We start from the raw sequence: 72,089 nt of genomic DNA, 5'->3' as shown, positions 1-72,089 counted from the left end.
AGGCCTGACCTGTCAGAGGAACCCTGCGATGACGGTCCCCGGCCGAGTCCAGGCGAAGCCTGAGAAACCAGATTTGGACCACGGGAGCATGTGTAGCCTCCCCAGCGGGAGCACATGCAGTGCTGAGGCCATCAGGCCCAACATCACTGTGCACCGATGCACTGACACTGAGGGCACAGACCTAACGTCCTTGGCTTGCTGTCCGCACCGTGCAAGCCTGTCGCTCTGGCGAAAGGTTCGCAGGAAGTCTAGCTCGAGCCCCAGGAAGGTCGCCGCCTGCGCTGGGACGAGGCAACTCTTCTGCCAGTTCACCAAAAACCCTAAGGTTTGCCGGTGATCGGTCACCACCTTGGTATGTTCCGTGGCACGGACCCTCGAGTCGGCCGCTAAGAGAACGTCGTCGAGATATAGGAAGACGCGGATCCCCTTCGCGCGGAGGGGAGCCTAGGCTGTCTCCACGCACACCGTGAGGGTTCGCGGGCTCAAAGACATGCCGAATGGCAAGACACAGAACTCGTAAGCCTTCCCCAGGAAGGAGAACCTCAGGTATTTCCTGTGTCTCCTGACCACGTGGACATGGAAGAACGCATCTTTCAGATCCCCGGAAGTAAGAAATCCCCCTGTCTCAACTCGTTGAACAGGCGGGGAAAGAGAGCATTCGGAACGGGACTTCCTCAGCGTCTTGTTGAGACGCCGAAGGTCCAATTTTGGACGCATGGAGCCGTCCTTCTTGGGCACGACAAAGTACCTGTGGTAGAAAACCCAAGCGCACATCTGCCTTGGGAACCGAGCGAATCACCCCTTTGGCGAGGAACGAATAACCTCCTTGTGGAGTATGTCCATGGCCTCCCCCCTCCATGGCCGGATCGGGGGTCCCGTCGAACGTGGGTGTGGGCCTGGCAAACTGTAGAGCGTATCTCTTCTGGAGGGTGCGCCGTAATGGGGACGGGGAACATAGATGCTCCCAGGCATCGAGCCTGTTGGACAAGATGGTCTCTTGTGGCCAAAGGAGCGGAACCCGTCATGAGCATATTGTTGGGCACCGGGACCTTTTGATCCGGTACCCTGATGGGGGGGCGGGACGTGAGAGGCTACGCCCCCCTGCCGCATGGTCAGTTCCGTAGAAGCTGTGCATGCTGGGGGAGAACTTCTTATGCAAGCTCCGCCCACTGACGCGCCCCGTGGGTGTGTTGTATCGAAGTAACCCCCCCCCCCCCTGCCGTGCGACTTTCGCAGGCTTGGGGGACTGCGGAGGTAACGTTCTCTCTCGAGACCGGCCGCACGTGGACTTGTCCGACAGTGCAGCCCCCAGGCGAGCTCCCGAACAGCAATGGGCCCTCGGTGCCATTGATGGTGGGCTGTCCTAGGAGCCTCTAGCCGAGGCCAGGCCGTAGCCATGGACCAAGGCGAGCCTTGATGATGGGTATGAGACCCTGGGCGAGCTCCCGACCGAACTCGGGCCTTGAGCACCGAGGACGGTGGGTCTAAAGCTACAAGCCGCAGGCTGGAACTGAGCCCAGCCTTGGTGGGCCAACCGGAGGGCTTGACCTCACAGATACTAACTGCACGGGCGCACGCCAACTATCTGCAACAATACTATCGTTCTGTGCTAAACAGTACTAATGCTATCTGCACGTATGCAAGCTAGCTTTCACACTCTTTTGAGAGCGGACCTTGGCAGCTTAGCTGCGGCCCTGGGCATCGCCCCACGAACTGCTCCCTTGGAGGGCTCGCTCGTGAGGATAGCCCAGCAGCTGCAAGACCGAGGGTTCAAGGCGCCTGTGCAGCGTGCTCATGCCCAAGGCAGAACACGCATTTATCGTGCCGGTTCATACTCGGCCAATGCAGTGATACACATGGCCCATCCCCTCGCTGACTTTCCCTGCTAGTAGCAAGAGAAAGCCGGAAGCTAATCACTAATAGCAAGCTCCCGCGGGCCGCACCCTGTTAGCGGGAGTACCGTTTAAGCAAGCTATCAGGCTAGCAAGAAGCACAGGCTAGACAGTAAGCAACCCGGAGGCTAGCGAACGTGCGCGTGCAACGGTAACGTAAGCGGCAATAGCCCAGCCCGAAGGGGAGGCAACAATACCCACAACCTGTTAACCCGAGAGAACAGGCGTGAACAAGCCACTAGCTAAGCTAGCGTAAGCACTGAGAGACAAGCGTGCGCTAACACAAGCCTGCGCACAAGCCGGTGCAGCGAGTCTCTACCCTGAGTAACACGGGGAAGCAAGCGTGACTGCAGGCAGAGGCCAGCGGCCCGCAAAGCTAGTTAATCTCAGAAGAAACTCCTCAGAGGGAGTTACAATCTAGTAGATGCTATTTGCACGAGGCAAGCAACACTTAGCAGACAAGCAAGCTGGCTAAGATGGCATAAGAACTGAGAGAAGCGTCAACACAACTTTTAGCTAGCGTACTCGCTCAGCTAAATCTCAGAGTGCCCCCTTCGGGGCCGACGCCAGTAATAGCTACACTACAAGCAGTATGTAGGTCCCAGCAACGCCTGTGCAGCGTGCTCATGCCCTTAGGCAGTGCACACATTAATTTCATTGTGCCGGTCGTAACCGGCCAGCGTAGCCTCACAGCTAACACAGCACCTAGCTGTTCCCCCCTCTCTCTACTAACAGGAATAACGGGGTTACCGTGTAAGCTATAGCCTGCAACGGTAAGAAAGCTGGAGTGCTACACAACACTAGATACTGGCTGCACGGGAGCAAGCTAGCTATCTAGCTAACTGAAGAGCATGGCTTCTAGCTACTACTCTCGCTTAACGCGCGCCCTACACAGAGGTAGCTGGCGCCTAAAGTACTTAGCACACAGACACTAACTGCACGTGTGCACGCTAGCTATCTGCCACAAAACTGGGTGCGTTACCCTGTCTGGGGACGCAGCCAGATAGCTGGAGTGCTACAAGCTAGTCCAAGCTAGCTGCACTGAGCAACTAGCTAACTATCTATCTAACGTTACTCCTGGAGTAACGTGCGCGCTCTGACAATATAGCCGGCGCCTAAAACAAGCACACGGACGCTAATCCGCAAGAACTGGGCTAACTAGCCTATTGTTCTAGTGCTACACTGTAAGCTAATCGCACGTATGCAACCTAGCCTAACAGTTTTGAGCGCGGACCTGAGTCAGCCCTCAATCCGATAACGCTGCCCCGTCGGGGAACGTTAAACACAGCTACACGGCGGTAGCAATAAAACAGTTAACTAAAAGAAGACACTCTTAGCTTTTAGATGACTTGATCCGACGCCGCTGGTGGAGAGAACAGGATCGGGTCCCCGAAGCCTGCTTTACCTTGTTCCACGCAAACCTCTTAAGGTGGGCAAATAAGACGGAACGAGCCTAGTATCTAAAGCTATGTTAAGAGCGCTAACTCAGAGTTAACCGCGGAGCTTTTGAAAACACGTCTTCTCAGTGGCTGGAAGAAACGTAAAGAGTGGTTATCCCTGGGCTGACAGGACGTGACGTAGTCACGTGGATCCGTGTCAGCCCCAGGGGGGCACCACGCCACCTACGGGTGGGTGGTCGGTTTTAATGAAAAGTAATTTTGGAGCAAAATGACAGTCTTCCATAGGGCTGCGTACGCAGCGTTGTAGGCACTAGTGAGAGCTTGAGTTCGAAACGAAGTAAAACTGTTTTTTCCATAGTTTTAAGGAAAATTGTATATTTTAAGTGAAAGAAAGACTAAATAACTTGCTATGGACATTTTTATGTATAATATAGCTACAGTATACATGTTGTTGTAGTGTACTAGCTGACTGAGTGCACACAATGATCAGATGCTCACATTATATATGAAGAGCTTCATTCAAAAATTAGACATTCATCGTCTAAAAAATGGGACTCATACTCTGACAAAACAATTACTGGCATACATAAGCGAAAATCATTATTGAATTTCAATTACATTTATTTGGTTTCTTGAGTCTTTCAGTAAAAAATACCACGATTTTAGAGAATGAAATCATGTTTTTCTTTTTTACATTGAGCATTGAACGCAAGACAACTTCCTTATGTAGATTGATATGAATATTACAGAGTGATGCTTGGAAACATGGATAATTCTTGTTTCTTTTGAACCTGCTTGTTCATCACTTCATTCACTGGAGAGAACTTCACATCTCCAGATAGCTGGGAATGCTGCGGCCCAATAGGGGGCAAACAGTCTCCAACAGTCGAATCCAGAAAGTGATGAATTATGATTTCAACACCTAAATGCCATACCACCCTGCATTGATTCTGTGTCAAAATAGCCTGGACACGCCCATGAGCCTGGCCTATTCAAATTGACAGGAGGTGTGAAGATGTACATTATATTGTGTTCGAGTCCTGGAAAGGCTTGTGTCTGCACAACTGTATTTGAAGTTGCCTTTGCCAAGTCTTTCTTGCTGGCAGATCAAAGACATTCCCTTCAACTGCAGAAGACTGCGTTCACAGCAGAAGGAAACTGCCAGAAGGGTCATAAAATCTTCAAAATGTCCCAAAGCATCAAGATCCATTTAAAAGTACGATCCATTTAAAAAGCTATATATGTTGCATTTTTTTTTACTTTAAGAAAAAAAACACGACTAAGCTACTTTCGCTTCCAACCAGAGCCCCATGACCTGTTTAACATGAGATGGACAAATGAGCCCATTACACTGAGGGGATGTAGAGGCCTGTTATAAGAAATATGTGTGTTAATGTGATACATCGTCTGGATAACCATTTTAGAATAAAAGGACAGGACAGAAAATATTAGTTAACTTCCACACCCGCCTGGCCGCCTTCGTGTTCTACTTCTTTTTTTCCATATAAACAGACAGCTGACTTGACTTGATTTTCCCAGTCAGTCCATGGATTCAAATCAACAACCTTTCTCCATCCTGTCTGCAGTGTTGGGGGTAACTCATTACAAAAGTAATTATTACATGTAATATATTGTTTTTAGCAGTAACTCAGTAATATAACTTATTACCAATATGATTTCTGTAATATTATACCAGATTACTCTGTCAAGTAACACAAGTTACAAATTGAGTTACTTTACTTCTTTTATCAAAGCACATATTTAAATAAAGATGCAATCATGTCCTAATCAAAATGTGTGTTTTTATGCAAATAACCACTATAGATGACAATAACTAAGGAAAAGAATAACATTTAGAATTTTGGACAGTTTACACTGACTTCCAGACGGTTTAAATTATTTTTTGGGATGGTTGGGGTGGCAATGTCATTCTGCTACTCCTGTTATTTTGGTGAAAGTAATGCAAGAGTAGTCTAATAAGTAACTAGTTACTCTACACAGACAGTAATATTGTAAAGTAACATATTACATTCAAATTAAAGTAACTAGTAATATGTAGTATATTACATTTTGAAAGTAACTTGCCCAACACTGCTTGTCTGACAGGCAGTTCATGTGTATAGCAGGTGAATGACGGATGTGCAGCTCTACCCTCTTAAAGTTTGCTTTATAAACCAATGTTTTGCTTGTAAGGCTTATAGGACAATGTTTAAAATGTTGAGAGTGATTATTAGTGTTTTTCTAAGTCCATACCGGTGGTTAAGGCTCCCCTCTCCATCCCATTCGTCCTGCTGCTTCCTGCACACAGTCAGTGTAGTTTAAGGTGACCAGACGTTCCGATTTTCGGGGACAGTCCCCGTTCCTGGGGACCTGTCCCCGGCTGGAGCTGTCCCTGAAAATGTCCCCGATTTTCTACTGGCGTCTGGGGCCGATATGACTCTAGTTCTAGCAGGCTCATTCTTTAATCTAGTGTGAAGATACTTATATGGTAAACTGTAAGACCTACAGCATCCATTGGGACCAACAATGCCATGCTACCTTGTCAGGAAGGGGGCTAAAGAATTAATTGGCATGGTCAATTTCAAAGGGGACCATTGACCTCTCAGCTCAAGATATCTGAATGAGAATGGATTCTATGAGTCCAATGAGTCTCTCCTTCACAGACGTGCCCACTGGCCAACCACTCAAGCAGAAAGGTTGCGGGAGGCTTACGGGCGGGTTAAAAGCATATCAAAGCATCACATGTCTATGTAGCTCATTGATCCAGGAACCCAACAAGTGTTTACAGGTTTTGCTGCAGCTCTTTCAGGGAATCTTGAACAATGAAAAAACACTTAGGACGACACCAAAAATACTTTTTGAGATCTGAGGCTATTCATAGGTTTGGACGGCCAGGCCTAATGCTGCTGGAGAACACATTAACATTTCGTAAAGGGGCACAGTGAATGAAGTGTGTGTGTGTTGGGGGGGCACCAGGGGCTGTTTTGTGAAGCCGACACTGTTTATTACAGTACAGCAGCCATGGGCAAAATAAATTAAACCGGAATCATCCCATTTTTTTTATTTCATAGGTAATAACATTGGATGTTTTAATGATATGATTGCCAGACTGGAAATGTCCCCGATTTTCATTTGAGAAATCTGGTCACCTTAGTGTAGTTGGAGCAACCCAATTGCCAGAATAATACATTTCTAAATTTAAAAAGTCATTTTACGTCTACAATCTCAACATAAATTTGAAACAAACCGTCGGTTAATTTGAATATCGTGTTGCCTCTCCAACGTTAAACGCAAATAAAACAACTTTGGTTTAGGTCTAGGCAAAAACGTTCTCGCTCCAGATTTTTCTCTCATTTTCTCCCCAACTACCAATCACTGACCTAAAAATATGGACAGAGCTATCCCATTGACTTTGGTCTCCCGTTTTGAGTTGATTCGTTGGCCGTCACCATCTTGATCATCTTCATCATCTTTCATCCACAGAGTGGGAGGGAATGAGTTGAGTCCTTGCGCAGCTCACGTGAGATGGGGGTTTCCCAGAGCCGCAGCTCTGCCTGCTATTGGTCCGTGATTGGCAAGCTTGCGCGATCACTGGACAGGCGATCTGTCAATCACCCCATTTTCTATCATCTATTTTACTCCAAACGGGCGAGTTATATAAAAAAATACCCCCCTACAGGTGTTATGAAAAGGTGAAATTAGCTATATAGACCAGAACCATGTTTTGCCCCTGCCTAGAAAGATGTTTAATCCTGTTACAAAGTCAAGCATTTTAACATAATGGCCTACTGCCCCCGACCCCCCAGTGGCCATTTGAGGAGCTACAGCTTGTCACTTGACTTCCGCCTCATCAGGGGAAAGCCGGGGGGGTTGGCCACTGGTACCAATTCCCCCTGCTGTCGGTCATTGCTCCACCCCCTCTGCTGATCTGGGGAGAGTTGTAGACTAGTACATGCTTCATCATGTAACTCATGCTCAGTGCTTTCTCCCTCCATCTGTGGATGTAGTTCTGTGTAATGGCTCTTCCTTTTCTACTGTCTCTCTGATGAGATATATGGAGGATCAGTGGACGTCAGGTAAATAGTATTCAAAAAGTGTAGCCGACTAAATCGAGTCAGATACTTACGTACTTACCTATACACTCTCTGCAACTCAATTGTCCCATGTGATAAGCACTATCCATTTGCTACTCCAAGGTTAAAGTCGAGCTGAACCCAAAAATGACTTTTCTTTTCTTTTAGTTCAAATACCTGGGTATGCAGTGCACCTATTTAATAATGTATGCAAAAAAAATCACAACAATCTAATTTCTTTAGTTTTACACGTTTTCACATCAAAAGTTCATTTTTCAAGATTTCATTGATAACGGTAATCTACAGTTTGCTGACGTCACCTAGTACTATCAAATTTCTACCCCATTTCAACCAATCATATCACAACATGCAGCTGTCAATCAAATCTTCATTTCAGGATAGTTTTCTCTTCCAAATGAAGTAGAAAATGGCGCCTAGTGCCTGTCATCTGGCAGAATTCCTATCCCATAAACGAACTACTAACTTGGCCAATTGTTAGAAACATGAACAAAAAACAAAAACCATAATCTCTAAGAATGCAAAGAAATGTAACTGGCTCGTTAAAACGCGCATTCCAGGGATATCGTATTTACAGCAGCGATAATGGTGCGCGCATCCGAGAGCTTGGTTGTCGGGGGTCGCACTTTGGAGATTCCAGGCCGACGTGCTGCACTCTCCGCTCGGCAACACGAAGGCAGCTGGCTGCCTGCGGCTCGCTGAGCTCCACTCAGCCACTAACCTCGCGTCACCAGGCTCTTCCCGAGGGGAGCGCCACAACACACTGAATCCCACTCGATTTGGAGGCGGAACATGCCAGGATTGGCCAAAGCCCAATCCAGTCCCCAGAATTGTAAAATAAAATCATCGACATGATACTATGACCCGCCTCTCAACCTGTCATCTTAGACAAACTATGTTTTCAGTCTCAAACGGACTCATAGCACGTGACGAACGAGTTCAGTTCGACTTTAAGGTCATTATCTGTGATATTTTCATATACATGATGCCTGTTTTGATAGTCACTGTTAGATTGCTATAACACAATAGTGATTCAACTTCGACTTCGACTTCGACACTTTTCCCCCATTTTCTCTTCAATTGTACTCGCCCAATTCCCTCTGCTGTCCTGGTCATTGCTCCACGTCCTCTGCTGATCTGGGGAGAGTTGTAGACTAGCACATGCTTCCTCCGATACATGTGCACCTCTTTTCACCTGACAGCGAGTCACTCCTTTCTCCTTCCCGCCCGAACAGGTGCCCCCCGCCCGACCAGAGAAGGCGCTATAGTGCAGCGACCAGGACTCATACCCCACCGGCTTCCCACCCGCAGACACAGCCAATTGTGTCTGTATGGAAATTGAACCCAGGTCTCCGCGGTGGTAGGTGAGTGCTTTTACCTCTACGCTACCCAGATGCCCTGTGACTAGGGATGTGATGATAACCGGTTTTAATGATAACCGTGATAAAATTCCTTACAATGACTGTACCGTTTCAAATGTTCATTATCATTAAAACCGTGGTACCGTGATCACCATGGTACCATGATTACAGTGCTTTGAAAAACATGGTAAATACTGTACATCATCAACCAAAGTTGGCAACCGTCTCCCAGATGCAAATGCGCAGCCTTGGAGAAATGTGTATTTCAGCAGTGTATCAATCCTTTTTGGGTCTGAGTTTTCAATAAAACTTGCTGAAATTATTTCTGTAAGTGTGTTAGTCCTGTTTGAACATTTTCAGCACATTTGTAACAAACCGTGATAATATTGATAATCGTGACAATTTTGGTCACTATAATCGTGATATGAAATTTTCATATCGTTCCATCTCTACCTGTGACTTGGTTGGCTTAGGCAGGTTGGGGTTCAAACTGAAAGTAAAAAAACAAAACCTTCCTGTCAATCACCTGACACCAACAAGGAAGAAATGGAAATGGTCTCCAAACACCTCGCCTTACAAAACATTGTCACATCCACATCTTGTGATTTAGGGCGTCTAATTTTAATTGGGACAGCAGTTAATTTTAAGCTAGGTTTGACACCATAAAGTTGGATGACAAAACTATTAAAAAGTCTAATTGCATAGGGCGTATTAAAATGAGTTGGCCAAATGTAGCCTAGAAGTAGACAGTTAAAGGTGCCATAACTCTAAGTGACATTGCTGTTCTCCTTTAAGTCGGACAAGAAACAGCTCACTGCAACGTCTCGTGTGAAACCATAATGTCCTGGCTGCCACAAACAACTGCAGGACTTTCCCCACTCGTTCTTTCAGCTCTCTTACTGTGTGAAATCCTGCTCCCCACGACCCGGCTTTGAGACGCCATTACATCTGACTAACAATCCCTCCACAAAACACCGTCTAAATGTATCTGTGCCCTTTTCACTGACTGAGAGAGGACATGACGGCAGCCGCAGCAGATGGCCAAAAAAGGCTTCCCATTCCCGCTAATTAGAGCCATATAACCACAACTAACCCCCACTCACCTGTAATGTCAGCTACAGACTGCTTTTAGCGCAATTAGCCTAATGGAGCGTGGGCCCGTGAATAGCCTGTAACGTACAGCGTGCTGAATGTATGTCAAAATAAGGACAGGAAGGGCCCTAATGCACCCACCATCCATTTATCACCGCTGCCCACGGAGGACGGCACTGTAACAATGATTACCCAGAGAAGCGATTTAATTAGATGCATTAATAATTGAACTAATTAGCTCCCATGTGTCTCTGGCAAATGAAGAGGGAACGCAGAGCTTCTCGCGCACCTCATCAGCCGATTAATTAGTCTGTTGATCGTTAGCTGTCTTGACGGCCTCTGCGATCAGATGAGAGGGCGGATAATGAGGGAACAGTCAGTCAATGGTGCCGGTTAATTAGTCTGACCTGATCTAGAGGCCATGTTAGAACAGTTGTTTATGCCATGGCACTAATGAGGAGGATTTAGGCTAGGGTGATCTATCATGGAGGCAGGCGGTTGTTTGTGTGGACTGAAGACACCCCAGTGAAAACCATTGTAATATTCCAATAATAGCCCTACAGGGACTTATAATGTGTTTCGTGGTACTCAGCATTAACTTTATAATGACTTTATCATAGCTTATGGTGTCACTCACTGTGTGTGCGTTCACACACATTTTCCGCTCAAGTTGAAAAATTTAAACTCACGCGAATACTGAGAGAGGTGAATTGAATTTGCGTCACGACGCGTCATCCGGGTCGCCCGGCGCGAAATCGCTTCTGTTCACGTCTTTGCGGTGACTTTGTCTCCGCACCATGTGAAAGATTCGCTTTGCTTTTTGATCTATTATAGCACATCATCTTGTGTTCACACCAAACGCAAAGTGAATCTTAATGTTATCTTAATACACGATCTGACTGGTGACAAAAGGCCACCATGATCATTGTCAATTGGACGCACCTGATGCTGCACAAAGATGCTGGGAAACCTGCTGAAGGTGCCCGCCCATTACAAGCGAAAATTTTGTGGGGAGCCGCCTTCACCCTGTTTGGCCCTGCCCCACTGGTCTCTTGGTGCTGTAGCTTGATTGGCTGTCTTGCTGTCTTTCCGTTTTGCATCGGTCTATTTTGAATTTGGCCCCTCCTCTCGGTCCATGACGCCAGGTATCCCAGCATGCCTTTTCAGTCGCAGCCGATACAAAGTGAATGGGGGCGTCTTTTTGCCGCTTGTAATGAACAGGGACCATGACAGAAAGACAGCAAGACAGCCAATCAATCTGCAGCACCAAGGGTGCACGTGAATTTATACGATCTGGTCGTGTACAGTAAGCATGGGCCGTGAGGCGGATTTCCCGTCGCAAAATTGCATTTGTTCGTGTCTATGCATTGACTGTAATTGCGCCGTGCAAGAAATTCGCTTCACGTTTGTCTCTGAACACAGCTTTACAGTGTGTCTGTGGCTGAAGTTCATGGTGAGCATATTGTTGGATGACTATAGTTATCAGGCCTACTGCATAATGATGACTAATAGTTTATGGTATTTATTTTATCTCCTACCTATGGTAGCCTACCACTATAATATTCCTATAGTGGCTTGTAGAGTGTCTGCGGTAGCCTATACTCAATAATAACTTCACCTTCTCTTTCATAATAGTGGTTTTATATCTTATGTTTCACTAATATACTCACTATAAATGATGTCTGCTTAGCCTGTATTGTCTGTTTGTAGCCTGTCCTTATTGTATCATTCATAGCCTACTTTTTGTCACCGGCCAGAGATCATGTAACATGTCCATGTGTTGCTTTTTAAATGGAAGATGGATTCCAAACTGAATTCACCTAATGGGTCTGAAAAGTAATCAGGATTTCAGGTTAGTGATTGCTTAAAAGGTATCAAATGTCTCTTTCCCTCTTTATCTGTCTCTCTCTCTCTCTCTCTCTCTCTCTCTCTCTCTCTCTCTCTCTCTCTCTCTCTCTCTCTCTCTCTCTCTCTCTCTCTCTCTCTCTCTCTCTCTCCATCTCTCTCTCTGGCACACACAAGAGGCGATGCATCTGCTGTGCTGAAAAGCCAACTCTGACTATAGGGCGGCCGGGCGCCCTGGAGATAATTGGTGTCCTTGGAGTTGAATAAGCTCATTCTAAAACACCTCAGGCCCGGGCTGTCCTGGTGTGCAACTGTCTATTGAATAATTGATTCAAAGAGGGAGGAGGAGGGGCACTATCAGATCTGAGCATAATGACTTTATATAATTAGCACGCAGCATCGGGAAAAACCATTTGACTGTGGGATTATTTTTTTTGGCAGAGAGAGAGAGAGGGAGAGACAGAGTGAGAGAGAGAGAGAGTGAGAGAGAGAGAGAGAGAGAGAGAGGGAGAGAGAGAGAGGGAGAGAGAGAGAGGGAGAGAGAGAGAGGGAGGGAGAGGGAGAGAGGGGGTTGTGGAGAATGGCTCATTTGCAGGGGGAACCTAAGCCTGTAAGATGGAGAAATGCTTGCACTCACATGAACCAAGATAAGGCACCAGGCACGGGTTTTAGGACGTCTCTCTCCTCCAGGCAAGGTGATACCCGAGGAAGCCGCTGTCTGTCTTTCATCCATCCATTCCACAGGCTATTTTTACGCGTGTGACTGGCAGCGAAGCGACCATGGCTGTTTCTCTTCGCTGTCTTCGGCTGTATGAAGAGCAGAGCTGAAGTTTGATGGAGTCTGGGTTGATCGAGAGTCTGGGTCGGTAGTGTCATTTGTAAAGAGTGTTCAACTCAAGTGCGTTTGTTGCCCTGCGTGCGTCTTCGCCGTGTTTTTGCGCGTTTGCCCACAGCTGCAAAGGAGATCTCCTCGAGTTGGATTGCTGTTTGCCAACGATGGTGCTGGACAAGGAGGAGAGTGAGTATTATAGGAGCCTGAGAATTGCTATATTTGTAACGAGACGTGTGTCGTTTTCCTTCAGCTTAACTCTAAAAGCAGACAGAGGAAAAGGCGCTGAGAAGTGGGGGGTATTGTATTGTATGCGTGCTGCCTGCGTGCAGGTGTCAGAGCCTGGCTCAGCTCCTAACTTAGTTTAAATGAAGAAGCCAATTGTTTTTTCTCCAACGATGTCAAAGCTTTGATGATGATGATGATGATTCTTATTCTTATTCTTATTCTTAATAATAATAATAATAATAATAATAATAATGATAATAATAATAATAATAATGTTATTTTTATAAAAGAGATATGCGGTAATTTCAGCATAATACTGCGCTATAACAATGAATCAACCAATACAAATCATTGTAGGCTTACTTCTATAGACAGTTATAGACACATCCCTATACAGTATATTCCTACAAGGATTAGTGGTAGGCAGCAATAATGATAAAGTGAACTTATCTTACTTCAATGTATCCCCATAATAGCCTAATATTACTTACAGTAGGCTACACCATATGTGATACCCAAGTGTATAATGACCAATTCAATTTGCTTTATTGGCACAAAATAAGTTTACAATGTTGCCAAAGCATGAGCATTTCTTTCTTTATGGCATTTTTTGTTGTATAAGTATAGCCTACTGTAATATTCATGGGATTTATATACTGTAGGCCTATGCTTCTAAAATGGGACATGTTTGCTTTCTAGATGTGCTGGGCAATATCGATATTGTGACATGAGACTAGATATCGTCTTAGATGTTGGATATTGTAATATTGTGATATGGCATAAGTGTTGTCTTTTCCTGGTTTTAGGGGCTGCATTACAGTAAATTATGTCATTTTCTGAATTTACCATATTTTTATAGCTGTTCTGTTATTTGCCTTTACCCAATTAGTCAATTTCCACATTACTGATGATTATTTATCATTGTGTAAATATTTTGTCAAAGCACCAAGTTACAATTGAACATTTCGCCCAATTTGTAGAAAATACCGAATATTGTGTATCGCCATTCAGCCTAAAAATGTTGAGATATAATTTTTGGTCCATATCGCCCAGCTCTACTTGCACACTTTTCTGTCTGTTTCATCCCTTCTCCGTGTCTGTTGCTGTCTTTCCCCCTGTGTGTCTGTCTGTGTGTCTGTCTGGGTCAGGTGTCTCTCTGGTGTCCCTGCAGTCCAGAGAGAAGCCGCGGGGCTGTGCCGGCTGTAACGGGCGGATCCGGGACCGCTTCATGCTGCAGGCGCTGGACCGCTTCTGGCACGAGGACTGCCTGAAGTGCTCCTGCTGTGACTGTCGCCTGGGCCGCCTGGGCTCCAGCCTCTACACCAGGGCCAACCTCATCCTCTGCCGCAGGGACTACCTCAGGTAGGCTACCCAACCTCATCCTCTGCCGCAGGGACTACCTCAGGTATAGGCTTACCAACATCATCCTCTGGCACAGGGACTACCTCGGGTAGGCCTACCAACACCATCCTCTGCCGCAGGGGCTACCTCATATATATAGGCTTACCAACATCATCCTCTGGCACAGGGACTACCTCGGGTAGGCCTACCAACACCATCCTCTGCCGCAGGGGCTACCTCATATAGGCTTACCAACATCATCCTCTGGCACAGGGACTACCTCGGCTAGGTCTACCAACATCATCCTCTGCCGCAGGGACTACCTCAGGTAGACCTACCCAGCCTCATCCTCTGTCGCAGGGACTACCTCATGGTAGGCTATACCCGAACCTCATCCTCTGCCACAGGGACTACCTCAGGTAGGCGTAGCCTACTGCTGCCTGGTACTGAGGGTCCTGGGTACATGGCTTTGAAGGAGGACAAATGACTAGGGGTGGGAATCACAGAGTAACTCATGATACAATACTATCACGATACTTGGCCCTCAATAATGGTATCACGATACAGCGATAATCGATACATTGCAGGACAATTTCATGTACGATACTGTAGGCTACATCACAATATCTGTGTAACTGAAGAGGAAAAGATCCCCCTAAAAAGGCAAGAAGCAGGAATTATGTATTTATTTATACAGAATTGACATGAACCAGTACAACAAATTGCAGAGTGCATAGTACCTCTTTAACACACACTGACTGCAACTTGTCCACGACAACACACACACACACACACACACACACACACACACACACACACACACACACACACACACACACACACACACACACACACACACACACACACAATGAATGCAAAAAATACACATTTCAGGATAAATCACGATATGGTATCACGATATGGCGCTAGTATATCGATAATGTATCGCAAGAGGATCATGATAGATTATTTCAATATTTTTTTGTCCCACCCCTACAAATAATGGGGTGCTACTTACATTGAAACATCAAAGCCGTAGACTAGCACAATGCTTCCTCCAATACATGTGCAGTCGCCAGCCAGCAGCCACTTCTTTTCACCTGACATCCCGGATACAACATCCGGGATGTTGCATCAGGTAGTATCATGTATTTTCATTGTATACCTCGTCAGTGATGAGGTATACAATGAAAATATATGAATGTTTTAACTAGTATGCACGCAAACTTTAGACAATGAACCTTGCTGGCATCTCCAATACGTCAAATGTCAACTTAAAATGGACTTATATGGTTAAAAGACAGAGGGAAGAAGCTCTGTTTGGGTCTGATATGAACAGACAGGTGCTCTTTGGAGGAAAAGCTAGACCCAAACTATTTTTTGGGATCCTTAATTCACTTGCACTCTGGCAATCTCTGATCTTAAGTGGGAAAATAAAAACTGTATTAGCCTACATAGGCTGCAAGACCATTCAAAATGACCAGTGTGTGTCCCATCCCCAGTTTTTTCCCCAAAAAAATCTCCCCAATTGTTCTTGGCCAATTCCCCCTGCTGTCCCGGTCGTAGCTCCACCCCCTCTGCCGATAATGGGGAGAGTTGTAGACTAGTGGGCCGTTCCAATAAAACTGGGAAACGGGAATGTGACGGTTGAATGATGTCACACCCGACCCGAGTTGTCGACGTTCCATTTAAACAGTTGGGAAACCAGCCAGGGTTAGCTCTAGCCAGGCTAGCCATTGTTAACAATAACAGTTGATAACAATGCATTTCGTGGTATTTTTTACACATACAAACACTGCAGCAACATGTCCACACATATAGAAGTTAGACAGTGCTGTGTACAACTGATTTAATGAGACACACAAAAAAGACAGACAAGTGCTAATGAACAGTATTTACTACGATTTTAACTACTGTTGATGCGCGGAGCAGCCATCTTGGATTTTTGAGGTCGGGGCTGCTGAGGCTCCTCTGAGTTTCGCAGAGAACATCCGAGCACTGGGGACGTCACCGTCGGAGCTCGTGACCTTTGAATGGTCACATGTGAAGTCGCCACTTCTTTTCACCTGACAGCGAGTAGTTTGACCGTCAGGTCGTGGGAGGATCACGCTATTCCCCCTAGTTCCCCTCCCCCGAACAGACGCTAGTGCAGCAACCAGGACTCATACAACCACCCACCGGCTTCCCAGAAACGTCTGACCAAGCCGGACGTACTCTACCGCTGCTGGGAATTTAACCTGGGGTTGTAGGTGAATGCTTTCTCTACACTACCCAGTAATATATATATATATATATACAGTATATATTTCTTTTGAACAGATGGAATGCCTTGTTTGTTTTGGATCACTACGTTTTAGAATTAATTTTTTCTTCCAAACTTTTTCTTGTATTAGATCAGGTCCTATATGGTCCGAAGGGTTTTATACTCTGGGTTCGGTACTTCCCCGGAGTAAAGACGAATGGTGTCAGGTCAGCCGGAGAACTCCTGATATGTCGGCCACATTGCTGAACTCATGTGTTAGTCTCATGTACAATCCAGCTGGATTTGGTTGGAGCTAAGTCTCTCATTAGCTGTGCTGCACTTAGAGACCAAAACCCCTTTTGACAGTTAAATTGGCTAGATTGCCTCCTGTTTTCCTCATCATTGCGAGGGTGCAGACCAAGAGCCTTTGAAGAGCAGGATTAAAACCATGTGATTTCATTTAATTGGACCATTAGCAGAGAATTAGCATTGAGCTTCGTACCCTCGTTAAGGAGAAGGAATAAACGCACCAGGTGCCTCGCTAAAGACTAAGGCTCGTTAGATCCCAACATTCTGTTAATTAGGCCTCGCTTTTGTTCTCTTGGTGGTCACTCGTTCGATCGATGACGTTTCCGCTTGTCATCTGAAGTTCTCGTGTAACTCATGCTCAGTGCATTCTCCCTCCGTCTGTGGATGCAGTTCTGTGTAATGGCTCTTCCTTTTCTACTGGCTCTCTGATGGGATATATGGAGGATCAGTGGTGACTCATCTTCATTTAGCATCTGCCTCCCAGGGAGACATGTTGTCCTGTTCTGTCTTTGAGAGGTGGAGCAAACTGCAACTGGCCAGGCCTGAGTCAAACAGTCATTGCAAATAATACACAGGGGTTTTGTTTTAACTGGCTTTGAAATCCAAGTGGGTGAGTTGGGTTTTACCACATCTAGACAAGTCACATGATGTCAGGTAAATAGACGGTTTCTGAAAAGTGTACTAAATTGATTCAGATACTTACCAATACACTCTCTGCAACTCAATGTCCCATGTGATAAGCACTATCCATTTGCTACTCCAAGTAGGTTAAGCCACAACCTAAGTCAAAGGTTAAGGCTTAACCGTTAAGGTCATCATCCTCTGATATTTTCATATACATGATGCCTGTTTTGTTTTGATAGTCACTATTAGATTGCTATAACACAATAGTGATTCAACTTCGACTTTTTCCCCCGGTTTTTCTCCCATTTTCTCCCCAATTGTGCTGATCTGGGGAGAGTTGTAGAGTAGCACACGCTTCCTCTGATACATGTGCAGTTGTCAGCCACTTCTTTTCACCAGACAGCGCAGGGCGTACCCCGTGGGAGGATCACGCTATTCCCCCCAGTTCCCCTCCCCCTGAACAGGTGCCCTGACCAACCAATAGGACCAATAGGAAGCACTATTGCAGTGACCAGGACTCATACACATACCAGCTTCCCACCCGCAGACACGGCCAATTTTGTCTGTAGGAACGTCTGAGCAAGCCGGAGGTACCGCTGCCGGGAAATAAAGTTTTTACATTTTACATTACAATTACTTTGCTGTGACTTTTTCTTCCTCTGGAAGCTACGGCAGCAGTTTGGAATAAATAGAAGAACTGGGTGTTAGCATGGGCAGCGATAGCCGCACCACAGCTGAACAGAGCGCCACCTAGCCTACAGAAATTCAAACTGCAGCAACAGAAAACCCAATGAAAAAGAGGTCACAATACTGCCATCTCTGTTTGATTGACAAGTGAGCTCAGGCAAGTGCAGTGCACTTGCCTGAGCTCACTTGCGATAGTACACCCTTGAGGTAATGGGGCCCTTGAGGCCCCAATGAGCCACCCTTGAGGTAATCCCGCAAGTGCAGTGCACTTGCGGGTTTACCTCATTAAAACGAGTATTAAACACTATCGAGAATCACCCAGAAATACCGCCCTGTTATGTTGAACTAGTTTTTAAGTTTGTCCGCCCTTCATTTGGCTTGTTTTCCCTCCCGTCTCTTGGCTGAAATGTATCTAAATGCATCCAAAGACAACAGTGCCTCACCCACTCACAGATTACAGCTCTCCTTCTGTCTGCAGGCTCTTTGGGGTGACGGGGAACTGTGCAGCCTGCAGTAAGCTGATCCCTGCCTTTGAGATGGTGATGAGAGCCAGGGACAACGTCTACCATTTAGACTGCTTTGCCTGTCAGCTCTGCCGCCAGAGGTAAGATTAGGGGAGCAATTAGCAGAGGAGATCAAATTTAGTTGACTTATGTGGGAGATACACGGTATACAAGAGCTCTGGAAGGTCTAGCTGCCAGTGAGTCTCCACTCTATACAAGAGCTCTGGAAGGTCTAGCAGCCAGTGAGTCTCCACTCTATACAAGAGCTCTGGAAGGTCTAGCAGCCAGTGAGTCTCCACTCTATACAAGAGCTCTGGAAGGTCTAGCAGCCAGTGAGTCTCCACTCTATACAAGAGCTCTGGAAGGTCTAGCAGCCAGTGAGTCTCCACTCTATACAAGAGCTCTGGAAGGTCTAGAAGCCAGTGAGTCTCCACTCTATACAAGAGCTCTGGAAGGTCTAGCAGCCAGTGAGTCTCCACTCTATACAAGAGCTCTGGAAGGTCTAGAAGCCAGTGAGTCACCACTCTATACAAGAGCTCTGGAAGGTCTAGAAGCCAGTGAGTCTCCACTCTATACAAGAGCTCTGGAAGGTCTAGAAGCCAGTGAGTCTCCACTCTATACAAGAGCTCTGGAAGGTCTAGAAGCCAGTGAGTCTCCACTCTATACAAGAGCTCTGGAAGGTCTAGAAGCCAGTGAGTCACTGCTCTATACAAGAGCTCTGGAAGGTCTAGAACTTCTAGACCTTCCAGAGCTCTCACTGACCCAGTGAGTCACCGCTCTTTATAAGCACATTGTGAGTGCATTGTAATCAGAATATGATGAAGTTTGCCAAAGGCTTTCTCTATCACTTGGAGAGCTACTCACACAGCAATCATGCAAGATTGGGCATCCGGGTAGATTACCTGCATACCAACACAAGGGTTGCAGCTTCAAGCCCCCGTGTTACCTCCGGCTTGGTCGGGCGTCCATACAGGCACAATTGGCTGTGTCTGCGGGTGGGATTACGGGTATGTGTCCTGGTCGCTGCACCAGTGCCTCCTCAGGTCGGTCGGGGCGAGGAGAACTGGGGGGAATAGAGTTTCAAAGTCATCCTCTTCTGGGTTAGGGCATACGAACCAAGGCATTTCATCCGCCATTCTTTTTTCCATCTACCTTTTGTAAAATGCTTATAAAAAATAGTTTTACTTTTTAAAACCAAGCGATTCAGCTATATTTAGAATCAGGAGAGACCATATAACATTTCACTCGGACCAAAACTAAAAAAGAAAAATGCTGGGATTTTTTTATGTACATGTATCGGAGGAGGCATGTGCTAGTCTGCAACTCTCCCATATCGCCAGAAGGGGTAGAGCAATTGGTCAAGTACATTTGGGGAGAAAACGGGGGGGGGGGGGGGGATCCAAAAACACTTGAGATCAGAAAAAAGTAATCATGATCAAGAGATTATACACGGACAACTCAATATATGTATCTATATTAGATATATATATATTAGATATCTATATTATCTGATTATCATGTCAGTGGGGCTTAAAATATGCTTTTAATGCTTGTCTGGGGCCTCATGATTCGCTTCAGCTTGAGCGAGACGAAGACCTGATCCATATTTTCATTTCTCTGTGCAGATTTTGTGTGGGAGACAAGTTCTTCCTGAAGAACAACATGATCTTGTGCCAGTTGGACTACGAAGGAGGCCATCTTAACGGCAGCACTGAGAGGCAGACTCAGTAAGAGGTAATATTGTGTTTTGCTGAGAGAAGATATGAGAGTGAATTATGATCCTGACAGCTGGCTGCACGATTTGAACTAAACTATAAGTGGAGATATCTGGAAGGGATACAAGTGAGCGCTTTAGCTTGTCCCAAATGTGACCGCAAGCAGATATGAGATTTCCAGGGACTGCTGACATTAACATTGCAAGTGAACCAATGCCAAGTGATGTTGCAGTATACTGTATTATCTTTGCAAAACATAATCATTACTTTGACTTTACTGCATTTTTTTTTGCCATGCATTTTGAGATAGGGCACACACACTTTTCTAATAAATAAAAAACAATTTTGGGGCCGACCGTTTTATTAAGACTGATTGATTCAAGTGTTTGTTTCTGTGAAACCAACATAGAATGTTGACAATTCCCTGATGTTAGTGAACATCTCTTAAGCACATGGTAAGTAAGCTGAGAGCCTGGCTTATCATATTCCTGGTTCCATCATAGTTCTACCATGATAGAACTAGAGTACATCCCCAAAGAATCATCTAGAATGATCATTTGGAATTAAAGATATTCACCTTCAACCTTGGCAGTTTACTGACTTCACTGCAGTGCACGGGGTTTCTGGGTATTGAAGTTCAACTTGTGTGATCTCTCGCTGTTGTAGCTGCCGACACCCCGAGCTGCCTCGTGCAGCTTTCAACATGAGTGAAGGGCTTCTTACACAGCAGACAAATAAAGCCTGAGAGCCTGAAGTGATTCATGGGCTGCAGGCAGAGTGGGTTACGTTACTTTACAATATTACTGTCTGTGTAGAGTAACTAGTTACTTATTACACTACTTTTGCATTACTTTCACCAAAATAACAGCAGTAGCAGAATGACATCGCCACTCCGGAACCATCCCGAAAAATAATTTAAACCGTCGTGAAGTCAGTGTAAACTGTCCAAAATTTTAAATGTTATCCTTTTCCGTTGTTATTGTCATCTATAGTGGTTATTTGCATAAAACACACAATTTGATTAGGAAATTATTGCATCTTTCTTAAAATAAGTGCTTTGATAAAAAAAAAAAAAAAAAAAGTAACTCAATTTGTAACTTGTGTTACTTGACAAAGTAACTGGTATAACATTACTGAAATCCTATTGGTAATAAGTTATATTACTGAGTTACTGCTAAAAGTAATATATTACTTGTATGTAATATGTTACTTTTGTAATGAGTTACCCCCAACACTGGTTATAAGACTGAGCCTCTTCATGGGCTGCAGTCAGAGTGGCTTATAAGGGCAGATGGGGGGAGTTGAAAGCAAGTGCAGCAAAAAAGCAAATGCCACAGAATCCACAGTTGTGAAGGTTTAAGAGCCTGCCCATTTCAAAACATTATCATTATGATCCTAACTGTACAACTACAGATCATAACATACACCCAGCGGGACACTTGACGGATGGATTGGAAGTCTTTTTTTGTTAGTTCTGGTCTTCCAAAGTTAATCTTGAAACAACATTTGACTTTGCTAGATCGTTTTCCATTTTTAGAAAGCAACTCTTGACGAGTTGAAGGGCTTGACCTTCAAATTTAGTGAGGTCAAAACTCAGGAATGAAGGATCTCTAACATATCTGCTGTCAGATGTGGGATATTATATCTTTCATTTGGGGTGCAGGGAAGATAGGAGGCTACTTTAAAAATTTGGCTCCCAAACTGTATTTTGATAAAGGGGTGACACTGAAGGCTGTCTGGCTTCTCAACACTGTAAATCACCATTACTGCTCTCTCAAGGCCTGACCCTAAGTGCACGTTCACACCATACGCCGAAACAACGCTCAACCTACGCTGAACCCACAAGTTTCATTTAGGCGTCCTTGTTAACAGGCGAAGCCGTTCACACCAAGCGCGATCGTGCCTTGCTCAAGCCTTGCTCACGCGATCGCTCAGGATTCAGTCCTAACCTCCAAGCGTGACGCGTGAAGCGTGAAGCGTGAAGCTGCCATGCATGAAGTGAATGGAGGTTGTGAGGGGGGGGGGGGGGGGGGGGGGGAGGGGCTCCAAGCTCCAAGCTCCAAGCTCCAAGCTCCAAGCTCCAAGCTCCAAGCCAGGCGCTGAGGAAAGTCTCAAGGCCTTACAAGCATTGTTTATATTGTCGTGGATCAAATAACACTTGCTGATGTTGACTCAATGGCAAACTAAATGGTTTTGTAGAGATTATAATTATTATTTCTGCTTTTTGTCACTGACCTCTTATAAATGTGACCGTCTAATAAATATATGTATGTATGTATGTATGTATGTATGTATGTATGTATGTATGTATGTATGTATGTATGTACATATATGGTGCATATATGGTAACATTTAGGCGATTTACATATATATATATTATATTATGCACATATATACATATATATATATATATATATATATATATATATATATATATATATATATATATATATATATATGTACCTATATATGTAAATGGCCTAAATTTGGCCTAAATTTACCATTTAGGCCATTTACCATATATGCACTATAAGCACTATTCCCCATGTGGTGTTTATCATATAGTCATATGATAAACACCACATGGGGAATAGTGAGTGAGTGAATGAGTAAACCATTCTGAACACGGCAAGAGATTCCTGGAATTATAGTATGATGATGATCAAGAAAGTGGTGCTGACTACGGGTCCCCAGAGTGTCCAGTTCTTGTGGTTCATGAAGTTAATTTGTGAGCTTTGTAACATCAGTTTGATGACACACTACACAGTGGAATGTTTTTCTCTGAATTCCTGTGTCATACAAGGCATCATAAGACATCGTGAGCACATTATAAGCCAGTTATTTCTGCCTCATAAACAGAACATGATAACTCTAACCCTAACCCACAATGTACAAAACTCCTGGGGGAGGGGGAGGCTGATTGCAAAATGGTATTTCCATCCTTTGGAGAAAAGGAGAGGAAGAAAAAAAACGAGTTACTTGCACAAAAGGAAAGTCCATTATGGCTTGCTGTTAAAGTTAATGAGTCATTTAAGACCTCTAAGACCTCACAGTTCACTTCGGTGTTACCGAGAGCTGTTCCATATATTCCCCTTTCTTTCTCCCTGCAGATCAGAGGACGTGTGGAGCCAGTTGGACTGTGAGGCAGAGGTGATGTTGTGTTTTGGTGAGACGATCTGCTCCCCCGCCGCCCGGCACAGGCCTCATCAGCTGACCGCTTTCATGTTCCACACTGAAGCGCCCGCGTGTGGAAACACTGCATGCTGGGACACATTTCATCTAGCCAACCCAGTTTGGACTCTTAAATGTGGAGCTGACTGTGTGTGGCTGTTCTCCCGAAAACTGACATTTCTGATGAATTGGAGCAGAGACCGTTTTCCAATTGAAGAGGGAATAATGACATTATCGTGAGGACATTTTCCAAAGGTCAGGGACAGAGCACTTGACAGGGATTGTGATAGTTCTGATTTTTTTTTAATACATTTCAGACATTAAGCAAACTGCAACTGACCAGACTTTGTGGAAATGGTGTTTGCAAATAATCTTTAGACTAGAGTAGTCTCTTCTCAAACTTTTTCCACCTCAAGGACCCCTAAACTGACTGAATTAGACCCCCAATTTAATAAGACCCAGGGTCCCCCATCTGATACGATTTTTGCTTTTAGATGTTTTATTACAGAACGTATATGAAACCCATGATCAAATATTCAACACATTCTGTCATTGTGTTACTTATGGATGGACTTATAGTGAAAATAACGCCCTGGAACCCCCTCAAGGCCTCCTGGGGATCCCCGGACTTCTCTTTGTGAAGCACTGCGTGATGTGCTTCACCTGCTTTCACCCTGCTTGAAATACCAGATGGGTGGAGTTTAGCTCATCAGGCCAATAGCATCAACTCCGCCATCCATCACAGAGAGGTATACCGAGTCGACTTTTGTAAACTTTCCTCTGATTGTCAAAACATTCTGGCAGACGCTGCATTGTGTGTTGTGGCGAACCCCACCCATCTGGCATCTAAGCTTAGAAACAAACAAACCAAATAGTATTTGCATAGACTTCTCCTCTGGACTCTGAAGACTCCACTCAGCTGTGTGTGACTTCAACGCTGTTCTCACTTCCTTGTTTTTTTTTTCGTATTATTTTTGAAGTTTTGTCCTCGACTGAATAAACTGGATATTCATTTCATACAGCGTGCTCATTACGTCTGTATGTCACACTGTATATACAGTATATACTGTATATACAGTGTGTCATTACGTAGGATGTCTCTGTACTGAGTTGGTGCTAATCATTTGGAGGCTTGATACACGAGGGAGGGAATGATCAAAGTATTTGCTTGTTAACATTCCGACCACAAAGCTGTTTCTTGCATAAAAGAAAAGGCATCATTTGAGAAGAAAAGACTTGTTTATTGTCACACTCCTCTCTGCTAACATGAAGGGTTGCATAATGGCAATAGACAATGTGTGGATATGATATGAGGTCTCTTACTGCTTGTGTGAGACGTGGCCTCCATCAAAGCTAAAGGTCACTTTGAGTTAAAACCTCAGCCTAGTCTTGGTTGGAAAAGAATGTGTCCTTACAGCTGCACAAAGCTGCCCAAAATAGATCTTTTTCACCACTCTAAAGTAACGTTATGGCTCTCCCCAAACTGTCTTCATATGTAGGACCCTCAAATAGATCCACATGAAACCACTGACCGCTGTTTATATTACCCTCTGATTTAGACCAAAGGAACAGCATCTGAGAAGGTTTTTGGCCTTCATGTAGAATTACTAGCTGAGGAGGGGGAGACAGTCATCCAAGATTAGATATTTTAATGATCCCTGTCAGCATGGGGCACTGAGGTATTATAAGAGGATACAGCACAGGAAAACTGAGTATAAATAAGAATATTTCATAGCCTACTTCAAACCAATCTGGGAACCCAGAGTCTATTTTGGCACGTAGACTCTGCGTTCCCAGATTGACTTCAAACAAACGTTCAATCCTTGCAGTTCAAGGTAAGTGAAAAATGAGGGGGGGGGGGGGAATAAAGATATGCAATAGCCTATATAACAAGTATATGAGAATGTGAAGAATAGACTGGAATCACACCACATACACAAACCTTAGTGCTCACTTCTGATTTTTTGTTTTTGCTCAGATCAGATTTTTGTGTGGCTGTTCACATTATCTTTTAAAATCTTTTGAACTAAAACAAAAGCCCTGTAGTCTCTGGACTCCACCTGCCACACACGCACCTGCAATGAAAAACCTATAAGAGACCGTTGGCGCCACCTAGACGTCAAATCTAGCAATTGCAGCTACGGCGCACTGGCAGTCTGGCACTTCCGTTTCACCAATCAACAAGGAAGTGGCACAAAATGGATGAGAAGCGCCGCCATCCACCTGCGTGTGTATAAGCTGTCTCTTTTCACCATTGTGATCTGTCACATATCGTGTGTTGTGTCGCTGTGGGGACGCGGACGGCTTGCTGGTCACAATGTCCATGTCGACGTTTCAGAAGGTGACGCTGGGGACGTGTGTGGTGCTGTGCGTCGCGCTGCTGCTACCCAAGATGCTGCTGTCCCGAGGGAAGAAGGATGCTGCTGAGCGGCCGGATGGTTTGTTTGCATGTCTCAATTAACACCGTCGGTTATTATGGGCTTTATGCGTGCCGGGCGCCAAGCTCCCGATTTATGCGTTTTTATAGCATGTTGATGATATTCTGCATCTGCGTACATCACCGTTGTCTCCTCCTCCTTGCAGTAACACTTTCCTCCCGGGCGAGGGCGCACTGCTGATATCAAATGACATGGGCCAAATACAGTGACCTCTGACCTCTTCTTTTGCACCATGTCAAATTAAAAGAGATTTTTTTCTGTACTATCTCATGTTCTTAATCATCCCATGTCATTTATTTATTTATTTGTTGGTTTATTTGTGTTTGTTTATAGGCTTGATGGAATGTGTGTGTGTGTGTGTGTGTGTGTGTGTGTGTGTGTGTGTGCGTGTGCGTGTGCGTGTGCGCGTGCGTGTGTGCGTGTGTGTTCGTGTTCCTTTTGATAGTTTTTAAACTTGTGTTTTTCAGCCACACACCCAAACTAATCACTAGGGGCCTCAGTCAACAATGTCAAAAATGATTGTTTTTTTATAAAAATGATTGTTTTTTTTATAGAGGTTTTAATCCATGCTTTAGACTCAAAGTACTCAGTAGTGCCAGTAGAGTTTTTAATCACACAAGCAAACCTGTGAAGCCGAAGACAAATTTCCACATTGTGGACAAATAAATTGAATTGAATTGAATTGAATTGAATTGAATTGAATTGAATTGAATCACATTTCAATGTGTGCTGTGAAGCTGTGTAAGCCGTTGGTATATCTCGGCCTCAAGATAAATGTGCACCATCTACAGTAAATAAGTACTAAAGAAGTTGTCCATTAGTCTTTTCACCGGGGTGTGTCCTCCTCTTCCCTCGGCCATCTCCAGGTCTGGGACGCTTCCCGAAGACGGCCCACCGTCAGATACCCCCAGACAGCCAGGGCCAGCGGGCGTCGGGCTCCCAGTTCTCCCGGGCCCACAACACCGAGGCCATCGCCCGGGCCAAGGGGGCCGGGACGGGGGCAGGGACCGGGGGCAAGTCCAACCTGGCGGGGCAGATCATCCCCATCTACGGCTTCGGGATCTTAGTCTACATCCTCTACATCCTCTTCAAGGTGAAACACTGCTGCTTCAACACACCGCTTCTGACTGAGCAAATGTGGAGGGAGACAGGAGTGTTTGGGAAAGTTACTTCTAAATGTAATTAGTTACTTCACTATGTTACATACCTTTAAAAGTAACTAGTGACTACAGTAGGGATGAAACGATTATACATTTTGATGGTACGATTATAGTCACGGTTTCACGATTATTATGCCTTACACTACGCCGGAAAAATTCACGCCAGGGATTCCGCTCGGCATTTTTTCAGACGGCCAATGCAGCCGGTAACGTTCCAGAATTCCGGCCATTTACCGGCCGCTATTAACACGTTCACTGCCATTGACGAGATATCTCGTCTTACAAAATCCAACGGTTGACTGCCAATGACGAGATATCTCGTCTTAAAAAAAAAAAAAAAAAATTGACGGTGGGACGTGGATCAACGCCCCCCACGTCTCCTATAAAAAAATTGGAGCCACTGAACGTGTACAACCCATTCCACCGACCCACTAAGTGGCGACTGCTCTCCAGACTAGAAAAAGCAGAGCCAAAACTGGGGAACGCGCGAGGAAACCATTCTCTCATACTGTAAAATGGATTGGCGAAAACGCTTTCGCTTTCGCGCATTATCGCGCTGGGAGCTGGCGGTGGGGGATTGCAAATTTGCATAATAGATTATGCGTGCAACACACTTTGAAACACCCGCAGAAAGCCCACAATCGCATGCAGCTTCATTGCAGCTGAGCTCACAATCGAAACGACTCATGCAGACTCGCCCAAAGAGCAGCCGCCAGCAGCCAGGCAGCACAGACAGGCAGAGCCTCGCTTGTGACAAACGCTGCAAAGCCACTAGAGACACACCCATGGAGGGAGGAGTTTGTAGGAGAGGGGGGTTTCCTGCTGCTATGGAGGAAATTACTGTTCAAAACTATTGTTTAGATGTCTGACGTCTTACGCCAAAAATAAATGGTTAAAGTGACTGTTCTATCGAATTTCACAAAAAGCCATTTATCTCAGAATAAATTTTCAGACGCTGAAACCATGCTGTATTCTACTGCTAATGCCTACATAACTACTAACTCTACAAACTAACTCTTTTAGACAGAGAAAGCACACATTCTATTAGTTCTTTTGAGATCATTTGTGTTCACAAAATCTTAGCAGAAAAGAATCCTCGGCTCTTGAAAGATGAGCCAGAATCCTCAAAAAAAAAACTTGGCAGAACCTACCTACAGTATTGAAAAAACGGCTGGCAGTGAATGTGTTAAAAAAAGGACGTTATAAAATAATTGTTTCCTAAATAAACGTCTTTAATCCATTTATTTCTCTATAGTCAGAGTCACGTTTGGTAGCCTATAAAGGAGAGCCATGCACTTATAGTTGCCACTAAGATGTGCGGATTACTTGGCCCCTTGTATTTGCACTGTTGCAATTCTAATGAATTACTCCTTTGTGAAGCAGTAGTCTAATCAGCTTGACTCTGCGGCGGGCCTGGCAACAGCCTATATCTTATAGGTCACACAATATTAGGATAGCCTATTTAATATGCTATTAATGATTGCATTTAAGTCACACAAGATTAGGCTATTTAATATGCTGTTAATTTATTCATTTATTTATTTGGTATATTTCCAACCGGCCACTGTGGCCGTTGACGTTTCAATCTACCTGCTCACTGCACGTGATACCGCCCAAAAGCCGGCAGTTACCGGCTAACGGAATCCCTGATTCACGCAGCAATATTCACGCTACTGTTAGTAGATAGGTTAACCATAACAACCTAGGAGGTGATTATGTTTTGTGGTCTGTGACACCTAGGAAGTTAAGTTGTGTTGTTGAAATAAATTAAAGTCCCTGGAAACCAGAAATATTTCTTTATTATTTAGCATTTTGAGTTCATCACATCACAGGACCCTATGTTAATAAGCCACCAGCCAAATTTGAACAATGATGAACGTCGCAAAGTATATAAATTTAGGTTTGACAGTCTGGCAAAAGTCATGAGAATCCATTACTTTTTAGAGTGTATTTTCTCCCGCGGAATGTGTGGGCGTGTCCCATCTGCAGCAGGGACATTTCTCTCCGAGAGAGAGAGAGAGAGAGAGAGCGCGAGAGAGAGGGGGGGAGGGAAACGGAGAAAGAGAGATCCAGTGCGTGTGTGTGTGTGTGTGTTCGTTGCTCGGAGAGGGAGGGCTTTCACAGGAGGCATGCCGCCGAGCGTTTCATGATGTGCACGTACCGTCTTTTCAGACCTCTCTCCTCTGCTCCGAGAGGGAGAGAGGAGAGAGAAAGAAGGAAATAAAGTGTGTGTGTGTGTGTGCGTGTGTGTGTTCGCGCGTTGCTCCCTATGGTTGCTCCACGCAGCGCATAGCGTACTGACTGATGGTCATCTGTCTATCTGTCTGCACGCGCGCACACACACACACACACACACACACACACACACACACACAGCAGCAGCGCCGCAGCAGGCAGAGGAGAGAGCTCTCCCTCTCAAGGTTCCACACCGCCGGCGATAAACTCGCAGATAGACAGATAGATAGATAGATAGATAGATAGATAGATAGATGGATAGATGTTGGTTCTTAAAAGAGCCTTTGTGTTGACGCAATGCGTAGTTAGCTAGCTGCAAAAAGGTGTGGGACCACTAGAACTCTGAAGAGAGATGGAGGCAGAATGTGCGGGACTGCGTGTTGCGTGCGTGTACAAAGGTTATATAGAGCTTATGACGTCATAAGCTCCTGCATTTTAGCACCTCGCGCACTGCTCTCTTCAATGAGGAAGTATCTTGTAGAATCTTGTAGAAAAGTGTCGATTTTAAGGCTTTGGGTTGAAAGTAATGCATAATAATTTCGGAGGCATATAATTACTAACATAAGACCCTAAATAACATAGTTAGAACGTTTTTGTGGATTTTGGTTTCCAGGGACTTTAAGGGTTGTGCGTCCTGGTAGCTCACCTGGTAGCACGCATGCCACGAAGGCTCGGCCCTTCGTGCGGCTGACCCGGGTTCGAGTCCGGCCTGCAGTCCTTTGCCGCATGTCATCCCCTCTCTCTCTCCCCACCTTTCCTGTTGTCTGCCTACTGTCCTATATAAAAATAAATATAAAAAGGAGAAATGCCCAAAAAATTATCTTAAAAAAAAAGAAGAAATAAATGAAGAGTGATTTTTTAAGTCTTCAACAAGAAGTTGTCTCCGTGTTTCCCTAGCACACAACTTCCACAGTACCATAATGTCCCTTTAACTTCCACAGTACCATAATGTCCCTTTAACTTCCACAGTACCATAATGTCCCTTTAACTTCCACAGTACCATAATGTACCTTTAACTTCCACAGTACCATAATGTCTCTTTAACTTCCACAGTACCATAATGTCCCTTTAACTTCCACAGTACCATAATGTCCCTTTAACTTCCACAGTACCATAATGTCCCTTTAACTTCCACAGTACCATAATGTCCCTTTAACTTCCACAGTACCATAATGTACCTTTAACTTCCACAGTACCATAATGTCCCTTTAACTTCCACAGTACCATAATGTCCCTTTAACTTCCACAGTACCATAATGTCCCTTTAACTTCCACAGTACCATAATGTCCCTTTAACTTCCACAGTACCATAATGTCCCTTTAACTTCCACAGTACCATAATGTCCCTTTAACTTCCACAGTACCATAATGTCCCTTTAACTTACACAGTACCATAATGTCTCTTTAACTTACACAGTACCATAATGTCCCTTTAACTTCCACAGTACCATAATGTCCCTTTAACTTCCACAGTACCATAATGTCTCTTTAACTTCCACAGTACCATAATGTCCCTTTAACTTCCACAGTACCATAATGTCCCTTTAACTTCCACAGTACCATAATGTACCTTTAACTTCCACAGTACCATAATGTCCCTTTAACTTCCACAGTACCATAATGTCCCTTTAACTTCCACAGTACCATAATGTCCCTTTAACTTCCACAGTACCATAATGTCCCTTTAACTTCCACAGTACCATAATGTCCCTTTAACTTCCACAGTACCATAATGTCTCTTTAACTTCCACAGTACCATAATGTCCCTTTAACTTCCACAGTACCATAATGTCCCTTTAACTTACACAGTACCATAATGTCCCTTTAACTTCCACAGTACCATAATGTCTCTTTAACTTACACAGTACCATAATGTCTCTTTAACTTCCACAGTACCATAATGTCTCTTTAACTTCCACAGTACCATAATGTCCCTTTAACTTACACAGTACCATAATGTCCCTTTAACTTACACAGTACCATAATGTCCCTTTAACTTCCACAGTACCATAATGTCCCTTTAACTTACACAGTACCATAATGTCCCTTTAACTTCCACAGTACCATAATGTCTCTTTAACTTCCACAGTACCATAATGTCCCTTTAACTTCCACAGTACCATAATGTCCCTTTAACTTCCACAGTACCATACTGTCCCTTTAACTTCCACAGTACCATAATGTACCTTTAACTTCCACAGTACCATAATGTCCCTTTAACTTCCACAGTACCATAATGTCCCTTTAACTTCCACAGTACCATAATGTCCCTTTAACTTACACAGTACCATAATGTCCCTTTAACTTCCACAGTACCATAATGTCTCTTTAACTTACACAGTACCATAATGTCCCTTTAACTTCCACAGCACCATAATGTACCTTTAACTTCCACAGCACCATAATGTCCCTTTAACTTCCACAGTACCATAATGTCCCTTTAACTTCCACAGTACCATAATGTCCCTTTAACTTACACAGTACCATAATGTCTCTTTAACTTACACAGTACCATAATGTCCCTTTAACTTCCACAGCACCATAATGTCTCTTTAACTTACACAGTACCATAATGTCCCTTTAACTTCCACAGTACCATACTGTCCCTTTAACTTCCACAGTACCATAATGTCCCTTTAACTTCCACAGTACCATAATGTCCCTTTAACTTACATAGTACCATAATGTCTCTTTAACTTACACAGTACCATAATGTCTCTTTAACTTCCACAGTACCATAATGTCTCTTTAACTTACACAGTACCATAATGTCCCTTTAACTTCCACAGTACCATACTGTCCCTTTAACTTCCACAGTACCATAATGTCTCTTTAACTTACACAGTACCATAATGTCTCTTTAACTTCCACAGTACCATAATGTCCCTTTAACTTCCACAGTACCATAATGTACCTTTAACTTCCACAGTACCATAATGTCCCTTTAACTTACACAGTACCATAATGTCTCTTTAACTTACACAGTACCATAATGTCTCTTTAACTTCCACAGTACCATAATGTCCCTTTAACTTCCACAGTACCATAATGTCTCTTTAACTTCCACAGTACCATAATGTCTCTTTAACTTACACAGTACCATAATGTCCCTTTAACTTCCACAGTACCATACTGTCCCTTTAACTTCCACAGTACCATAATGTCTCTTTAACTTACACAGTAGCATAATGTACCTTTAACTTCCACAGTACCATAATGTCTCTTTAACTTCCACAGTACCATAATGTCCCTTTAACTTCCACAGTACCATAATGTCTCTTTAACTTCCACAGTACCATAATGTCTCTTTAACTTCCACAGTACCATAATGTCCCTTCATAATGTCCCTTTAACTTCCACAGTACCATAATGTCCCTTTAACTTCCACAGTACCATAATGTCCCTTCATAATGTCCTTTAACTTCCACAGTACCATAATGTCCCTTTAACTTCCACAGTACCATAATGTCCCTTTAACTTCCACAGTACCATAATGTCTCTTTAACTTCCACAGTACCATACTGTCCCTTTAACTTACACAGTACCATAATGTCCTTTAACTTCCACAGTACCATAATGTCCCTTTAACTTCCACAGTACCATAATGTCTCTTTAACTTCCACAGTAGCATAATGTCTCTTTAACTTCCACAGTACCATAATGTCCCTTTAACTACCACAGTACCATAATGTCCCTTTAACTTCCACAGTACCATAATGTCCTTTAACTTACACAGTACCATAATGTCCCTTTAACTTACACAGTACCATAATGTCCCTTTAACTTCCACAGTACCATAATGTCCCTTTAACTTCCACTGTACCATAATGTCCCTTTAACTTCCACAGTACAATAATGTCTCTTTAACTTCCACAGTACCATAATGTCCCTTTAACTTCCACAGTACCATAATGTCTCTTTAACTTCCACAGTACCATAATGTCTCTTTAACTTCCACAGTACCATAATGTCTCTTTAACTTCCACAGTACCATAATGTCTCTTTAACTTCCACAGTACCATAATGTCCCTTTAACTTCCACAGTACCATAATGTCCCTTTAACTTCCACAGTACCATAATGTCCCTTTAACTTCCACAGTACCATAATGTCCCTTTAACTTCCACAGTACCATAATGTCCCTTTAACTTCCACAGTACCATAATGTCTCTTTAACTTCCACAGTACCATAATGTCCCTTTAACTTCCACAGTACCATAATGTCCCTTTAACTTCCACAGTACCATAATGTCTCTTTAACTTCCACAGTACCATAATGTCCCTTTAACTTCCACAGTACCATAATGTCCCTTTAACTTCCACAGTACCATAATGTACCTTTAACTTCCACAGTACCATAATGTCTCTTTAACTTCCACAGTACCATAATGTCCCTTTAACTTCCACAGTACCATAATGTCCCTTTAACTTCCACAGTACCATAATGTCCCTTTAACTTCCACAGTACCATAATGTCCCTTTAACTTCCACAGTACCATAATGTCCCTTTAACTTCCACAGTACCATAATGTCTCTTTAACTTCCACAGTACCATAATGTCCTTTAACTTCCACAGTACCATAATGTCTCTTTAACTTCCACAGTACCATAATGTCCCTTTAACTTCCACAGTACCATAATGTCCCTTTAACTTACACAGTACCATAATGTCCCTTTAACTTCCACAGTACCATAATGTCTCTTTAACTTCCACAGTACCATAATGTCCCTTTAACTTCCACAGTACCATAATGTCCCTTTAACTTCCACAGTACCATGATGTCCCTTTAACTTCCACAGTACCATAATGTCCCTTTAACTTCCACAGTACCATAATGTCTCTTTAACTTCCACAGTACCATAATGTCTCTTTAACTTCCACAGTACCATCATGTCCCTTTAACTTCCACAGTACCATAATGTCCCTTTAACTTCCACAGTACCATGATGTCCCTTTAACTTCCACAGTACCATAATGTCCCTTTAACTTCCACAGTACCATGATGTCCCTTTAACTTCCACAGTACCATAATGTCCCTTTAACTTCCACAGTACCATAATGTCTCTTTAACTTCCACAGTACCATAATGTCCCTTTAACTTCCACAGTACCATAATGTCCCTTTAACTTCCACAGTACCATAATGTCTCTTTAACTTCCACAGTACCATAATGTCTCTTTAACTTCCACAGTACCATCATGTCCCTTTAACTTCCACAGTACCATAATGTCCCTTTAACTTACACAGTACCATAATGTCTCTTTAACTTCCACAGTACCATAATGTCTCTTTAACTTCCACAGCACCATAATGTCCCTTTAACTTCCACAGTACCATAATGTCTCTTTAACTTCCACAGTACCATAATGTCTCTTTAACTTCCACAGTACCATAATGTCCCTTTAACTTCCACAGTACCATGATGTCCCTTTAACTTCCACAGTACCATAATGTCCCTTTAACTTCCACAGTACCATAATGTCTCTTTAACTTCCACAGTACCATAATGTCTCTTTAACTTCCACAGTACCATCATGTCCCTTTAACTTCCACAGTACCATAATGTCCCTTTAACTTACACAGTACCATCATGTCCCTTTAACTTCCACAGTAGCATAATGTCCCTTTAACTTCCACAGTACCATAATGTCTCTTTAACTTCCACAGTACCATAATGTCTCTTTAACTTCCACAGTACCATAATGTACCTTTAACTTCCACAGTACCATAATGTCCCTTTAACTTCCACAGTACCATAATGTCCCTTTAACTTACACAGTACCATAATGTCTCTTTAACTTCCACAGTACCATAATGTCTCTTTAACTTCCACAGTACCATAATGTACCTTTAACTTACACAGTACCATAATGTCCCTTTAACTACCACAGTACCATGATGTCCCTTTAACTTCCACAGTACCATAATGTCCCTTTAACTTCCACAGTACCATAATGTCCCTTTAACTTCCACAGTACCATAATGTCCCTTTAACTTCCACAGTACAATAATGTCCCTTTAACTTCCACAGTACCATAATGTCCCTTTAACTTACACAGTACAATAAGGATAATGTCCCTTGGCTTTAACTTCCACCTCTGCATCCCTACTAGTGACATTACAATTACAAAGCTATTGGAAGTAGAGCTGTCACTTTTTATTCGAAATTCGAATTTAACTTCGAATGTGGGGGAGGGAGGGCATGTTCGAATGTAATTGACCTGTTCGAATTTTTTTTTTTTTTTAATTAAACATTTTTGTTTTTTATTTTTTTATTTTTTTGCAGGCCAGGCCAGTTATAATAATAACAACATTGTTTTCTAACTTAGCATCGATGCTAGCGGGACTTACCCAGCTATCGTCATTGCCTGCTTACTGCTGCTTGCTGGTAATGTTAATCCCATGTCAGAAAAAGTCTCCAGATTTGTCGCTAATGTTAGTCTCTTCTGAGAAAGATTGTCTCCAGGAGGGTCTGAAAAGTTGTCTCGAGTTGGATGCAGCCAAGTTTGTGAGGCAGTGTTGTGACTGTGAGCGTCCAAGCTAACACAGCAGCGGAGAGGAGCTGACTGACTGGTCCATGAGGACAGCTGAGGATTTTTTTTAAATATTCTTTAAATATTTTATATTATATTATATATATTTATTCGATGTAACCGGCAGGCGCGGACTGCATAATCGGGCACGTCGGTCCGGTGCCCGGTGGCCTGGCCTGGCCTGGCCTGGCCTGCAAAAAAAGAAAAAAAAAATTAATTAACCAAAATTAACCAATTAACTTCAAATATATTCGAACATTTTGCAGGCAATTAAAGTTTGTTCGAACTTTATTTTGGGAAAAAGTGACAGCTCTAATTGGAAGTAACTTGTTGGAGTACTTATTGTGATAGCCGCTTCAAAAACATGCTGCCTGCAGCAACATGGCTGCATTGCAAAGTGTGTCGATCTTTGCTTTAAAATGGAATTCTTATTTTTTCAGATTCCCCTTCCATTTTCTCCACAATTGTTTTTTACTTTAATGTGTCACCCGTCTGTACATACAAACACACATACTCACACAAATGCGCTTGTGGACGCACACACACACACACACACACACACACACACACACACACACACACACACCCTTTTGCCCTGTGGGTTGTTGTTGGAGTGTTGTCGTTGTCTCCTCAGATCACATCGAAGGGGAACAGCAAGCCGGCAGAGAGCAGGTTTCCCTCAGTCAGATCAGAGAACATGAAGAGAAAGATCAGTGAGTATCAGTCATTCTCATTCTCAGGTCATGTTCTGAAGATGTTCTGTGTGATGTAACAGGTGGTGTGCAGGTGTGTTATTCTGTGTGATGTAACAGGTGGTGTACAGGTGTTTTCAATCGTTTGACCAATGACTTTCTCCAACAAGAGCTGTGAGACCACAGTTATCTTGAACTGCCTGTAGGCAAGGATAGGAAATGAATGGGGACTCAAGGCAACAACAAAACCTCCAAGGGTGAATGATATTTCCCCTGAAACAGGAAGTAAGGGGGAAACAAAAGGATAGGTAGGGTTCCCAGGGATCCTTGAAATCCTTGAAAGTTTGTGAATTTGAGAAGTAAAAAAAATCAAGGCCTTGAAAGTTTTTGAAAATAGACATGGGTCATTTAAAGTGCATGAATCTATATATTTTGCGTAAGAATACAAATTCATTTTTTTTGTTTTTGTTTTGTCCACAACTCCCACATTAATTAATGTGAATATTTGTCATGAAACGATAACATTAATTAATGTGAATATTTGTCATGAAACGATAACATTAATGCTGTAAAAAATGTAGTGGGCCCAACAGAAGTAACCTAAACCCCTGCTGCTCCACTGAGACACATGTACGGTCATCTCAGAAATCTTGGCAGTTGGCATGTACGATCCTCTGCATATAGTTCACTAGTAATGATAAGATCAAGTTTATATTGCTTGTTTTCTAGTGTATTGAGTTGCCTAAATCATTGTAAAATGAATGGCAATTTTAACCAGCCCATCATTGTAAATACGTTTCTGTTCTCACCTGTCTGGTTAAATAAAGGTTAAATAAATACAAAAAATAAATACAAGTAATACACATTGGCTGTGCTGTTCACTTAGAAAATACCCACAAACATCCACATATTGATGATTCTGGTTTTCCCTTCCTTTTCTCTCTCTCTCTCCTCTCTCCTTCACTTCCCCCCAGCTGACTTTGAGCTGTCTCAGCTGCAGGACAAGCTGAGGGAAACCGAAATGGTGATGGAGAATATTGTGTCCAACGCCAACCACAGTCCTGACAGGTGGGTGTGTCCTGACAGGTGGGTGTGTCCTGACAGGTGGGTGTGTCCTGACAGCCAGATTTCTATTCCTAGGATAGGGTCGGGACTGGGGATGACCACGCCCCAAACTCATTTGATTGGTCGCCGCAAGTGCTTCTTCCTGAAGATGTGCGGCAAGTACTAAAAAATGGGTTAAGATTAGGGTTAGGGGGTGAAAAGTGTTGAGCTCAGGTTGTGCTTGGGCTGGTGGCTTAATGGGTAAGGAGCTTGCCTTCCAATCTGAGGACAGGGGTTTGCTTCCCGGTCAAACCACACACAGTTGTAACAAGCATTTTTCCTATTTTAAAATATTAGGGTTCGGAAAGTACAACAATAGGGTTTGGGTCGGGTCGTGGTTAAATAAGAAAACCCTAATCTTTTTTTTTTTGTAAATAAAGTTTTTATTTATTTACACACACTGTAATACATGAACATACTTGGTTCCATGATATATTCACAGCAAAAAATAAATAAAATAATTAAAGCAATATAATATAATATAGCCACATCACAGCATCCCAGCCGTGCTATGAGCAAAGAAGCGGTCCCATGCAATTTTGAAATCATTTCTATCATTGACTCTTGCCAACATGTGTTCATATGATACTATTTCTAACATGAATTCTACCCACTTTTTTTTAAATCTGGAGAGGATGTACTTTTCCATAATCTGAGAATCATTCTGGCAGCTGTGACCACGCCTACATTTATCACTGCAAAGTCGTACTTGGATATATTTGGCACTTCTGTTTGGTCCCCCAACAGGCATAACCTTGGTGACACAGGCACCTCCGAGCCCAACCATTTCCCTATGTAATCTATTACTTTTTCCCAAACCGGGTAAAGCAGTTTGCACTCCCATATTGCTGTAGAAACGTTCCCGTCTCTGCCTGACATTTACAACATCAATTATTGGCCATCAAACCCATCCTGTGAAGCTTAGAGGGCATAAAATAAAACCTGTGTATTAACTTATATTGAGTAAATTTCCCCCTCGCCTCCTTTATATATTTCCCCGTATTCGCTAATATCTTTAACCATTCTTCCTCACTGATAGAAAACCCTAATCTTAACTACATCTTTTTTTACTTGCCGCACATTTTCAGGAAGAAGCAGTTGCGGTGACCAATCAAATGAGTTTGGGGTGTGGTCATCCTTACCCTATCCTAGGAAAAAAAATCTTGTGTCCTCCTGACAGGTGGGTGTGTACCTGCATTAGTAGCGAAGAGAAGAGACTTAACTGTGAAGCGAAAAGCAACAACTAAAAAGTAGCGATAGGCTGTTTTGCAGGAAGAATGAGCGGGCAAGATAATTTAATGGCTGCGCAAACGAGGCAGCCAAAGTTTGCAGTTTTAGTCGTTGAATAAAGTTGATGTTTTCACCCCGGGTCTATTTAGCTGTTGCACACATTCCAAATGCACCAACCACAAGGTCCGTGGTTGGTCAATTCATATGTTTGTCACACATCCTTTTTTTGTCTTGGGGGCGGCCGTTAACCACTTTTGAGGGTTGTGTTCCAGACGTTGGTATCCTCTCCGCTTGGCACTGCCAGACTAACCTGCGTTAACGAGCTTGGCACTGCCAGACTAACCTGCGTTAACGAGTCTCCCCGTGTTTTCCCTGACACCTCATTATTTATTTAGTACCTTTTAACATTGCATTTAAATCCCGCCCCCAGTGCAGCAAACATGTTTAAACTGAAAAGCTGCGTCCACATGTATTGCACTAATATAATTGTATTTTTATATTCATATTCAACACCAACCTACATTTTCATTTATTTGTTTATTTGAATAGGGTACACGTACACGTACATATAGTGTTCACAACATAAAGTGTCAATAAACCTATGATGTGTTGTACCAAAGCATGTATAGCCCAGGGCTAGTTTGCAATGCCAGTCCCTAAATTGACTTATTACAAGGACATTTACATGGATGTGTCACTTTAAAGGTCTTTTACTTTGCACTTTATAATTTATAATTTGAAGATTGTCTTTCGCTCTGCTCGATATTTTGCTATTGCTGTGATGGCCGCGCTGCATCCTGCACAAAGACAAGTTCCTCGCTTGTAACATGTTTACTCACTATGGCTATTCAAATAAGCTATAATAATATTAAAATAAGCTTGAATCTTGAAATCGGCAAATCCAGTAAATACATTTTAAGATGGAACAAGAAAAACATCCACAGCCAGGACATGAAAGCTGTACACAGAGGTGAGCTCCTCTCTCTCTCTGTGTGTGCTGTAGGTCTCTCTCTCTCTCTCTCTCTCTCTCTCTCTCTCTCTGCATGTGCTGTACGTCTCTCTCTCTCTCTCTCTCTCTCTCTCTCTCTCTCTCTGTGTGTGTGCTGTAGGTCTCTCTTTCTCTCTCTCTCTCTGCATGTGCTGTACGTCTCTCTCTCTCTCTCTCTCTCTCTCTCTCTCTCTGTGTGTGCTGTAGGTCTCTCTTTCTCTCTCTCTCTCTCTCTCTCTCTGCATGTGCTGTATGTCTCTCTCTCTCTCTCTCCCTCTCTCTCTCTCTCTGCATGTGCTGTAGGTCTCTCTCTCTCTCTCTCTCTCTCTCTGTGTGCTGTAGGTCTCTCTTTCTCTCTCTCTCTCTCTCTCTGCATGTGCTGTATGTCTCTCTCTCTCTCTCCCTCTCTCTCTCTCTCTGCATGTGCTGTAGGTCTCTCTCTCTCTCTCTCTCTCTCTCTCTCTGCGTGTGCTGTAGGACATGAAAGCTGTGCACAGAGGTGGGCTGTACGCTCCTCTCTCTCTCTCTCTGCATGTGCTGTAGGTCTCTCTCTCTCTCTCTCTGCGTGTGCTGTAGGACATGAAAGCTGTACACAGAGGTGGGCTGTACGCTCCTCTCTCTCTCTCTCTCTCTCTCTCCCCCTCTCTCTCTCTGCATGTGCTGTAGGTCTCTCTCTCTCTCTCTCTCTCTCTGCGTGTGCTGTAGGACATGAAAGCTGTGCACAGAGGTGGGCTGTACGCTCCTCTCTCTGCGTGTGCTGTAGGTCTTTCTCTCTCTGCGCGTGCTGCTGTATGTTTTTCTCTCTCTCTGCGTGTGCTGTAGGACATGAAAGCTGTGCACAGAGTTAGTCTCTCTCTCACTGTCTCTCTCTCTCTCTGCATGCTGTAGGGTGAGGGGAGTGACCGCCGACCAGGAGGAGAATCTGCTGCTGCAGCTGAGGGAGATCACCCGCGTCATGCAGGAGGGCCAGCTGCTGGAGGACGTAGCTCCACACACCAACACCAGGGACAAGGAGGCCTGGGAAGGTAGAGTCACACTGAGCACTTTAGGCCGGTGGTTCTCAAACTCTGTCACGTCAAGGAGCCCTAAACTAACCTTGCAAGCCCGCTGGATTCTCGTGAGATCAGATCGCGCGACGAATTGTGTTTTTGTGAAACGCACCCCATCCATCTGGCAGCGTCAGGTTACCCCTAAACTGACACAAATTAGACCACAAATTTTGTCCCATGCCCCCCCCGATAAGATTTTTGGTTTTAGATGTTTTATTAGAGAAAGTCTATGAAACCCAAGACCAAAACAGTCATACATTCTGTCATTGTGTTACTTATGGATGGAATTATAGTGAGGACCGGTGGGGGTCCCCGGACCCCACTTTGAGAACCACTGCTTTCATCATCATATCATGAAAGCACCAGAGAAGAGTGTCCTATCCCACCTGATCGAGACGCTTTAGATTCACTCTTTAGATTCATTTTAGATTCACTCTTTAGGTTCAGTCTTTAGATTCAGTCTTTGATCTCTGGTGGTTTGCAGCATTGGGAGAGAGTTGTTAATATTAATATCGATTAGACTGCAATTCCATTGTAATGGCATGTAAATGTTTAGATTGTGTAATAGTCCCTGTATTGTATATGGGTACTTCCAAGTCAAGTGTAGTATTTTTTTGAATGCTGCAGAATTGAGGGTAAATTTCAGGGAAATGTGGATGTCAAATTATTGACTCTTGAAACTCCTCTCCACTCTAGAGTTGCAACTAACGATTATTTTCATTATCGATTAATCTGAAAGGTTATTTTCTTGACTAATCGATTAGTCGTTTGGTCTATTAAATGTCACAAAATGGTGAAAATATGTTGATCACTTTTTCCCCAAAGCCCAAGATGACATCCTTAAATGTCTCCTTTTGGCCTGACCAACAGTCCACAACCCAAAGATAATAATCAGTTTACTGTCATAGAAGACTAAAAACCCCAGCAAATATTCACATGTACGAGAAGATTTGTGTAACTCGTTTTCCTTAAAAGATTTGTCTAAACGATTAATTAATTCTAGAAAATAGTTGATCATTTGTTGTCGATCGACTAATCAATGAATCGACTAATGGTTGCCGCTCTACTCCACTCTGCTGCTGTTCTCACAGATGTTTCTGAAGAGCCTGGTCAGCAGTGGGAACATCCCTACTGTCCTCATCACCACAGTGAGCACAGCGCTCCACAGGCAGAGAGCCAGGCCGAGCGGACAGAGGCGGACGGGGGCGACGACTCGGCGGAAAACCTCCCCACAGTCGAGAGAGAAGCCGACGAATCAGAGGAGTCGAATAAAGACGAAGCGAGAGAAGCCGCTGTCGCAGCAGCGGGGAGAGAAGACGACGCGGGGCCCGAGCGGCACTCTCAGGCCAGGAACGACATGGAGGACTGGAACGACCTGGGGGAGGGAGGGGGTGAGATGGATCTGGGCGTCCCAGAGGAGGAGCTGTCCGTGGTGCTGGAGGAGCTGGAGCTCACGCTGAAGATGACCTCCACCATGGAGCAGGAGAAGATGGAGGACCTCACCCGGCCGGCGGAGGCCAAAACCAGCTGCAGCCAAGTCAGACGGAGGAACAAGAAGAGGAAAGCAAAGAGGGATTTTCACTGACTCCCACCTGGCTGCCTATGAAGCTGAGCCTAGTTTCAGATCTGGCTGTCTATAAAGCTGAGCCTACTGTAGTTTCAGAGGGCTTATCAAAATACACAGGCAGTAGCATGGACGTTGGCAGTAGCATGAAACCTATTAGAACAGAGGTTACAAACGAGCAACATAGCCAACCTTGTTTTTCTTTACTTGAGCTGAATAAGTGAGACAGTTTCAATTTGACTTCCTTTCATCACCAAGGTCAACTTTATCCATCGGCTAACTAACAATGGAACAAATGTGATACATGGTCTTAAGTCCAAAACACATCGGCAACGTATGAAGTGCGCCAAAACAGCCGCCTCATATTTTCGATGTACAACCTCACACGTGCGTCGTCTCCGTCCACGTTTTTCCACCCTGTGGTCAGTCGGATGAGCTATGTGCTGCTGTATGGCAGAGGTTCTCAAATGTTTTTCAGCCAAGCACCCCTTACATGATAGAAAATATACCGGGAACCCCCTCATTCTGATTTGTGATTTTGGGCTAAGCTTAATTGTTTCCACGGAAACGTGCTTGACTTTTAAATTGATAGGTTTTTGTTAGATTAGAATGTAATCCATGAACCATTTTAGATTTAAAGCATAACATATTTTTGTTGAGCTATGAAGCTTTTGCACACAAAAAGGTTTTTAAAAGGTTTTTATTTTTATTTTCCTGAAAATTTTATTTCCCTTTTCGCGGACAAAGTGCCAGCAAGGTGCCACGGACCCCCATTTGAGAACCAATGTGCTAGGGGTGTCACATGCACGTCATACTTGCTGCCGCTGATGTGTTTTGCACTTGGGTAGTTGAACACTTTGATGTTTTGGGGGGAAAACCAGGGGTCTCATTTATAGAAACAGTTCATCGTAATTTACATGATGCTGTCAATGCACACGATGTGAACGAAGGTCGTTCACATCGTGTGTTTCAAACGGCATCTGGTTTATGATTTAGGCCTATACATAAAGAGAGTAAGTTAGACAATGTCATAAATGTGTGCAGTTCCTTCTATAAATAGTGGAGACATGTTTTGAAAAGTGTTGTTTAAGAGTGTTAAAGAGATAACCGATAATTTCACGTTTGTATTTTAAAACTAAGTTCATAACAACCTGTAGTTTATGCACAGCTGAGGGTGAGAAAGGCTAAGATGTAGTGAGCAAAGATGGATGATGTAATATTCCATCGCTCTGACATCACTATTGTGAACACAAAACAAAGAACACTTGTGACTCTTCAAATATTAATTCATTTATATAAAGATATAAAGATAAAACAAACTTCACAAACATACATCAAATGCTTTGACATGTCAAATCACAGGTTATTAATAGAAAGTGCATTAGCCATTTAGCCAATACAAACATAAAGGCTTTTATACAAGCAGAAGCAGTCTGCAGATAAAACTAAATGAAAAGAAACATGGAAAAATGACTTTTATACAAGCAAAAGCAGTCTGCAGATAAAACACAATGAAAAAAAGACATGGAAAAATGGCATTTTATGTAGTTTTCCTTGTAAACAACTCGTTTTGTGCACAGTAGATATTATTATAGCCCATATATATCCTCTATATATAGCGATACCAATAATAGTGACAAAGATAATTTTCCCATTATCAGCCGATAATTTATCAGTTCAATATATATAAACAGCAACTTTAGCTCAGATCATGACAAATCCCTCTGAGGAAAAGGAAATGTGGGCAGAAGTGGCTGTTGAACAGTGGGAGGAGAGGGGACATCCATTTAGTGAATGCTAGGAGCACAGATTAACAGATTTTATCACCAAACGTACAATTACTGTAATTTACATAGATCATTGTGCTTTTTTCAGGCTGGACATCCACCCGCCCGTGATGTCCAGAAATTAGAATGTAACTGGGCCAATCAGGAACCTGCGTCATAGTTGACAATATAACCGACCAATCGGGGACACAGCCTGCAAAACAGTAGCTGAAGCAATGAGTGGGTAACGTTAACGCTATTAGAGTAAACACAGCCACAAGTGCAGTTATTGCAGAAAGACTCAATAACAGTTAGAGAAGAACAGCAGTATGTATCCGCTGAGTTTCTCAGCTGAAAACACGTTTTCACCGATTGGATTTGGTGACGCTGATTGGCTGAAGGAGTTGTCTGTCAAGGCAAGTACTCCCGCCCACACTGGCTGTGTGCTGCTGAAAGTCCAGACTGATCATAGAGTGAAACAATGTGAGCTCATGCTATTATAATGGTCTTACCAGGCTATAGCACATTTGCTAGCTACTATACCAAACTGGTAGACTAACACCACTGTCAATGAGCAACGACTCAAAAAGTCCTTTTTAACCTGTGGTCTTTATGTTCAAGTTGAACATGGAATCATGTTTTATTTTAACTTCCTGTGGTCTTTATGCTCCAGTTGAATATGGAATCAAGTTTTATTTTAACAAATGAGGCCCCTGGACTTGTTCCATTTGATGCTACAAGTGTGAATAGATCATTCCACTCTGCTGTATTTAGAGAAAAGGGACCTGCTGGATTGCATTAGTGTCACTTCTGTTTTCTTTGTAAACCTTGTTCTTGAAGGAGAATAATGCTTTAGATAAGTCTTCCCTACCTAGGATATTTTTGTTTTACATACTGCTGGCACTATCAATTATTTAAAGATTTACACTTTTATATAATTAATGTATTACTCCTTCAATGTTTATAAGAGCACCCAAGTCTGCTTTGTTTAAAACACTGAATAACCTAAATAAATGTATCAAAAAGAGCATCGGTGTCACTTTGTGTTGAAAAGTGGTTCTTGATTTGCAGCGATGTTCTTCATTGCTTGGGACTCGAGCTCAGGATGGCAGCTGATCTTCATCAGCTGGCTGCTGCTGTATTTCGTCTGGACAGCCTGGAGGGAAACACAAGGTATTATTAGGCCATGCTAAAAAACAGCGTTCATCTTATTGAGACTTCACTGGAGGCAACCAACTCACCAGGAACTTTGTTTTCCCCTCGTTCATCGCCACCACATTCTTTGCAATAAGCTGCATGATGGGCCTGAGGTGGGCCTGGCTATATGTCGAGTGGCTCTGTTGTAGAGGAGACTGCAACACAAGAGAGAGAGAGAGATCAGAGTACTGGCATTTGACTGATGAACTCATGTTGACTTGGCTTCAGTTAACCTTTGAATCCATCTGTAGGCCTATAGACTTCAGTCAACTCACCCAGGACAGTCCATCCAGCAGGAGCTGGGAGAGACAGAGGGCAGCAGGACAGTCCATCCAGCAGGCGCTGGGAGAGACAGAGGGCAGCAGGACAGTCCATCCAGCAGGCGCTGGGAGAGACAGAGGGCAGCAGGACAGTCCATCCAGCAGGCGCTGGGAGAGACAGAGGGCAGCAGGACAGTCCATCCAGCAGGCGCTGGGAGAGACAGAGGGCAGCAGGACAGTCCATCCAGCAGGCGCTGGGAGAGACAGAGGGCAGCAGGACAGTCCATCCAGCAGGCGCTGGGAGAGACAGAGGGCAGCAGGACAGTCCATCCAGCAGGCGCTGGGAGAGACAGAGGGCAGCAGCGGCAACCTCGGAGGGACGGTAGTGGACCATCTTGTAGTCGATCAGCGTCACCTCCATCAGGTACTGGGCCAGCCTGTTGGTCTCTAAATAGGACTAGACAAACAGAAGAAGGTCACTTTGATAGCCTTGATGACATCAACTACATGAAGACAGTAGACAAAATATATATTTATGGCAGTTGGCATATATATATATACTCACGCTTGCAACCTTTGAAGCCCTCCTGAAGAAGTCCAGGGGCAGAGGGCGTCCCAAGTTGAAATTGAGGCTCCTTAGGATCACCTCCTCCATTTCCAGGATCTGGGCCTCTGTGCAACTTTCTGTGCTCCAGGCAAATTCTCCAACCCCTGGACTCCAGATCTCCTCATACTTTGAGGCCAGAAACAAGGCAGTGATGCCAACTAGCTGCAGCTCGCTCTCAGGCACCTCCTGGACCTGCAGCACATATGAGAAGAAGAGTGTTAGCTAAGCTGCTAGTTCACAGAAGATGAACAAAGAAAACGTTTAAAACAAGTTTGTACCTGGAGAAACCGGTCCAAGATGGCGATGGAGAGGTATAACGTCTCCTGCACCAGTGGGGCGTGGGAGTGGACCCGGACCATCCAGTCCACGACATGAGCTCGCATGCGTCCGGTGATTTGGTAGCCCCGCAGGTAGTTCCGTCGCACGGCCTGCTGCGTCTGTGGAGACAGAACACCTCGTCATATAAAATAAACACGCATGCATACCAGCTGAATTATTATTATATTAATCAATCAATCAAAAGCATAGTAAGGGCAAATAAAGAGCATGTATTACCTCAAGGAGGTACAGATAGGGATAGATATCATTGACGTATTCCGAGCAGAGCCCTGGAAAGTCTAGATCCCAATCATCAATGTCCTTGATATCCAGCGTCTCCGAGACAGCCTGGCCCATGTCCTCTTCCTCCATCATGGAGACATCAGGTGTCTCCTCTGTCATGACGGGGAGCGGCTCTTCAGCTGCTTTCCCTTTTGGCTTGACGGACCGTTTGGCTGCAGCTCCAGGCTTCTGAAGGAACAAAGTTCAATTGAGTGTCACTCAGTCAGGCAAACTGTTTATTCTCCCCAATTGTACTTGGCCAATTCCCCCTGCCGCCCCACCCCCTCTGCCGATCTGGGGAGAGCCGTAGACACACACGTGCTTCCTCCCGAGTCGTGTGCAGTTAGCATCTTCTTTTCACCTGACAGCGGGGAGCTTCACCGGCAGGACATGGCATGTGGGAGGATCACGCTATTCCCACCAGTTCCCCTCTGCCCAGAACAGGTGCCCCCGATCGACCAGAGGAGGTGCTCGTGCGCAGCAACCAGGAAGTCAGGCATATTGTTAGCTAGTTCAACACAACACATGTTGCTTCATAGCTTTACCTTTGCTTTAACTGCCCTGCGTGGGCAGTTGGTCCGCTCTCCAAGGACAGTTCGGCTCTGACCAGCTGATGTCGGTTTCCCCCTCTGTACGGGATTTTCCGCACCCCTAGGCTGTTAGGAAGAAGCATTCAAAACAAAGAAGCAACAACACTGTAAGGAGGATGTGGGGCAGCTGTTCTCCACACATACCATATTATAGACCAGAACTGCACATCCAAAGCGTCAAGGCCGCGCCCCTTTTTGGGGGATAGAAAGAATGAATAGCGTTGTTGTGATGGTATTTTTGCCGTGTTTTTAGCTAGCATAGACAAAATACCAATTCATTAATTTCGGGTTCAAGTGTTTTTTTGGTTTGATAAACATGTCTACTAATTATTTTGCGACCTTGCCCGAACCTGAACGGTCGAGATATATGAATAAATTAAGGTTGACTGGACTGTCGTCATGTCCGTTCAGCCTGAGTCAAAGAGGATTTCCGCATTCCCCCAAAAAGGGGCGCGGTGCAGTGCGATGACGCGTTGCAGTTCTGGTCTATGGTATATGACACACCCACACACACCCACACACACACACACACACACACACACACACACACACACACACACTCACACTGTGCCCCTTTACAAAATGTAAAGGTGTTCCCCAGCAGCATTTGGCCTGGCCATGACCGTCCAAACCTACAGCGCCGCATGTTTTATGAAAAGCCTCAGATCTCAAAAAGTATTTTCTGTGGAGTCCTAATTGCTTTTTCAATGTTTTCCTGGGAGAGCAGGAAGCAGCAAAACATGTAAACACTTGTTGGATGCCTGGATGTTGATCAAAACAACATGTTTCCTGCTGGTATGAACGAAGAGCTTAATTTGACTCCATTCCTGTAGCTGGAGACATAGCCTATATCTGTAAACACTCGTCTATCAATAATGACTAGTACAATGATTTATGAACGGTTCTACACAACCTGATACTCCCAATGTGCTACAGTTGATTTCCATACAGATTTTTAAATGTTTAAATGTTGTTTTGAAATATGTATATATGTTCGCATAATGTATTTATCCAGGATATAATCGTATCAACACCATAGCCATTACGCATTCATGATCATGTGTGACATAGTCTACCTATTAACTGTGCTAATTGCTGATTGTGCCCACCTGTCATGTTGTCAGTCACAGCCTTGTTAAGACCTGTCTGTTTCAACCATTCTGCATTTGCACACTGATGAAGGCCGGACGGCCGAAAACGTTTTGTTGCTAAAGAAAAAGAAAATTAAAAACGATATTCCTTGAGTGCGGTCCCCATCTTTTCATTTAATTGGATCAAAACATAGACACACATGTGATGCTTATTATGCTTTTAACCCGCCCGTAAGCCTCCTGCAACCTTTCGCTTGAGTGGTTGGCCAGTGGGCACGTCTGTAAAGGGTAGACTCGTGGGGACTCATAGAATCCATTCTCATTTAGATATATTGAGGTGAGAGGTCAAGGGTCCCCTTTGAAATTGACCACATATGCCGGTTTTTCAAAATGCATTATTTAACCCCCTTCCCGACAAGGTAGCATGGCATTGTTGGTCCCAATGGATGCTGTAGGTCTTACAGTCATACCCTATAAGTATCTTCACTCTAGATTTAAGAATGAGCCTGCTAGAGCTAGAGTCATATCGGCCGCAGACGCCAGTAGAAAATCTGGGACATTTTCAGGGACAGCTCCAGCCGGGGACAGGTCACCAAAAACGGGGACTGTCCCTGAAAATCGGGGACATCTGGTCACCTTAGTCTGGCATCAGCGGTCAGTCCGGCTATGGAGATACCGATGTGGTTGTCGACATGGAGGACCTTCTTCTGGTGGGCGGCCAGTTCAGACTGGGCTCTCTGTAGAGAGAAGGAAACATGACACAACAAGCATGAGTTATCTTCTATCTCCATAAGTGTTGTCCAGTAACTGATACTCCACTTCTTGTGTCCTCTGATTAGTGTGTTACTGTTCATGTATTGAATAGCTCTAGGTAGCCATAATGGCATCTGGTCAAGGACTACAGATGACAATGTGCCTTTTAAGCCAACTCTGAAACACTGAAATAGAGTGAAACAGCACATCCACCAGAGTTAAATACGAATATTTGGTTAACCCACATTTAATTTACAGTCTTTATGCTCCCATTTCAACCGGACCAAATTCCAAGTGTTTGATTCCCTCAATGTACATGTCGCAGCAGGTGTATAGATAACAAACAGGTAAATAGTACTGTAACTGTATATGGGTACACTTTCATGAAACCACACAACTTTTTATGGCAATGTGCCAAGGCAGGAGATGAACCAAACAGCACCAGAGTATTATTGATAGACAAGTTGGTTTATTGTACCTTGAGTGCAACCAGGACTGCATGGGTTGTGGACTTTAGTCTGACTGTTGCAGACCCTTGCTTCACTGCCTCCATTGCATACTCAATCTGGTGAATACGGCCCTGGAACACAAATGCACGCTTTCCTTAATCTGATACGCTGTGGCATGTCAGTGAAACAGCGACATATTTGCATATGCTTAGTTTACATAGATGAAAGACAGAAGGCAAGGCAAAATGTGACTTACCTGCGGGCTCCATACCGTGACATCATTGTCGTACTGATTGCGGAACTAGAGGTGAAAAAACAAAGCGTGATTTGAAAATGACATTAAGAAGGTATGTAAATTATTGCAACACACCAGTACTGAGCAGCTTAGCTTACATAATTGTAATTACAAAATTAGACTCTGCTGGATCACAGAGCCATTTCTATTATAACTCAAAATGCTACACGCTCAATAAACCATGGCATCACTTTTTTCTTTGAAAGGTCTTTTAAAGATCTTGTGTAATACATTTGACATTATTTGATTATAAGGGACTTGTGTGTGCTTTATAAACATCATCGGACAACTTCAATGCATCATAAGGATGCTAGTAGCAGAGCAACCATATAGTCCGGGAGCCAAAGGCTGTTTTTTTTGATGAACCTTGTTTCGTCTGATAAAGTTTTTTTCTCTGCTGATTCTTGTACCTTGGGGGTACCTATTCAAAATACAGGAGGGTGCCCGGTGAGCACCCTTGAGCATTTTTAGATATTAACCCCTTAAGTGCCAAAATCCCATAAAAATCGGGATTTCTGAGATTTCATGCAAAATTAAATGCATCAAATTTGTTTTCTCCAACGTTTATTCATAAAGGAGCAAGGATGTCATGTATAATGTAGCCTATTTGATTCCCGCGCCATGTGCCCCCCCCCCCCCCCCCCCAATAAAAACATGAAATAAGCAGAGGACTTTTAGTCTGATCACTCCCAGGTGTTGAAGCGGTGCATGTTTGCGCAAGTCAGACCCTTCTCCCCCACTCCCCTCTCTCTGGCACTGTGTGTGTGTGTGTGTGTGTGTGTGTACGTGTGTGTGTATGTGTGTGTGTGTGTGCATGTGCGCGACTGCGCGCGTGTGTGCATGTTTCACTGGCTTTGAGCTGCAACACTTTCTGTCTCCACTCTCAATTCCTTGTACAGCCGGGGGGAGGGGTCTAGGTGCACTGCTCAAATCCTGTGCACATCTCGGCAGGGGAGTTTCTAGGGAGTGGCCAGGGGTGGCACTGGCCACCCCTGAAATCTAATTGGCCACCCTAAAATCTTGAGGATGCTGGCATCTGTGGCCAACAATACTGTCTTTCAGAGGCTGTAGAGGGCTTATTTTTAAGCTAGAGTGAAGTTGGGTTAAATTTTGGTGAGGGACAACTTTCTACATCCTTCCTAAATGCCACAATCAGTGCTACCCTTGCTTGAGTCTGTGCCCCACTTGGGCCACCCCAGTCAAAATGGCTGGGACACTGCATCTCGCCTCACACACATCTCGCCTCAAACAGACACACGTCACTTAGAGATGCGGCTGTGCCGCTTAAAACGTCTTGGGGGTAGAGATGTAACGGTATGAAAATTTCACATCATGATTATCGTGACTAAAATTATCACGATTATTGTATTATCACTGTATTCATAAAGAAAATGCTGAAAATGTTCAAAAAGTACTGAGAGACTCACTGCAATCATTTTACAACATTTTATATTTTTATATTGAAAAGTCAGATCCAAAAAGGATTGATACACTCACTGAAATAATTTCTCAAAGGCTGCACGTTTGCATCTGGGAGACTGTTGCCAACTTTGTTTGATGATGGATAGTATTTACCATGTTTTTCAAAGCACTGTAATCACGGTACCTCGGTAATCACGGTACCACGGTTTTAATGATAATGAACATTTTAAACGGCATGGTTATTGTAAGGAATTTTATCACGGTTATCATTAAACCGGTTATCATTACATCCCTACTTGGGGGTATTCACACATTGATGAGTTTTGTTGGGGCTATATGTTCACTGATGGCTGATAGTGGGCTCTCTGGAGTTTCTGGAGAAATTTCCAGAAAGCAGATGACCTGATGAGAGCCTTGGATCAGATTACGAGTCAGACCAGAACAGCCAGACTTTGGGTTTAGGTCTTGGTGAAACCAATGATGCTGATGATGTCATACATCTGGGCTGAATGTGAGGGTGACTGGCTTCTCCATCTGACCACATTCCAGAAGATGCTTACCTACTACTTTGCAGCTGGCCATGTCAACCATGTCAGGTATGGCCATACTATCTTCATTCCATGGAGAAGCTTCCTCCACAAAGCAATTTTCTCCAGGAGCAGCATGTGATGCGACACATTAGTGGAATATGGAATGGCCTGTGGAGCAACCAGTTCATAGAGTCCACTTTCATGAGGTACGGCCACAGTGATGGAGGGATCATTGGATTACCGTGAAGCCATAGGCACTGAAGATCTGGGCCCTGAGCCACCACATATGCTGCAAGATTGTGTCAGACATGAAGGAGATAGAAGAGGATAAGACAGATAGGTTCATCTCTATCACAAGGTGGAGGCTAAAGCCATGGGTTAAGCACATGCCTAAGTCAAGGACTTTGTCAGAAACTGGAAACCTGCCTACATTCATTGGATCCCAATGAACATCCAGGGGAAAGCATCATGAACATCAAGATCACCCTACCAACTGTCTATTGTAGACAGTGCCATAAAGATTGAGGAGGCAATGTTAGAAGATGTTGAGAAGACCTGGCCAGAGGGATCTTACAACACCATCTCAAACAAAGTCTCACCATCTCAAACAAAGTGAAGACAATGACAACAACCAAATCAATCCAAGTTGGCATCTCCACAATGTATGACCTAAATGCCATTGATTCAAGGGTAATCACACTGTTGTCTAGTGACCATGAAGTTGACATGAATGATGTCCTCGCCTATGAGCCATGTTTACCGAGGACGGAATGTGAATTTGTAAATCCAAGTCTACACTGAAGAAGTCACTCCAAGTCAAAATCTCCAGGAGGAATGCCAGTGTTGCAGATGTCACTGTCATTGATGGATCAGCCCTTCTTTGGACCATCCACTGGCCAGCTCATGGCACCATAGCTGATTTAATCAAAAATGTTATGACACGGTGACTTTATATCTATCAGACAGTGACGTCTACCTCGTCTTAGACAGGTGCTATGATTACAGTATCAAGTCCATCACCTGAGATGTCACAGAGACAAGGCTCAGCTAGAAACATCATATCTTAGCTCTTATGTGAGGAACTGACCCAAGATCTGCTTTTCCATCTACAAGTTGGTGGTGACAGGGGAGGAGCCAGGCCCCATTGAGATCAGGTTGGAAGAAAGAAGGAGCCGATATGATCTACAAAATCAGCAGGAAGAAGCTGACACCATCATTGTCCAAAAGGTCCGGTGTGCTGGAGAAGCCCATCAAATCTCAGTGGTGACACAGATGTGTTCATCCTACTCCTTCACCATTACCATCAGGAAGGACTGGATGTCCCACACATCATGGAATCGCCCCACAAGGAAAGGGCAATAGTGGACATTAAGTGAACACTGGCCAAGCATTCACAAGTTGTGAAGAACCTTTTACCAGCCCATTCCATATTGGGATGCGACACTGTAGCGTCTTACTATGGAAAAGGCTCCGTTATCAAAGTCCTCAAAACTGTACAAACTATCGGCCATTGACAATGTGGTTGCACTGTTCCAGCAGGTCCTCGACCAAGTCACTGCCTTCATCTCAGTCTGTTCCAAACTTAGCTGCTCTACCGCCATGATCGAATGAAGCATTCATTGAGAATGTTAAGAAGGGCCCACTTTCATGCAATCTTGTGGTGAAATCTCAATGTAAATCTGCCACTAGCATTGAATACTGAGGAATTTGGATGCAAAAAAAGACACATGCAACAGGTCACTGAGCCCAACCACTCTACCGGAAGATTGCAAAATTGTCCCAGACACATTTTTGGAGATGAAAACCCTTCTAACTCCAATAAGTGCAACTGTGTGAAGTGCATGGTTTGCCATGCACAATGTTCTGTGCATGTTTCAGAGTAGGATGCTCAAGATCCAAATAGGCTTAACTACCGTGAAGACCATCAGCAAAATGTGCCGTTCACTTCACACCTCACAATGTGTATCATCTACTCTGAATCTCTACTTGAGATGAGCAAAGGCTCAATGGATGTTCTCATCCAGCACGACCCATATTGTCATAAAAAGTTTTGCTGGCACGGCCTAAAAGGGTTAATATTATGTAGTGTGGAATGAAATACATTGTACATGACCTCCTTTATGAATAGACATTGGAGAAAACAAATTGGATGCATTTGATTTGAGTATTTTGTGTGAAATCTCATAAATCCTTATTTTTCTGTGATTTTGGCACTTAAGGGGTTAATATCTGAAAATGCTCAAGGGTACTCACCGGGCACCCTCCTGTATTTTGAATAGGTACCCCCAAACTACAAGAATCAGCAGAGAAAAAAACTTTATCCGACGAAGCGAGGTTCAACCCCATGGCTCCCGGACTAATAGGAGAGCAACATGTTTACATCTCACCATCTGAAATGATCCTCGTGTCCACATGGGGTCGCTGTTGGCATTGAAATGGCCGCTTGTCCTCCTCAGATGGACAAAATGTTTACCTCTTCCAACAGTACTGCACATGCCTCATCGTCGCCTTACTATAAAACAAATAATCACATGTTCTGGTCTAGAACAATATGGTTGAAATATAAATACCGGTATTGCAGTTGTGCTGCGTTGGTGGGGGTTTTGTAACAATAGGAACTATTGTTGTTGAATATGGTTCACACACGGACATGTATTGTTGTTACCCACCGGAAGTAAACAGGCTAAGGAGTGACTGCCGAAGAAGTTATGAATAAACAGTGACCCAGTTGGGCTAAATAATACATTCTGTAGTCCGAGTCTATATAAAAGAACAGAGTTTAACAGGTTTGTGCTCTTCACTAACTAGTCACCGGTTGCTCTCAGCCATGATTTCGGCCCGCCTGCAACTCCGACGTGTCACCTCCGCTCACACGCGCAAAGCTCTCTGGGAAACCGAGTCCACTAAATAATTCAAGCACAGTTACAGGACAAAGACATTAAAATAAACAATGAACGGAGAATAATAACAAACAACACAAAATAAAAATAACAAAGTAAAACCGGATAATAATCTACCTATGTCATACCTACTCCACCAACCTAACAAAAAGGAAAATAAATCCCTATCTATGTGTGTGTGTGTGTGTGTGTGTGTGTGTGTGTGTGTGTGTGTGTGTGTGTGTGTGTGTGTGTGTGTGTGTGTACGTCATGTTCCTTACTACTTTTGAGCTGCTAAGTGACTTTTCAGTTGCTTTTTAAAGCCTGGCTTAGTTTTGTCTTTGATGATCTTCTCTGGCAGTGCATTCCTCTTTTTTAGCTTTAGGCAGTTGATAGCAACCCCTGGTGGCATGTCTCGTCTTATATTCATGTGTATCTGAGCTTAATCTTAGTTTAGTATATAAACAGGTAGGGTATTTTGACACTCTGATGTTTCTTAATAAGACAAGGAGTGATACTGTCAGCTTGTCCTTGACTTTCATCCAGGACAGCTTGACATGCATCTCATTTACATTTGACCTTGATGTACATTGAAGGGCAAGCCGAGCTGCTCTGTTTTGAGCCAGCTGCAGTTTTCCCAGGTCCCTCTGGTTTGCACTTGACCAGATACTTGAGCAGTAGTCTAGATGGGATAAGACTAGAGTCTCAATGACTAGTTTGATCAATTGTGATGGAAGGATGACTGAGCATCTCCTAAGTACTGATATATTCCTCCCCATCTTTGCAACCACAGTATCTATATGGCTTCGTCCATGACAAATTCCTATCCAAGATTACGCCCAAAAGCTTTGTTTCTTCAACCTGCTCTATGTTTATCTTGTTCAGCATCAGATTTAATTTGGGTTTATTCCTCAGTGAATGATTCGTTCCAAATACAATACTTTTAGTTTTTCGTATGTTTAAGACTAATTTGTTATTCTAGCTGTTGCCATGGCAACATGTATATTCAGAATGGACTTTTCATGACTTTTCATGACATCATTGCAAAACATCATTACACAAAGCCACCAAGCCCCCTGTTTGACCCTGGTATAAATCAGAGTAAATGCCATGCATGATGTGGTGATGGATTAGTTAGAAAGATCAATGAAGAAAAACAAACAAAAACCCATCCCATGGAAGCCCATCCATGTTCTTGCTGTAGAAACCCCACAGAAGAACACTTCTCGCAGGAACCTGCAGAGAGACACAAAATGCCAAAAAAGCCCCAGCGCCACTTTGAGACTAAGAAACACTGTAAGCAAGAGAACATGTGTTGAATGTTTTCTGCCATCATCTTGTTCATAACTTTAAACATAATTTGCCCGGTTTTATATTTTACCATATCCATGAACTTCAGAGTGTGAGATTTTAAAAACAGACTGTTTGTGTGTTCTAGATAACCAACTTGATGTACTATCCTTATGGCTTGTTTCTGCAATGTGCATATCTTTTGTAGGTTGCTTTTGTAAGTATTACCCCAGATTTCAATACAGTATGACAGATAAGGTTCAATACGTGTGCAGTATACTGGGGACAACTGTCGCCAAAAGACTAATTTAAAAGGAATGGAAGTCCTCTTCACCTTCTTTTCAGGTGTGGCTGATGGACATGATCTCTGTTATATAGATGGAGAGACAGAGGTTAGGAGCGCTAACTAGAAGGTTCTCAAATATCTGGGACCTCTTTTTGGCTTTGACCAGGTTAAGATAAGAATGACTAGTGACTGAGGTTGGGGATGATGGACGGCTTGCCTGGCTGGTTTCCCATGGACCCCTGGCGTGCAGATCCCGTGCACAATATTGTCTTCTGCAAGCACGTGGCACCTTATGCGGTTGGTAGCACCACATTACAATGCTGTTTGTTTGTCTCGTTTGTTAATTGTTCTGTAAAAATTTGAAAATAAAATAAACAAGTAGAAAAAACACTAAGTGCAGCACAGTTGGAGCAGTGGAGATGATGCACAGCAGGCAGAAGATCTCTGACTGTAACATTTAGTTATGGCACCAAGAGGCTGCATAAAGACTTTATTGACACCGAGTCTATATATATATACATAAATATATATATATAAATATATATATATGCATATATATATATATATACATATATATATACACACACATATATATACACATTGTAGGTATTATTTTATCATACATGTTGTTTAGGCTCCATCTGGGCCCTTCTTGAACTAACTTCTTTCTCTCTTAAAAAAAAAAAAAAAAACCTACTAACCTAAACTAAACTTGTACCACTGTTCCTTCAAAAGTTGTAGTTGTCATAGACTGTGTTGCATAGTTAGTAGTGAACCACCGGTACGAATGGTGTCAACGAATAATCATCCTGTGTCAGCGCTTTGAGCCTTGGAAAGGCGCTATATAAATCCAATGATTATTATTATTAAGTTGATTGCTCTATTGCTGACAAAAATGTGATATTGTAAGTCGCTTTGGATAAAAGCGTCTGCCAAATGACGTAATGTAATGTAATGTATGAGCATGTTTAGCAGGTGTTCTAGGCATGTATGCAGGGTTAAGTGATCCACAGCCATATTCAACAAGTTATTCATGCATTTATTTTACAATTATTTACAATTAGAGAAATACTAGTGACTACAAATAACAGGAATAGAAAATATATTTACATCATGTTAGCATAAACAACATAATATACAATATATATACATGCACACACATTGAAAAGTGCAATCTGGTATTCTATTCAAATGCCCCAAAGAGACTCAGCATCGTTACATGAAAACAACTACCGTAAGCTTGATGAACGGAGGAATGAAATCAGGGCCAAGTTAGACCAGGTCATCATCACAAGTTAGACCAGGTCATCATCACAAGTTAGACCAGGTCATCATCACTAGCAAAACATATGATGGATTCAGTGTATCATGAGAGTATACTGTCAGTTCAACACAATTTATTATTATTATTATTTATTACTCCTGTGTATGGGAGATTTGAATCTATCAAATATCACCTTTTTAATTAGTAATCCAAGTTTTTTAACTGGTTAGATCCTTTTATGTTCTATTTATCTATAGTTGTGGGAGAATATCTTTGGTATATTCCTTTTTAAATCCTGAAGAAGCCAGTTTTTGGAGATGGAGTCCATGATGGAGTCTACAAAGTCCATCAAGTACTCGCCTGGACTACTCAAGACATTAAGGAGAAGGACTTTCTCCTTGACAACTGACATTAAAGCGATGCTGGAGGGAAATCAGATCCTGAAATCACACAATGGGACGAGGGGATGCAGAGCTGGTCGAGGTAAACAAAGACTAATTCATACAGTGGTAGGCCCGCAGAACTATCAGGAAAAGAAGCTGCACACAATCAACTCAGGTCACCAGGAGTAAAACATCCCCAAGTGCGAGGCTCGTCATGAAGAGGTTCGGGACGTTGCGGATGGATCTCGCAGAACAAAACGTCTTGATGAGAGTGATGTTGCCGATGAGCCCAAAGGCACTGATGACAAAGTAAAGTGAAGCGATGACCACGCCGTGGAACACCATCGTCTCGTCTGTGTCGAGTTGTGGGGCTGCGCGACGCATTTGGGCAGCTTACAAATGCTCCATCTCTGCGAGCCTCAAGCCAACTGGCTCCTGAAGAAGAGATGCGTTGAACTTCATATTTTATTTTGTATGTGGATTCTAAAGTCTCTGTATAGGCCCTCGTGAGGGTTCAGTTTTATGAGATAGAACTCTATATTTTAATTTTTGTGCCATAGACTGGATTATGTTGTGCGTGCGTCGAATCGACTCGGATCTCGTTTTGGGCTCAGCGACCCTCCCATCACCATACATGAACCGACGGGGGTGGCTCAGCAGGTGTTAGTGCTGCTTCATGCCAGCATTGCATTTGACCAGGAGAGGGCAGTCATGAGCCATGGATTTTCACTCCTCCCTAACTTCACCTGGTGTCGTTTTGAGTTGGAATGAAACCCTTCATCCCTCGGCCCTCCATGGTTTTCAATCCCCCTCATCTCATCTTCATGTTATTGGCTTGCAGTGTGAGAAGACAAGTTTACATCTTTCTTGCCATGATTGCCCCTTTTAACTGCCCAGTGAAGTAGGCTACTGATCTCTGATTCAGAATTATTGTATTTTCTTTTACAAAGATACTAGTCTGCTGGGTTGAATAATAGAATATAAGGTAGACGTTATTGTGTAATACATGATGCATTTCAATGCACCATTGATTTCAGTTGCGCAATTCACACAGACACACAGGAGAGTTGTTTTTACTCTGTAGCACTTTGAGATTTATCTTAAATGCAAAGTGCATGACAAATAAAATGTATTATTATTATAACCTATGTAACCTGGGACTGCAGTGCAGTTGTCAGGCAGACAGACAGAAGGCCTGTAGTGCAACAGCGTTGTTGGCCAATCACTGCAACCGTAATACCTGGACCATTTGATCATATGCCACCATGCCAGTCATTTAAAATGTAGGCTACCAAGCAATCACAGAGGGATTAGGCCTACTGTGGATTTCTGTAATCAGATTACAATAACAGATTCCTTTAGGGCCATTCTTCACAGTAGGTTTAGGCAGTAATGAGTGTGGGGTTATAGAAAAAACAGAATAAATTGCATCTTTGCCATATAGCCCATTGACTGCATATATAATATAGCCCATTGACTGCATATATAATATAGCCCATTGACTGTCACTGTATATATAATATAGCCACATAGTCTTTCAGCTTGACGTGTGCATTAGGGTTTGACTGATGTGTTTTTGAATGCCCATAGTAAACATATTTTTAGACTGGAAGTGATAGTGAGCCGATATTTTATGACTATATTCGAATATAGAATTTCAACATTTTGATGGAAAAAATTTCAAGTAGCCTATTCACAGTTTCCCCCAGTTTTCTTCTAGACAAGAAACATCTCTGAATCAGCATTTTTAGGCCATCATCAGACACAAAAGTCTCCACTGAAACCCAGACTAATTCCATTCTTTTCAGGTTAGCAGCAACTTTCTAGCAAGCTCTTATAATTTCAATTGTTTTCAACTTTTCAATGTCAAAAGTTCGGCACTGGCAGCAGTTTGCCATCATTCTGAGCCACCCCTGCTGGCCCCTTGGAGCATGGCAGCCTCAGCCGGTGGAGCGGACGCACAGCGGCAGGTTTGGGGAACTGAAAAGATAATTTTTCCACTTCTTCTGCCAAACCATAAAAGAAGTGTAGTTTGACCCAGTTTACCACAACAAAGTTCAAAATGTGGACTCTTTCATCTACTCTGATAGTTCTTTGTGGTCTGGAGTTTCTTCAGGTAGGAGGTCTCCTCCTGTTTCTTCTCTTTCTCCACATGAGGCTGGCTGGCCAGACAGCTGGCTGTCTCCGTCATCTAGGACTGGGCAGCAAACCTGCTGCAAAGTCTCAATCTCTCCTCTTTCAACTCGCGCTCCAAACGCTCCAGCTCAGACATCAGGGAGGAGCATCTCACCTCTCACCTCCATCTCACCTCCATCATCTGGTTTAAAGTCTCCGTCTCCTCTTCCACCTCGCGCTCCAAACGCTCCAGCTCCTCTTCCTAAGATGAGGCCAGAAGACAAACATGAATTTAAACTAAGAGATTCAGCACAAGATCCAAGACTCCTCCCACTGTGGCTTCTCAATGTCCCACTTCCTCTGTTTACTTAAAGGAACACTCCGCCCATTTTCAACCAGGTTTGTATCATTAGAACATCAGTAGTATATCAGAAAACTGTAAATGGTTTTGAAGCCTGTCATTTAATTTGACAGTTATTGAGTGTTAAAGTGTGGACCAGTGACATCACTGGTCCACACTAACTCAAATGAATAACTCATTAACTCAAATCAACTCTCAATAACTGTCAAACTAGATGAATGACAGAATGTTTGACAATTATTGAGAGTTGATTTGAGTTAATGAGTTATTAATTTGAGTTAGTGTGGACCAGTGATGTCACTGATTTTGTTCTTGGATTTGGTTCTCTGAAATTGTTGCCGATTTTCATGTTTTTGTTTTGTTATTTGTTTTAATGATTTTAGGTGTCTGGTTACGGATAAGAAATGGTATATTGATTAGAAATTGTATATTGATATGACTGACTTTTTACATGTTATGTGTTGTGCGTTCTGTCCTACAACAGCAGGGACCATGTTGGAAATAAGTGTTCTCACTTTAACATGTTATCCTTTGGAATTTTCTTTTGTAAATTGTCTTCTCTATATCCATAAATAAAAATCAATCAATCAATCAAACTTGGGATCGGTATCAAAGTCAAACTGTTGTTATGGTGACAACACTACCCTGGGACAAATGTTCACCATAGAGGCCTCGTTACTTACAGAATCTTGTCCCGTGTTGTTGGACAGCAGTGAGGCTCCCAAACACATCCCAGAGTGCTTCTGTGGCTTATCCAGGAAGCTGTCTTTGCCATCATCATTCCGACACCAGATATCAGCCATCAGGGAGGAGCATCCCAGAAACTCGGGGCTGTCGTCAGACATCTCCATCTCCATCGATGATGACGATGACGACTTCTCCATGGCACCCAGCTCTGTGACGAGGAGTGCAGGGAGGAAGAGAGGGGGGTGTGAGAGAATGTGAGTCAGTTCCTGCTGAGGCTATAAGGGTCATCTAAGCATTAAGTTCATAACGTTCACGTTATGAACAATCATTAAATCAACATGAGATGGCAGATGGCAGCATATAGAATTAAAAGGTTATGTGTGAGATCATACTTTATTATATTAAACGTTACAATTGCAAACCGTATAACTGAGTTATAGCGTTATAAACCATAGATGAGCTATATTAAAAACATAAACACACAGTGGCATCTTTCATGCATTTCTGTCTGTCCAAACTCACTAGAAAGGGCTACCACCACCAGTACAGTACTACTACATCAACCACAACAACAAAGCTAGCAAAGTGTGTAGAGTAGGAGTATTTTGGTACCTTCTATAATAAGCGTGGGCTTCTTGCCAAAGGGGACTTTGTACTCATTGACAGAGTTGGTTGTGGTCTGGAGTTTCTTCAGGTAGGAGGTCTCCTCCTGCTTCTTCACTTTCTCCACATGAGGCTGGCTGGCCAGACAGCTGGCTGCGTCCATCATCTGGGACCACTGCTCAAAAGTCTCCGCCTCCTCTTCCACCTCACGCTCCAAACGCTCCAGCTCCTCTTCCTAAGATGAGGACATAAGACAAACATGAATTTAAACTAAGAGATTCAGCACAAGATCCAAGACTCCTCCCACTGTGGCTTCTCAATGTCCCACTTCCTCTGTTTACTATCGTATCGGTATAGAGTATCGTGATACTAAACTTGGTATCAGCATCAAAGTCAAAATGTGGTTATGGTGACAACACTACCCTGGGACAAATGTTCACCATAGAGGCCTCGTTACTTACAGAATCTTGTCCCGTGTTGTCGGACAGCAGTGGGGCGGTGAGCAAGCTGGCCACTCCCAAACACATCCCAGAGTGCTGCTGTGGCTCATCCAGCATATGCAGGAAGCTCTCCAAATCCTGTGGGAAACATAGTTATTAGTATTTTCTTTGTTCTTAAAAATATACATTGCCTGTTTGTGTTTTGCAATATGGATATTGTTTTATTTATAATTAAATTGAGCATTGGGCCTTTATAAGAATGTTTATTTGTATTATTTCAATTGTCACACTCATGGATACATATTTGAGGTTTGTTTATTATCATCGTTGGTTTCAATACAAAGGTTTCAATACAAAGTGCCTCCTGTAAGAACAGAGGCTGGTAAAGCAAGTCTGTTCTACTATGGTCCTTGGTCCAGGAATGATCTGCAAGCCAAACTCAAACTCGAGACCCTTATCTCCTTGCATGATTTTAAACTTAGAATTAAGGAAGTGGCTACTTTTGGTTGCAATTGTTTCAACTAATATGTCAATACATAATTAAATATTGCTGCCCTTTTATTTCACTGTAGCCATTGTAATTTTAGTTGTTTTATCTACATTGTAACATAATGTTGTTGCTTTTAGGTGCTTTCGTTGTAACTATTTTAGCTGTGTTGTGATTTATGCAGTCCTGTTAATGTTTTGTTTTAGTCCCATCTATGTTGCTGTGTGTCTGTAACTTGATGTTGTCATGTTACGTGTTTTCACGTTGCTGACCCTGTCTTGGCTAGGTCTCACTTGTAAAAGAGGTTTCAACCTCAATGTGACTTCCTGGTTAAATAAAGGTTAAATAATTGGGAAAAGGACCACTGGAACAATTAACATGAGGCGGCTACTTTTTCAATCTGACTGGCTATTCAAAAGTTTGGGGAACTCTCTGCTTGTTACTTACATCATCTTGTCCTGTGCTGTCGGCCATTCCCAAAGACACCCCAAAGTTCTTCTGTGGGTCATCCAGCTTATGCAGGAAGCTGTCCAGAGAGCAGGTCAGGGAGGAGCGTCTCCAAAACACGGGGCCGTCGTCAGAAACCTCCATCGGCTGCATGGGAGGCGGGGAGAGCTGGACGGGTAGAAACATATAACAAACAACTCAAACTCAAACTCAAACAAACAAAAACACCTCCTTACTCCACCCCCTCTGCCAATCTACTGTAGGGAGAGTTAGCACATGATTTCCGATACATGTGGGGCCGTTTCTTTTCACCCGACAGCCGCCAGCACACAAGTGCGTGGGAGGATCACGCTAATTCCCCCCAGTTCTTCTCCCCCCGAACAGGCGCCCCAACCGACCAGAGGAGGCATTAGTGCAGTGACCAGGACTCATAAATAGGGATGTAACGATAACCGGTTTTAATGATAACCGTGATAAAATTCCTTACGATAACCGTACCGTTTCAAATTTTCATTATCATTAAAACCGTGGTACCGTGATTACAGTGTGTTGAAAAACCTTCTAAATACTGTCCATCATCAACCAAAGTTGGCAACAGTCTCCCAGATGCAAACGTGCAGCCTTGGAGAAATGATTTCGGTGAGTGTATCAATCCTTTTTGGGGTCTGAGTTTTCAATATAAAACGTTGTAAAATGATTTCAGTGAGTCTCTGTACTTTTTGAACATTTTCCAGCAATTCTTTACAAATACCGTGATAATACGATAACCGTGATAATTTTGGTCACGATAATCGTGATGTGGAATTTTCATACCGTTACATCTCTACTCATAACCCAGCTAAGCTAAAAAAAAATCTGTTCTGATCTATTAGGTATCTAGTATCGTGATACTAAACTTGGGATCGGTATCAAAGTCAAACTGTTGTTATGGTGACAACACTACCCTGGGACAAATGTTCACCATAGAGGCCTCGTTACTTACAGAATCTTGTCCCGTGTTGTTGGACAGCAGTGAGGCTCCCAAACACATCCCAGAGTGCTTCTGTGGCTTATCCAGGAAGCTGTCTTTGCCATCATCATTCCGACACCAGATATCAGCCATCAGGGAGGAGCATCTCACAAACTCGGGGCTGTCGTCAGACATCTCCATCTCCATCGATGATGACGATGACGACTTCTCCATGGCACCCAGCTCTGTGATGAGGAGTGCAGGGAGGAAGAGAGGGGGGTGTGAGAGAATGTGAGTCAGATCCTGCTGAGGCTATAAGGGTCATCTAAGCATTAAGTTCATAACGTTCACGTTATGAACAATCATTAAATCAACATGAGATGGCAGATGGCAGCATATAGAATTAAAAGGTTATGTGTGAGATCATACTTTATTATATTAAACGTTACAATTGCAAACCGTATAACTGAGTTATAGCGTTATAAACCATAGATAAGACTATATTAAAAACATAAACACACAGTGGTGTCTTTCATGCATTTCTGTCTGTCCAAACTCACTAGAAAGGGCTACCACCACCAGTACAGTACTACTACATCAACCACAACAACAAAGCTAGCAAAGTGTGTAGAGTAGGAGTATTTTGGTACCTTCTATAATAAGCGTGGGCTTCTTGCCAAAGGGGACTTTGTACTCATTGACAGAGTTGGTTGTGGTCTGGAGTTTCTTCAGGTAGGATTTCGACCACTGCTCCAAAGTCTCCGCCTCCTCTTCCAACTCGCGCTCCAAACGCTTCCTTCCTTCCATCTTACTTACAGAATCTTGTCCTGTGTTGTTGGACAGCAGTGAGGCAGTGAGTGAGCTGGCCACTCCCAAAGACATCCCAACGTGGTTCTGTGGCTCATCCAGGAAGCTGTCGTCCTCGTCATCGAGATACCAGATACCAGACATCAGGGAGGAGCATCTCAAAAACTTGGGGCCGTCGTCAGCCATCTCCATCGACGATGACTTCTCCATGGCACCCAGCTCTGTGATGAGGAGTGCAGGGAGGAAGAGGGAGGGGTGTAAGCTTTCAAATTCAAACTTGGAGCTTTCATGATAAACTCACTAGAAAGGGCTACCACCACCACTACAGTACTACTACAACAACCACAACAACCACAACAACCACAACAACCACAACAACAACAACAACAACAATGCTAGCAAAGTGTGTAGAGTAGGAGTATTTTGGTACCTTCTATAATAAGCGTGGGCTTCTTGCGAAAGGGGACTTTGTATCTCTTGATAGAGTTCTTTATGGTCTGGAGTTTCTTCAGGAAGGAGGTCTTCTCCCATTTCTTCACCTTCTTCTTGGCCAGACAGCTGGCTGCCTCCGTCATCTGGGACTGCTCAAAAGTCTCCGTCTCATCTTCCAACTCGCGCTCCAAACGCTCCAGCTCCTCTTCCTAAGATGAGGCCAGAAGACAAACATGAATTTAAACTAAGAGATTCAGCAGCCTATGATGCAATTTAGACGTCAAACACTAAAACTAATACGAGTCAAATAATAAGAGTATTACCCTAAGTATGGAGTGTACTCTGTTTTAAAATGAGCTACTGTAGAGCCAACAAGCCTATAGCTGTATTTTGTATTACCAGCTGTTAAACAGAAGTTTTATGTGATTAGCCGCGGGGCTGGGGATGACGGTTTACATTTGTTTTAAATGTTAAAGCTACCTGTCCAACATAATTTACAGTAATATTTTTGAGGCAAATATATTCACATTTTGTCCTACAGTACAGACCGCCTGCCACCAGCTCTCTTTTCTTGACTTAGTAGGGAGATGCAACAGTGTGGCAAAGTGCTAGTGAGGAGAACAGGGCGTTGGGGCCTCACCTCTCCTTTGGGGGGGATCTTCTGCTTGTCCACTTTGAAGGTGGTCCTGATTTCCCTCCTCACTGTTTGGGGCTCCTGGAGTGTTCCTGTCAGCTCCTGGAGAAGAAGATAGGAGACGGATCAAGAAATACAGCTTACCTAGAAAAGGAAGAGTGAGAGACTAAAGTAGTCACTATGTATATAGTATTCATATGTGTGCCCGCCTATCTGTCTGTGCATATTGCCTTACTTCTGTTACTTGCTTCTGTTCTAGAGTTTTCTTGAGAGCTTCCTTCCTGGATGAGCTTTTGGACTGGAAGATGGATGTGTAGAAGATGATGAGGGCCTCTACGATGCGGCCCTGGTCGAGGTAATCCATTGGCGAGGGCACGGGATGCTGACGCATCAGTGACGGCCCAAACACAATCCCCAGGTTACCGGGACTCATGTTGTTCTCCTGCTCCAGCTCGGCGACCCTGGAAGGAAAGAGGAAGAAGGGATGCATTTGACGGTTCAGTGAGGAAGCCATTCATCAGAGTCACCTCTTGTTGTTGTTTTTACCTAGCTGCATGAATAGAATTGGCTGTCAAACAATGCCTGTAAAGCAGATAGCTACTGACCTACGGAGATGGCGTATGAGGTAGCGCAGCGTAACCATGTTGGCCTTGGGCAGATCCTTTAGGAGTTCTTTCAGCCCGTCCACCAGGACCAGGGTGGCCGGGTTGGTGTTGGAGCCCAGGTCCACCTTGTCCCGGTTCACCTTGGCCAGCGCCATCACACGGTTGTACATGCAAAACGGCATGATGGGCTCCGGCAACTGGGAGTGAAGTGGAAAAATATATGATTAAATATATGATTATATCGAGAGAAGATCAACCCTACAACAATCCAATGTGTTTGTGTGTGTGTGTGTGTGTGTGTGTGTGTGTGTGTGTGTGTGTATATATCAGAGTCCTGCATCGGGTCAGGGTTCCGCAGTGCCCCGCCGGGTACCCGCAAAAAAAATGCGGGGGGGCGGGTGGTATTTTGTCTTCATTTTATTTGCGGGTTCGGATCTGGGTAAAATAAACAACATGTGAGCCGGGTCGTGGGTGTTGGATAATATATGTATTTTTATTTACTTTTTATATAACGATAATAATTCAGTCGGTGTGTAACGTTCATGTTTTGTCTGAGTCTGACGTCTTTGACCTCAATCATTTCCGCTGGTCCTTTCCTTCCGGGTCAGCTCTCCCTCGCTCCGGTCAGGTATAAACAGAAATGGCGGAAGACGTGAAAGCTAAGCTTGCAGACCTATGCTAGCTAGCTTGTTGCATTGCATGACAGCCAGCGCCAGCAAGTCCAGCATGTTTCCTTCAGCTGCTGCCTGGCCCTGGCCTGCTTGCACTGGCACCAGTGACAAAACACCGTCAATGTGCTTAATTGTAAATAATGTTATGCAATGCCTGCCGAGTCCGACTGCGCGGACCACCGTTGTTGGCTCTCGTCAGTGACTCGGCCAGAAAAGGCCGCTATTCACTTCCTGTGTGAATTGTGAAACAATCGCAGTTACTTTGGTTATGTTCACTTCAAATAAATGTATATATGCGGAAGCGGGGCGGGGCGCGGATCTTGTGTCAGCGGGGCCAGGTGGGTTGCGGAACTGATTGATCATATGTGCGGGTTCGCGGAGCGGGATTGGTATTGCATGTCGCGGGGCCGGGTCTTGAAAATCAGACCCGCGCAGGACTCTGGTGTGTGTATATATATATATATATATATACATATATATACATATACACATATATATATATATATATATATATATATATATTTGCTGTCCGGCGGAAACCTTGTAACTCCAAATGTTGCCACATTTTCCATGGATTTAGTGGCTACACAAAAATAACCTGTGTAAGTTTCAGGTGCTTTGGCCCAGCAAAATATGTTGTATTACTGGTTAATGGAGAATTTTTTTTTGAAGAGGATGTCAATTAAATGTGTAGATAGCCTACACACAATACACAGCACGTCGCCCGCATGACTCATTTAAGAAAGAGATTGTAGGCTATAGCTTATTTTTCTTTTACCGTGCAACACTTTTTTTTTTTTAACTTGGGGTAAAGTAATTTACGTTTTTCTTATGTTTTCTTTTAAAATTATAAGAAGATTTTGTCAGCTACTGTTGCTCATGGCAGAGAAACCTAATGTTCAGATTAAAATATTTAGCAGATTCAAGTTTTGAGTCACTGTGAATCTTTACATCAAAGCGAAATTAGGGTATGCAAATTAGCAACGATTTATCAGCATGCAAGGTCATTGATTAATACCATTAATACCGGCATACTGTACAAAAAGAAATAAGAAATAACAGTATGACCAAAATCTGTGCTCCCGGTGGAAAAGTGAGTGTGGAGCTGTTGACTAGGGATGGGCATCGAATTTCGAATTTTCGAATAATCGTTGTTATTATCAAGGTCGACTTTTATTATTGAAAATCGAAATTCGAAAAAATAAATAAAAATAATAATAATATTTTTGTGTGAGTGAAATGTTGCATTGTCTCCCTTGATTCTAAGTATAGTCGAATCGCTTGGTTTGAGCAAGTAAAACAATTTTTATAAGCATTTTAAGCAAGGTTTATGGAAAAATGAATGGCGGATGAAATCCCATGAAGAGGGAGAGGGGGTGACTTTGGCACCTCTTTGGCACTCAGACCTGAGCCTACTAAATATTTAATGAACCACTCATGATTGTCAAAACTGTTTTTTATATTCGAAAATGTCAATGTCATGTAACATGTTCTTTACTTCAGTGGTGCAATGCTTGTTTGAGCTAAAAATCCACAGCAGAAGCTTTTTCTCTTAATTAATAAAGCCTTAGACTTAGAATCAGGGGAGACAATGCAACATTTCACTCACAATTTTTTTTTTTTTTTTCCCCCCCCCCGAATTTCGATTAAAAGTCGACTTTGGCCAGCGAATTTCGAATAGTGTTTTTGCTAGAAATGCCCATCCCTACTGTTGACTAGTGCGTGCGTGTGGTGGCATGGCTGGGTCGTGCGTGTGGTGGCATGGCTGGGTCGTGCGTGTGGTGGCATGGCTGGGTCGTGTGTGTGGTGGCATGGCTGGGTCGTGCGTGTGGTGGCATGGCTGGGTCGTGCGTGTGGTGGCATGGCTGGGTCGTGCGTGTGGTGGCGTGGCTGGGTCGTGCGTGTGGTGGCGTGGCTGGGTCGTGCGTGTGGTGGCGTGGCTGGGTCGTGCGTGTGGTGGCATGGCTGGGTCGTGCGTGTGGTGGCGTGGCTGGGTCGTGCGTGTGGTGGCATGGCTGGGTCGTGCGTGTGGTGGCATGGCTGGGTCGTGCGTGTGGTGGCATGGCTGGGTCGTGCGTGTGGTGGCATGGCTGGGTCGTGCGTGTGGTGGCATGGCTGGGTCGTGCGTGTGGTGGCGTGGCTGGGTCGTGCGTGTGGTGGCATGGCTGGGTCGTGCGTGTGGTGGCATGGCTGGGTCGTGCGTGTGGTGGCGTGGCTGGGTCGTGCGTGTGGTGGCATGGCTGGGTCGTGCGTGTGGTGGCATGGCTGGGTCGTGCGTGTGGTGGCATGGCTGGGTCGTGCGTGTGGTGGCATGGCTGGGTCCTGCGTGTGGTGGCATGGCTGGGTCCTGCGTGTGGTGGCATGGCTGGGTCGTGCGTGTGGTGGCATGGCTGGGTCGTGCGTGTGGTGGCATGGCTGGGTCGTGCGTGTGGTGGCATGGCTGGGTCGTGCGTGTGGTGGCATGGCTGGGTCGTGCGTGTGGTGGCATGGCTGGGTCGTGCGTGTGGTGGCATGGCTGGGTCGTGCGTGTGGTGGCATGGCTGGGTCGTGCGTGTGGTGGCATGGCTGGGTCCTGCGTGTGGTGGCATGGCTGGGTCGTGCGTGTGGTGGCATGGCTGGGTCGTGCGTGTGGTGGCATGGCTGGGTCGTGCGTGTGGTGGCATGGCTGGGTTGCAGCTGTACCTGTTTAAGGAAGAGCTTGAGGAAGCTGCCGATGTCATGTGGTGGAAACTGGGACAGGTCCACCAGCTCCTGGCCATTCTCAAAGGCTCGACGCAGCTTCTTCGCCATGCGATTCAGTCCATTCACCCTGTAAATACCCTGGAAACAGATAGAGGGGTTGACCTAATTGTAAAACACTTCAAGACACTGTGTGTGTGTGTGTGTGTGTGTGTGTGTGTGTGTGTGTGTGTGTGTATGTGTGTGTGTGTGTGTGTGTGTGCGTGTGTGCGTGTGTGTGTGCGTGCGAGAGAGAGAGAGCGTTCCCTCACCTCCAGATTGAGTGCCCGTCTCTCTATCTCAGAGATGCACTTGGTGATGATGAAGGGGATGCCGTCAGTGGTGCAGCTGGCCAGCTCAGAGAGATCCCTGTCGAACAGCTGCTGACGACCCTGAAGCTTCTTATGGCCACATTGGATGGCCAGTGTTTTGAGGCAGTGCTTGTGGCACGAGAGGGAACACTGTGAACACACGAAGAAGACACGACAGGTTTTTAGCCAATCACCGGAAAGTATTTTGAAAGTTTTCATGAAATAATTATCTCTTGGAGCAGTCTTCTCTTCCAAGAGCTTGGTGGTACGAGACATGATGAAAAGTCCTCTCACCTCCGTACACTTGGCTCCGTGGAACAAACGTATCTTGTGGTCACACGCCCGGCACTTAGCAGGGGTCCAGCACAGCTTCTCCAGCCGATGGGTCCGGGCTGCTTTGGAGTCCAAAGCAGACGGCTCCATGACGTTGATATCTAGAAAAGACAACGACCATTATAGTACAGACAATTCATAGACTATTCAGTGGCAGGGGGGGGGGGATCTAATTTTTAAGTTAAAACAGGGATGCAATTCTCTGTGGGTAGAACACCTGTGCTGATTGAAACGCCTTACACGACCACTTACACCCAAACCCGACCAGCGTTAGTTTGGACCGAGTGACGCACTTCCTCCTTCTTTGCAGGCTATTCAAGGTTTTAATTGTCAGCTTTCGCAAGTCGCTTTTATTTGCAGATATCCAACAGTCTATGTGTAAAGTTTCATATTAAAATGTGAAAGATAAAAGATCCAAATACCTTATGAAAGTGCCTTTGATAAGAGAAAGCAGCAGTGAGCCGTTTGGGCGACGGTACAGTACCACAGAAGAATATACCATGAAGAAGAAAGGCCCTGTAAAACTACAACTACTACTATGGTTTTCCACAACGTTGCATTGTTGGAGCAAGAGCGTGTGTGTTTCTAATGCACTTCTAAATGTTTCCTGTATTGTTTACTGTACTGTATGTCTCTTTATGGACCCAATTGTGTCTGAAATAAAAGTTGATTGATTGATAGCTCAGGCTACTGCAAAACTGCGCTAGCAGCATAGACATTCAGAGAGGACTGGTCTGTTTGGGTGAATTAGCTGGCAGATTTTTCACCAGCAATAAGGTCACTTCCCAGACTCTGGTAAGGAAACAGCTATAGTGAATGATGAAAGCCAGATGTCTCCAGAAAGAGAAGAAGTTTGACTTGTGGTTTCAGCCATTAAACCGAGTGGAAACAGCACGTGACCAATTGTCACAGCAGTTGAAACAGAATTTTGATCGAATATTGGCAAAAAAGTGGTCGGTATGGCGCCGGTGATGCTAGCTGCTTGGTGTTCCAACTTAAAACACACAATACATATAAAACAGGTAAACAACACAATAAGAGCAACTCAACAATTCTACAATAAGACACTGTACCAGTGTTTCCAGATGGAAGACATGTATCTAGTGTCACTGAGATTGGGTTGAGAGAGCAACATAATCAGCATATTCTGAGACACATTCAGACGACAGATAAACTTATACATCAGGTTTCTCAGCAGGGCATGAAAGGTGCTCACTCCTGCTCCACAAAACATTTCACTGGCGCTGCAACACCTTGGCTTCCTAAGAAGGATCCTCAGGCAGTCATTATAAGCAACATGGAGCTTTTGAATGCTAGCCTGCTTAAACTTGACTCACAGGGGGGCAGTATAGAGAGGAGTACAGTAGGCTCTAAACAGGTTTACCTTTACATCATCAGAGCAAAAATAAAACTTCTTCCTCAGCATGTTAGCTTGAGCATACAGTACACGCCTCTGTCTGTACATGTCATCATCATCACTCATTTGATCAGTTATAATATGACC

At 43.8% G+C, this 72,089-nt stretch overlaps 3 protein-coding genes across 3 annotated transcripts; 2 read left to right on the top strand and 1 right to left on the bottom strand.

Moving 5' to 3' along the window:
- Positions 1-12,677: 12,677 nt before the first annotated feature.
- On the top strand, positions 12,678-23,304 carry LOC310800326 (rhombotin-1-like; the record flags this gene model as incomplete). The annotated part of the gene is made up of 5 exons (XM_083662918.1): positions 12,678-12,699; positions 13,887-14,100; positions 18,420-18,545; positions 20,070-20,178; positions 23,270-23,304. 4 exons carry the CDS (start codon positions 12,678-12,680, stop codon positions 20,173-20,175), a joined length of 468 nt encoding a protein of 155 aa, XP_083519044.1. The 3' UTR covers positions 20,176-20,178; positions 23,270-23,304.
- Positions 23,305-25,647: 2,343 nt separating this feature from the next.
- Positions 25,648-45,046, top strand: ric3b (RIC3 acetylcholine receptor chaperone b; the record flags this gene model as incomplete). The annotated part of the gene is made up of 6 exons (XM_083663180.1): positions 25,648-25,768; positions 26,635-26,861; positions 36,331-36,409; positions 37,363-37,456; positions 40,599-40,735; positions 41,851-45,046. 6 exons carry the CDS (start codon positions 25,648-25,650, stop codon positions 42,342-42,344), a joined length of 1,152 nt encoding a protein of 383 aa, XP_083519306.1. The 3' UTR covers positions 42,345-45,046.
- Positions 45,047-45,125: 79 nt separating this feature from the next.
- LOC310800435 (G2/mitotic-specific cyclin-B2-like) lies at positions 45,126-46,873 on the bottom strand (the record flags this gene model as incomplete). Its single annotated transcript, XM_083663031.1, has 7 exons — positions 45,126-45,245; positions 45,331-45,441; positions 45,562-45,757; positions 45,870-46,003; positions 46,112-46,345; positions 46,432-46,590; positions 46,709-46,873. 7 exons carry the CDS (start codon positions 46,871-46,873, stop codon positions 45,126-45,128), a joined length of 1,119 nt encoding a protein of 372 aa, XP_083519157.1.
- Between the last annotated feature and the right edge of the window lie 25,216 nt (positions 46,874-72,089).

This window comes from Poromitra crassiceps (assembly GCF_964638095.1).
Source record: "Poromitra crassiceps genome assembly, chromosome: 30".
Taxonomy (NCBI): Eukaryota; Metazoa; Chordata; class Actinopteri; order Beryciformes; family Melamphaidae; genus Poromitra; species Poromitra crassiceps.
This window is presented reverse-complemented; position numbering and strand designations above follow the sequence as displayed.